Source organism: Lytechinus pictus, chromosome 9, assembly GCF_037042905.1.
Source record: "Lytechinus pictus isolate F3 Inbred chromosome 9, Lp3.0, whole genome shotgun sequence".
Taxonomy (NCBI): Eukaryota; Metazoa; Echinodermata; class Echinoidea; order Temnopleuroida; family Toxopneustidae; genus Lytechinus; species Lytechinus pictus.
In genome coordinates, this window is record NC_087253.1 from 25,536,985 (window position 1) to 25,609,073 (window position 72,089).

The following is a 72,089-nucleotide window of genomic DNA, read 5'->3' on the forward strand; positions in this document are numbered from 1 at the left end:
CATTGCATAATATTCAGTGTTAGAATGTACAACAGACATAGCCGGATATAAAAAAATAACAAATTTTTGTCTCTCTTCTGTTGTTCTTACACACTACGTCTGTCAAAGATATTTTAATGTCCCTCTGTGAAATACTTAGTCCCATATCATACAATTTTATGTCGGTAGTGACCCAAAGGCTCCCATTCTTCTTGCATTATTTGTAATAAGAAATCTCTTTACGTAGAGGGACATCATTATTATTATGTTTTGTGTTTATGTCTCAACAGAAATAAGTTGAATCATACTCAGAGAATAAGAATTTATTCATATTTGTTGTGTGAGTAGATTATTAAGTGAGTGGGAAGCAGAAAGACTCTTCAAGATATGCCTATAGACATTGTACAGATTTAGCGGCTTTCTTGCTCTCACTCACACGAGCTGACAGATTCCTATTATCTATGTATGAAACTAAGAATGCTGTATGATTTATACTGGCAAACCTGGGGAGTGTTGCATGAAACCAATTATCGGTGATATTCATTGACAAATTTGCTCTGAGCCAATCAGATGCAATGATTTGTGTTTATTTTTACATGGAAAGTTCCCTTGTATTGGAAGGTCCCGAGGAAGATGGATGAAATGGTCTTCATATTGCCACAGGGCTGTTAAGACCTTTTATCTCTAAATGAAAAATTTGAGAGGAGCTCAGAAAAATCTTTATGTATAAGAAATATAGCCATGGAGGCAGCCTCATATTGTCTGAAAACAGTCTCTTAATGCATGTAGAGAACAATCACTTTATAGGAAAAACAAGGATGCTACTTATGTCAAAATTTTAAAATAAATCTCTTTCTAAGCTGTCCAGAAAAAAAAAAAAATACACAGGACTGACACCCTAAGAAGGATATATTGTTGATATTAAAAGCGATATCGCATCTATGAACATCTATGAAGTCAATGCCCCAATGGTGTTCATAACCACATAACTATATAAACAAGAGTATATGCAAGTTGATCTTGATCACACTGGCCAAACGGTGAATATTATTAACCATCAAAACAGATTATTCACCATAGCTGTTTAAACAATATTTCATAAAATTGAGAATGGTTCAGAAAAGTTATATTTTAGAGTTATGACTTTTAGATGGCAACTTTCTATGTAAATAAGGGTGTGGTTTTTCAGACAATATTAGGGTGGTCACCATTGCAATATTTCTAATAATGAAGCTTTTTCTCAGATGGCTTGGAAAAAAGAGATGTTTTACCCGACCATCAGTGATGTAACTCATATCTATGATTGAGAAAAACCTGTCTTGATAAGATAGGTGTGTGCCCAGTTTCTATACAGGTGGTATCCAGATCGGGGCTGTTTTCACAAAACTTAGTGTTTAATCATACAATTGATTTTCCTTGACTGTACACTGCAAAAACTCCGGTGTTGATTTAACACCAGCCCGGAATCTATATATGTCCACACCAGAGAAGTGTTAAACAACACCAGTTTGGTTTTGGTCTAACACCAGATATGTGTTTTTACAACACCAATTGGTATTAAAACAACATCGGTTTGATTCCAAACTGGTCTTTCAATACTTCTCTGGTGTGGACATATATAGATTCCGGGCCGGTGTTAAATCAACACCAGTGTTTTTGCAGTGTATGCATACAAAAATTCTTGCTATGGATTATTGAAGCCAATCCTACAATCATTTGCTGAGATTTGTGATATTTAATCCAGGTAATACTACGTCATAATTAATATGAAGATGAGGGGGAAGATATGATTTCAGCATTTCTTTAAGTTTCTTGATAATAGGAAGATGATGATATATGATTGTATTTTTATTTGAAATGACATATTGTTGAAAATCAGATATAGAAGTTATCCTAGCGTATGCGATAGGAGAAAAGAGAATTTAATTAAAAATGAAAATATGAAATGAGTTGACTGTGTTCTTGTTTCCTTATTTACTTTTCGTACTTTTTCATGTTTTTGTTTAAGATTATTATCATAAGAAAATGTTGCAAAATCCCTGTTTGTCATATTATTAATGAAAATGCAACTGTTTTTACTCTGGGTTTGAATTTGTAATAATAAGGGTACATAATGGCAAGTTATTAATCACTATGATTTTGTTTTGTTTTATTGAGACATTTAAAATGGTTTAAATTGACTTTAAACTATCTCTTTGAATTTCCTTATCAAGTTCAACACTTACTAAAACAAAAAGCAGAATCAGCTTAGTTCTAAGCTGAATTAGAATGTATATTTCTCCCATTTTGCTCAAATCCATGGATTTTATAGGTTAAATGTCTTGCTATACTGTATATTTGCACATAATATCTTTTATATTAAAGAAATAAGAATGAAATAAAGAAATGAGAAATGGAAGTAAACATAACAAGAATAGTAGTTATATACTCCCCAAATACTATTGCATTGAATATGTGTATTTGTATCCTGGAGAATTTACAGTAATACAGGAGATTTTCCTTACCGATTAAAAAAGAATGAAAATGCAACAAAATTGTGTATTTCAGTCAAATCCAAAGCAGTATTGAGCGAGGGAGAGTGTTTGAACCCAGGGGGAAGGGGGGGGGGGGTGGGAAGTCAAATATATTACTGTACACATGCGTGACCAAATAAACACGTTTAGAGGGGTGTTTTTCCAGTTTTCGATGCGATCCGCGCGTGCACATTTTTAAGAAAAAAGGTGGTTTTTGAAAGACTGGTCAATGGTCAATCGCGGGGTCAAACGTATTAAGGGTATTTTTTTCCCCAAATCTTTTTTTAAGAATAGCCAAACGTGTGTAGAGTATGTTCTTTCCCCCGAGGTCATATTTTGGCGACAACTTGTTTAGGGGCCAAATTGTGTAAATAAAGCCGGCGAAAAACTTGTTTAGGGGGTTATTTTGCACCCAGAGAAAAAACTTGTTTAGGGTGTGTTTGGAAATAATTTGGTCACTCATGTGTAGAGCAATACATTTGACTGCCCCCCCCCCTCGGATGTTTGAATGTGAAAAAGAGATGGGTAGCAAGATGGAGACAGAGAAAGAGAGAGACGGGGGTGAGACCGAGATCATTAAAGTGGGCATACATTTTAGTCAGGGAAAATAAATCAGAAAAAGTATTGACAAAGTATTTTTCAAGACCTTAAAGGGAAAGTTCAATCACCCTGAAGAAAAGTTTGCTTTAAAAATAGCAGAAAAAATAAAAATTATATTGGTAAAGGTTTGGGAAAAATCCATTAACAATTAAGAAAATTATTAGAATATCAAGTTTTGGATTTGTGATGTCATAAACAAGCAGCTGGCCCATATGTTATGTAATATAATTTGCATGAATTTCATTTTTGGTAGTGGTTCGTGATCATTATTTTTTTCTTTTTAGCAACAGGTGTGAACTGATTTGCCTATAGTTGTATGGAAGGTACAGTAAAAACCAATTTCCATTTTCTAAGAAAATAACATAAATTGATTTTTTACCATACAATTGAGCTGCTCGCATATGACGTCAAAAATCAAATTAAAATTCTAATAACTCTATTCTTTGATGTATATGTTTCTCAAATCTTCTGCAACATTTTCTATTATTTTTTCTGCTACTTTTACAATAAACTTTTTGTCAGGGTGAACTTCAAGCATATCTAAAGGCCCCAATTCCTTCTGAATATTTAACTCTGTCATTTAACAATATATAAAAACGGTTAAACGGATATATATATATGATAATATATATTTTTTTAAAGACAACAGTACTTAATGAATTAGAATATGCACCTCGATCTAACAATGATCATAGGCCTAGAATGATGATGATAATAATAATAATAAGATAATAATAAAAATAAAAAAAATAAAAAAAAACAGTAAGAATAATTTCATAATGAATATATAGGCCTACTATATAAGAGCAAAAAATAAACAATTGATGATTGGAGGCGCGATAGCTCAGTCGGTAGAGTGGGGATTTCGGATTCCAGTGACCCAGGTTCGATTCCCAAGTGGTGCCCTTTGGTAATATCTTTACCAGGTCCCTCAGAGAGGACCTTAAGCCGTTGGTCCTCTGGTTGCTTGCTAACAGGCATTCGTGCTTTCTTAGCAGTCAGGTAAAAAATCTTGGTATAATGGTATTAACCTTTTTAGTTTGTTTTACTGAAATCGTAGATCGGTGCCCCCCCCCCCCCACCCTTGCATTATACATCGACAAGCTTCACTGCACCGAAAAACATGCATACGTATACGGGGCCATTTAAAAATGGCTATGCATCCTCGATCGCCTATTGGCTGATACGCTTTTGTGCTTCGGTCTCATTGGTCCATTCGAAGCCCATTCACCTAACGTGCGAAATTTGTATTGTGCCGTGCATATTATGATTCTTCGCCGATGAAGATGGCAAACGTAAACGTGCATTGACGATCGTGAAAAGTGGTATGTATTAAGAGATTTTATGATAAAATAATTATATATTGGTCTATATTTATGCATGTGCTATAAAGATTACGATCTGTGTTTGTTTTTGAGAGACAGTGAGTGAGAGGAAAGAGAGTTGGACAAGCAGCGGGTGGCGACTGGCAAGCAGCATCGAACACACTTTCTGGTCACCGCGGTCGCCTTCGAGTCGGCGGGCGGGGCGCGGGGCAAAAAAGGCAAGTATGCAGCAGCAGCTACACACTGACAAAGTCAAAGGCCGGCACAGCAGCCAGAGACCTCTTCTTCTTCTCTATAACTAGTACAGGCCACCGTCTGGCGTATTGTCGTACTGTTGTGCAGGTGCAATGTATGTACAGTGTCTCAAATGAGGGGTCTAAAATAAACTCAAGAGTGTGCAGCTAAAAAGACATCCGTAGAAAGTTAACGGAGCTGGATTTTCTGTACCTCCCTTTTGAAACTTGGAAGAGAGGTACATGACATGAGACGGCGACCTGTGGAAGAGCGTTCCATAGCCTGGTTGCGTCAGGAAAGTAGCTTTTTTGCAGTGTCTGTGTCCTAGCAAATGGTACTTGTAATTTCTGGTTATGACCTCTTTGTGAGGAATGGAGAGATGGGATCAGAGTCGCCTCGGGGACGGATATTAACGAACCTCGCTGTTCTTCTAATTAGAAGCTAGGCTCTGAGTTGGGCTTAGTTTAAAGTATGGAACTCCTGCTCCTTTTTACATGTTAACAATTAAACAGTAGAGGTGCACGGCCAATTATATTACTTATTAGACAGCTGAGGCTGAGCTAGTGAGTAGTGCTAGTACTACTACTAGTGGCAGCCGTCTGTTTCGAGGAGTTTTTTTTTAAATTTCTCTTACATAGACGGCTCGCTATCGTGCAGCCACCATTAGGGGACTTACAATGCAAAATCCCCCTGTCGGGGCTCTTCAAATTTTGTCTTTAAATTTTTTAATGAATCAAACTTTTGAAAATTAACGCGACCGAAATGGAAATTAATATTCCCTCTAGTCTTGGCATTAATTGCCAAAAAATGGGGAAAAATGAAGTTAAAAGGAACAAAAACAGTGACTTACCTCGGCTGTCGCGCAACTTCACTTCCCAGTTTTATCCGAACTTAGTACATAAACATGTCATATGGCCATTGAGTCCCCTGTACAGATCGCGCTAGAACTTTGGTCTCTGTATTTGGTGAGTGAAGCCAACGGAGGTCAGCTGAACAACCAACATAACAATAAACAGAGACCGAAGCTTTTGGTCTAGGCCAATATGGGAGACTGTCTCCCACCGAGAGAGATTATCTCCAAATCCAATATCACTTACCCAGAGACTTTTTGTAAAGACTTTGGGTATCCAATTTCAGAGACTGTCTCCAGTTTGGAGACCAATTTCCTTTGTTTACATTTGCTTCAAAAGGATTACCTTGGTGGCAAATAAAAACATGAAAAATGTGATAAGCAGATTCCTCATGAAAAATTTCCCCTTTTCACCGTCTACATTAAAAATTTACCTTCTACATACGGGCCCCGTTGCAGAAAGAGTTGCAATCAAACGCATCTTTAAAAATCATGCGCAACTTCATTTTCAACCAATCAACAGCGCGCATTTTGGACTTGCGATTGATTTTTTGACTTGCGTTTAAACGCAGCTCTTTCTGCAACGGCCCCCAGTACATGTACTTTTGTTTTGATAAGGATTTTTGTTGTCATCCACACAAAATAAAAATGGGCTTCTGACCTCAGTGCGACAAAATTTTGGGTGTAAAAAATTAAACTTGTTAATGGTGGTGTTTCTTTTGTTCTTTTGCAAAGCAAGTCTCTAATATGGGAGATTATCTCCCATATTGGAGAGAGTCTTCTATATTGGCCGTGCGCCTCTACTGTTAAATTAGAATGTTTATGTTCTAAGACAGACTGACCATGCTGACAGTGACTGACAGAGCGTCTACGTAGGATGAGGGGTCGGTCGGGTGCCCGGACACTTTATATTTTTGAAGCCTTCTTTTTTGTCTTTGGATTACACTAAAAATATGAATTCAATCATCTTCTATTTTGTTCTCTATTAATATTTCCTAACATTTTTTACTAAAAATTGATGAAACTTCGCTTGTAAATTTTTCCAAATGTCTTTCTAAAATTGATCGTCCGGACACACAACAACTGGGTATACTTAACTTAGCTTGCCTTAGACTTAGTGAGGCTCAAGGTTAGTGCATTCTCCACTCCACTGGCCACTTCCGCTTTACTACGCTCAACCTACCCGAACCTGTGGTATTTCTGTGAAAATACTGATTTTTATCCAAAATACTAATTATCAGCCTTTAAGATACTGAAATGTTCTTGATCAGGTTGGGATCTCTGCACTTGAAAAGAGCTCTCTGTCATTTTTAAATAATTCCTTGAATATTTCTGTGATTAATGTATGTTTGATTCACTATCATGACTATGTCATTCAAACATTAAAGGTCAAGTCCACCCAAGGAAAATATTGATTTGGATAAATAGAGAAAAATCAAACTAGCATAACACTGAAAATTTCATCAAAATCAGATCTGTAAAATAAGAAAGTTATGACATTTTAAAGTCTTGATTATTATTCACAAAACAGTGATATGCACAACTAGGTGAGTCAGTAGATGATGTCCATCACTCTCTGTTTCTTTTATTTTTTTATTGTTTGAATTATGCAATATTTCATTTTTTTTTTATTTGACATTAAGGACCAACTTGAGTAAGCCCTCTAGTATTAAACAATCCTAATTCCAAATGTTCAGGGAAGAATTAATAGTTTCACTTGACAATGAGGAGAAATTTTGAATACATATTTCATATAATAAAATACAATAAAATAGTGAGTGGATGAAATCATCACTCCTCATTTGCATACAGACCAGGATGTGCATATAACTGTTTTGTGAAATTAAGCGAAACTTTAAAATGTCATTACTTTCTTATTTTACATCCGATATTGATGAAATTTTCAGTGTTATGCTTGTTGGATTTTTCTCTATTTATTCAAATCAACTTTTTGTTGGAGTGGACTTGTCCTTTATTAGATTTTTAATACTTTTATTTCCACACTTCCAGATGGTTACTATCTTCTGAGAAGCCTGCAAGTTTCTTGATTTCAAGGCTTCTTCACGCATTAACCATGGATGATTCGGATCCAAAAAGGGGTATGCCGGTTCTCACGGATCCCTGGATGAAGGCCCACACCCCGACGACGGATCCCACGCCAACGAAGGAGCGGAGCAAACGACGCTCTTGGTTCTGCGGGCAGGGCACGCCGATGAAGTCGGCATCCGATGCGACAACGCGTCTCGAGGAGCACAGGGAAGAGGAGATCCCGACCCTGCAGATCACCCACTTTACAAAGAAGGTGATGCTTTCCTATGACAATGTAAGACTCGGAAGCACCAAAGAACTGACCCTGAGGCTCGAGAACCCCCATGACTTTCCCCAAGATGTGGAGCTGGAGAAATTTCCATTTCAAAAGGTGAGGACATCTTGGTAATTGTGTTATGTTCAGGTATTAATTGACCAATCAGAATATTATTCTATTTACAAAGAGAGTCAGATGGTTTTATGATGTTTCCTTTGAGGTAATCATTTTGCTTATTTTCCCCTAGAACATGATTTAAAGTAATTACATGTAGTTCTTTTTTTCACCCCAAGTATAGATTATAGGCAGGGTTGTCAGCAGGGACTTTTTAATGGTAGATGAAAGTCGCCAAGCACCTTGTCAATGGAGTTCGGGTGGGGAGGGGGGGGGTGGGACTAGTTTTATTTTCAGGTGACTTTGCCTAAGTCCAATCTCTTAGGACCATAGAAATCTGTTCAACTTGGGTGAAATTCGACCTAGGAGATGTTATTAACACATGTCATTGCATATTCCTGATACATGTGAAATAATGCCATGAGATGGCCAAGTATTTGACTCATTCGACCACCATTAGAAAACTAACCATATGGTGTGACTGTAGACTCTCCTTGATCACTGAACAGTCTGTTAAAATTGAGCACTGTATGTGGTTGATTACTATACATGTACTTAGTCTGTGGAGATGATGAAAGAACAATGCATAAATACATTTACCAAGTCTAATGCCTTTGAGTCTCTTGCTCATCCCCCCCCCCCTCCATCTCCTCACATCTGTATCACAGCCAGTCCCCATGTACATTGTACACGATGCCTGCGATCTCACGACAATTCACAGAAAATCTCACACATGACTGGTCTTTTTTTAAAAACTTAAATCACTTTGGTGTTCCTTGTAGGGGTTTTCACTTCCAGAGACTGCGTGGGAGATCGAAGGCAACCAGTCAATAGACATTCCTGTTTCATGGACTCCCAGTGACGAGAAAAATGTCAGAGAGCTTGTCACTTTCAAGTGTGAGGGCGCTTTTCGCCTTCAGCTGATTATTCTTGGGACAGTCAAGGTCCCTAAGAAAAAGGTTGGTACAATTTGATTTTCTTCTGAACCTTCTGGTCTGTATTCTGAACTCGGGTTTAACTTAAATTCATGTTTAAAGTTGTGGTTTAAGTATGGATAGCAAATTGTTACCTAATCACTAACAATAGGGATATAATATTCCAGCTCATTTGGCTCTGAAATCATTCATAGTTGTCTAGGAAGTATTTAATAGATGATTGTCTTCACCATGGATGAATCAGGAAAGAGCACAGTAAACATAAGAAAGTACAACTTAATAAAAATTTTGACACTTTTGGTTTCCCATAATTTTAGCACAGAGTTAGACCATGGTCTATTAAAGTTAAACCTGATTTCAGAATAGGGGCCTCTGAAGTTAATGCCAGAAGGGCAGTAGACTGCAAATCGTAATTGCTCATGAATGCAATTTCAGTTTCAAAGAGAAATATCTTTGAATGGTGATGCTTCAAATGCCTCTACCCACTGAAATTATTATTTTTTTTAATTGTTTGTCCATCATCATGATAGTTTGATTGGTTATCCACTTCAAATTTTGCTATGAATGCATGCATTTAGAAGGGCCATGATACAATTTTATCTTGGAAAATGAGAAGAAAAGGTAATTATAAAAATGTTAATAGTGCGGATGATGTTTATTAGTTAATCTGATGTTACACAAATGTGCAAACAAGCGGAGCTTAATTTCTATGTTTCAATTTTGATTTTACTTAAGTAGTGCATGCTCATGAGTTGGTTATATGATCATTGTGATATGTTCCTTTTTTCGTTTGCAGAAAAATATTAATAGGAGATCCACTTTCACTGCGCGTAAAGGCCAAGCTGTCCAGACGAGACGGAGCGTGGCCGTCACCAATTCGCGTCGTGAAACATTTGTGCAAAAGAAGTCGCCCAGATCCCAACCGTATCCTGACGTGGGGAAGGAAAACAAGATGAGGGTGGTTGGAAAGGAAGCTGACACCCCTGGAACAAAGAAAGCTCGTGCCAGGTCAGTTGGGACAGTCCTGGAGAGGATCCTGACGCCCCGGAAGACACTGCCCCAGGGTGAGACGGAAAGAGTCATGGTCGGAGACAAGGTATGCACCTTCAGTCCTCAGCTCACAGCAAAGGCCATGATGGAGATTACAGGAGAATCACCTTTTGCTGATGGGAAGATGCAGACGGAACCGCGGAAGGAGATGCTGGTACTTTGTGATGGCATGTCTCCACTTCTGAAGTCAACAGGCAACCAGGACCTGCGCAAGGCTGCCCTTGAGAAGGAAGCAGGACCTCTGCGGAGGTTGTCCAAAGAGCAGACTTTGACGGTGACCAAAAGCTCCTCTCCTGCATCCAGATTGGATGATGACGAGAATGGTCTGCAACCGCATCACCTGGCCTTTCTGATGCCCAATGAAGCAGAGATCAGCAAGATCATGGCCACTCCTGCGTCATCAGTATTTGAGCCACTTGCGGACACTGTAGGTGCACGGTTGTCATCTACAAGGATCGATGACAGTGTCAACCCTGCTTCTGCTCCTTTTTTCTTGACCGATTATGATCAGCCTGAGAATAGTATTGAGGATGACTCTCTGGAAGAGGTGAAACAAACCAATGAGGTCTTTGATGATGTTGAAAAAGGACAAAAGGATAAAACAGAGCTTCCTGATGATGTTCAAGACATTGATAATGAGGATGGAGTACAAATGAGTGAACCGTCAAAGCAAAATGGAGAAGAATTTGTCTGCAAAGACACACAACCTGAGGAATGTACTGAATCCTTTGATGTAGTGTTAGATTCTGAGTGCGAGCCTTTGCAGTCCATGGACCCTTCTGGTACAGCGGATGATCCAGAGGAATATGTTAAATCTGATGAAATTCCTGAGCCATCAGCAGAAAGAGAGCCCTGTGTAATTCTTGAGGAAAAGGAGGAAAATCTGGTTCCATCACCTGTACCCAAGTCTACGCAAAAGGGGCAGTCTTGGCGCATTTCGCTCGGTGGTGGATCCAAAGCTTCCACATCACCTAAAGGCACTGCCAATGTCCAGAAACCAAGGTCCAAGCAGGAAGGAGCTTCATGGAGGGTTTCTCTGGGAAGCAGCAAGCGAAGTCCCGGTGCGAGGCCCGCAGCTAAAAAAAGACCCATCAGCAGACCTTCCTCAAGAACCACCACATCTGCTCCATCATCAAAGCAAGCACCGTCTCTCAAAGCCAAAGAAGACTTCACCATCCACAAGAGCACTGTCACTGGACGTCTCAATCGCAAGAGACTCAGTGATCCTATCTCAGATATGGCCGAGCCAAAGAAGAGTCGTCCATCACCAGAGCACAAGAAGTCTGCCAAAGAGACCCTGAGGTCAAAGAATGCAAGCATTGACAAGAGTGGGACAAGTCTTTCATCTTCAAGACAATTCAATCGGACAGTTGCCTTGAGAAAGGCAGCGGCCACTGGCAAGGCCATGCCAGCCAAGGCCCCTGCTTCGTTCAAGCCAAAGGCCAAGCCAAAGGCACCAAGGGCTGTCAAAGGAGTACCGATGGCCAAGCTGCAGTTGATCAAGCCCACAAGATCAGGTAATTACATTTCCTCTCACAAGTAGCACTTGCATCTGAATTGACTACTCTGAAAACGTATGTGTTGGGTGTGGGTGGCAATTGGGTTATTGATGCCCAGCTAATATTTGTAGTTGGAAATGTTACTTATGCCTGGTTGAAATGCATTATATATGTAGATGGTCCTGAATTATTCTGTTCAATTAAATTCAAACTGTTCATTAAACCCCTAAGATTCCTTTTGCATTCTATATCTAGTCATCTAACCCAGAACCAATATCGTTCAGACTTTAGAGATAACCATGACCTCCTATCTTTTTCCTCAGCCTTGCCGCGTCACCCACTCCCGTTCGCAGCAAAGAACATCTTCTACGATGAGCGATGGATGGAGAAGCAGGACAGAGCCTTCACCTGTTGGTTGAACTATGTCCTCACGCCAGACATTGATACTCCAAAGGATCCCAACAAGAATGTCAAAAGTAAGTTTTGTCAGAGGAAAGAAGTTTTGTATCTTGAAAGTGTGAACCAAAATTATCTTGTTCTTGAAAGTGTTAGATCTACAGGTCTAGACGATGTACACTTCTGCATTTGAAGAAATTCTAAGCAAAATTGAAGTATGATTGTAAATGGTTTCAGACTGCTGCATTTGTGCCGTGAGCAGAAAATTTGTGGAATGTCACTTCCTAAAGCAATAAAAAATATTTCCCCCCTCCCCATAACATATGTCCCTCCTCACAACCGATCCACTGCCCGAATAAGGGTTTCCTATTTGAAAGTCATAAGATAAGTGGGCATTTCAAAGTATGCTCTTTTAATGACTATCTTTATTTGGGGCGTAACTGCATTGCAAGTAACTTTTGATCAAATGCAAATCTATTTGGGGTCCCCGAATCAATCATGTAAATTGTAATTTTTTAAAAATTCATTTCTGATCTTCTCTTGCAACAAGGAGTGTACGCTGATTTGCTTCATCTAAAAACCCTAAGATATGTTTAATTAAAGGGGAATCCAGCCTTGGCCATAAAATGTTGTGTTGGGAAGGAGAAAAATAAATTAAACAGAATGGTGAAAGTTTGAAAGAAATCGGACAAGCAATAAGAAAGTTATAGCTGCTTTAAAATTGAGATCACTAATAGGATGTACATTTCAAATTGGCAACTGTGTAAGTAAATTATGACAAGGGGCAAGGACAACTTTTCCATAGGCCATGTACTTTATTATCAGGGATTTGTGGTTTTCTCCTAAGTATCCATTCCCCTGGGGCAGTAATCTAAATATAACCCAGGTAGTATATTGTTTAATGTCCTCATGAAAGAAAAATATAATTTGAAGTGAAATTTTTGGGAAAAATTACATCTTAGCCATAATATGTATTGGAGTACATGGAAGAGTAGTCCTTGCCTTACATCACTATGACATCCCATATGCGGCCAATTTGAAGTCTCCATGAGTATAGTGATTACGAATATTTACAACTTTTAAAAATTCATAACTTTCTTGTTGTTTGTCCAATATTGTTCAAACTTTCACCTATCAACTTGTCTGATTTTTCTTTTTCTTATAAAAACAAGTTTTTATTTTGGGTTGGATTCCCCTTTAAGATTAAATTTTTAGATTGCAATAAAAACTTGCAATTGATTGCAAATATTTTCTTGCTACACCCCTTTATATCAAGATTACTCTCCTCCCTCTCCCTTCCCCTTACAGTCGACGCCCACCTCCTCTGCCTGGAAGGCGCCAGCAAGGTTGGCCCTGCCCCTTCCCGGGAGGACATATCCCTCCGGGCCTACACCGCCAAACGTCGCCTGAACCGTCTCCGTCGCGGGGCGTGCATCGTCTTCCAGAGTGAACCGGTTATTAGGGTCATGATGAAGGTTGAAGCGGAGGTTGAGAAGGGACGTATCGTCATCCGCGAAGATAAGATGCTTCATGCTGATCTTGGTAAGAGAATCTGCACCACTCTTTCTTTCTGTAACATTTTTCAGAAACACTATTCTCTTCTCTTTTAACATATTGTTTGTAAGGTGAACCTTTGATTCTTGTTGCTTGTTATCGAATTTACATTTTGTTTGGTAGATTCTGGAATCAAATCTGATCTAATACACATTCACAGTAGACCCTTTTTTATTAAACTTGTCATCAATGAAAAGTTGCAAACTTCTGTTACATGTAGTATATGATGCCATGTGATTGGCTGAGAGATAAATTTGTTACTGAAGCCTTGCCATTCTTTTATGAAATACAGTGAGGTTTGCATAAGTCGACCTTCTGTCCGTCAGATAATCACCAAAAGTTTAAAGATCAAGTCCACCCCAGAAAAATGTTGATATGAATAAATATAGAAAAATCAAACTAGCAAAACGCTGAAAATTTTATCAAAATCGGATGTGTATGCACAACTCAAATGAGACAGTCGATGATCGTTGTTTCACTCGACAATGAGGAGAAAAATTGAATATTCCCTATTTTATATAATAAAATCCAAAAGAAATAGTGAGTGGATGACGTCATCCGTCTCCTCATTTGCATACCGACAGAATGTGCATATAACTGTTTTGTGAAATTAAGCAAAACTTTAAAATGTCATAGCTTTCTTATTTTACATCCAATTTTGATGAAATTTTTTCAGTGTTATGCTTGTTGGATTTTTCTATTTTCATTCAAATCTACTTTTTGCTGGGGTGGACTTGTCCTTTAAGTAATTTTTTAGATCAGATTGTGCCTAAAAACTGTTTCTTCTAAGTTCAAGAGATTTTTGTTGTTCCAAGGGATTTGTCTCAGTCATATTCACCAAGAAGGGGAGCTTTTCATGAAAAGACTTGTCGGATGTTTTTTTCTGACAAAGTCCTGTTTTATCTGACAGTGACAGTGCTTCTCAGCTAACTAATCAAAATCATGGAAATTTGTAAGATCTGGGGCGCCGTCTTACAAAGACTTACGATTGATCCAATCAACCACAACTATGGGAAGCCAGCAATGACAACATCTAAAACACATGTTTGTTAAAAATATTTTCTAGATATGGTGCATAATAAATTTATCGATATCTGGACAATTTGGTGTGTTCGCATTTGTTTGCAAAGGACCTTTTGCAAATTTCCTGTAGAAAATAATATGACACTGATGGATTTCCATAGAGTTATGATTGATTGGATCAATTGTAACTCTCTGTAAGATGGGGCCCTGATAAAACATTAAAAAAAGAAGTATTTTCATCAAATCAGGGTGCTACATAACTTTTTAGAAGCACTTGTCTTGTCGGGCAAGTAAAATTCTAAATAGTTGGAATATACTTGCACGAAAATCTATTTCACTTGCCCGAAAAAATCCTTGAGAAAATAAGAAAATATTGTAGTTTTATAAACCATTGAACTTTTTTTCTCTCTTTTGACATGAACTGATGTATCCTTGTTAATTGCATTTCTCTTTCCAAAGTGATTTTATCTTGCCCGCCATGACCAAACTTAGGGTTGATATATCATATTGACCCTAATTTTGGTCATTCTACTGTGATAATTTTGTCTGCCCATTTGGGCAAGTAGTTTTGGTCTTTACTTCAAAACACTTGCCCGACTTTAACTTTTACTTGCCCTGGGCAACCGGGCAAGCGCTTATGTAGCACCCTGTTAAATGCTCCCCAGGATTCTAGTTTTGGATTGTAATTCCTTCATTCCTTTCTTATTCAGGTATAAAGCAGGAGCTTTTGAATCTCATCCTCTGTTACAATCCTCTTTGGTTGCGAATTGGATTAGAGGTAAGTTCTATGTAATTCTGGGCCCCGTTGCACAAAAGTTACTATTACAGTAACTTCACCATCCAATGGTAACTACCATGGTAACAATGCTCAACAGCCAATCAAAATCAAGGATTTGTGGGTAGTTACCATTGGATGGCAAAGTTACCATAATTGTAACTTTTATTCAACAGGCCACTGTAGTGTAAAATAATGTAAGGTTCACATATGTTACCATCATGTGAGGATCATGAATGTTTAGAAGTTGCCATGAACCAAGAAATTGCTCTACCCATAATCGTCATTCATTACAGTACACTGTGCAAAGATTGAACTTCCGTAAGTCAAATACCTGTAATAATAATAATAATAACGCAGTTCTTGTATAGCGCATATCACATTATGTCATAACGTCCCTATGCGCTTCCAAAGGACTTGGGTATTATTACCTCGGCTTTAGCCCCGCAGCCTTTTACAGCGCCGTGGCATTTCGAGGAATAAATTCCTGCCAGGTACCCATTCACCTCACCTGGGTTGAGTGCAGCACAATGTGGATGAATTTCTTGCTGAAGGAAATTACACCATGGCTGGGATTCGAACCCACAAACCTCTGTTTCAAAGTCAGAAGACTAATCCACTGGGCCACAACGCTCCAAATAATCGCCTAACTCCAATCATTTTTTAAATTCCAGACTAGAATATGCAAATGCTGTTTTATGAACATCGTCTTAAACTACTGTCAAATTTTGCTATAAAAGTCCAACAAATTTCTGTTGCCCCAGAGATTCAACTTAGGTAGAGTCATCTGTGTGATTATGTCCTGTTGCCAAAATTATTAGTGTTACATTATATGCGAACTAAACACAACAAAATAACTAAATTATTAATGATGACAAAAGGGACACGTTGATTTCGTTGCCATTTTGCTTAAAGGGCAAGTCCACCCCAGAAAAATGTTGATTTGAATAAATAGAGAAAAATGAAACAAGCATTATGCTGAAAATCTCATCAAAATCAGATGTAAAATATAAAGAAAGTTATGACACTTTAAAGTTTTGCTTAATTTCACAAAACAGTTATATGCACATCCTGGTAGGTATGCAAATGAGGAGACTGATGATGTCATCCACTCACTATTTCTTTTGTATTTTATTATATGAAATAGGGAGTATTCTATTTTTCTCATTGTCGAGTGAAACAACGATTAATTCCTCCCTGAACATGTGGAATGAGCATTGATTAATACTATATGATTCAGTCAAATTGGTCCTTATTGTCAAATCTATGAAAAATGAAATATTGTATAATTCAAACAATAAAAAACAAAACAAATAGTGAGTGACTGTCTCATTTGAGTTGTACATATTACTGTTTTGTGAAAAATAAGCAAAACTTTAAAATATCATAACTTTCTTATTATACATCCAATTTTGATGAAATTTTCAGCGTTTTGCTAGTTTGATTTTTCTCTATTTATTCAAATCAACGTTTTTGGGTGGACTTGACCTTTAAAGGTCAAGTCCACCCCAGAAAAAAGTTGATTCAAATAAATAGAGAAAAATAAAACATGAATAACGCTGAAAACTTCATCAAAATCGGATGTAAACTAAGAAAGTTATGACATTTTAAAGTTTCGCTTATTTTTCACAAAACAGTTCTATGCTCAACTCAGTGATATGCAAATGAGAGAGTCGATGATGTCACTCACTCACTATTTCTTTTGTTTTTTATTGTTTGAATTATACAATATTTCAATTTTCACGAATTTGACAATTACATGTAGGACCCCCTTGCTTGAACCACAAAATGTTAAAATAATGGAATTCCACGTGTTCAGGGAGGAATGAAACTTTGTTTCACATGACAATGACAAGAAAATCAAAATATTTCATATTTCATATAATAAAATACAAAAGAAATAGTGAGTGGGTGATGTCATCAGTCCCCTCATTTGCATACCAAACAGGATGTGCATATAACTGTTTTGAGAAAATAGGCGAAACTTTAAAATGTTATAACTTCCTTATTTTACATCCGATTTTGATGAAATTTTCAGTGTTATGCTTGTTTGATTTTTCTCTTTCTATTTAAATCAGCTTTTTGTTGGGGTGGACTTGTCCTTTAAAGAAAATTATAAACATGCATGTAATTCCACAAAACATTTTAGTAAACTTCTTTATTTTTGTATGTTTACACCAGACCATCTATGGAGAGCTTCTGCCCATTCAGGACAACAGTGATGTCTACGGTATGTCACGCTTTGTTGTCACTCGTCTCCTTGGCAACCCGGACATTGCCGCCATTCACGCCCATCCAACAGTGCCAAACCTGTTTGGACCAGGTACAGTAGCCTTGAAATTAAATTTTCTTTTTGACTGCTGAATTAATTAATCTTTCTGGGTATCCATTCACCTCATCTGGGTTGAGTGCAGCACAATGTGGGTAAATTTCATGAGAAAGGAAACATGCCTTGGCTTAGATTTGAGCCCACGTCCCTGTGATTGAAAGACTAGAGTCATAACCACTAGATGTTAATGCCCTCACATTGTAATACCCATTCATTGAAATGAATAAAAGGGATGTGATAGTTCAACTTTTTTTTAAAGCTGATTTCATTTAGATTTGCTTTTGATTTTAACTTAATTTCAACTTATTTTAGCTTTCCTCAGTACAAACAGTATGGGAGCTCTTTCAATTTCAGTCTGTTTCAACACTCTTCAGCTTTTATCAGCTCTTTATATTTGTGATTTCTCGCACCCCTGGAATATGCATTCATCAAACCTCATCCCTTCTCTCACCACCCTAGGTTACCAGGCTGCCCTGGCCCAGTTTACACTGAAGAAGTTCTTGATGTTGGTGTTCTTCCTAGACCGTGCCAAGCTCACCAGGCTCATAGATCACGACCCCTGTCTCTTTTGCAAAGATGCTCAGGTCAAGGTATGGAAGATATGTTACGTTAATGTAACAGTACTGTAACGATATGATATTCAACTTATCCGTAATTTGATTTTTCAGAGATAAAGAAGAAAATGTTGTACCGATGCAAACAATTCATGAAATTCCTGTAAGTGTTTGAGTTGTGTACCTACATGTATTTAATCGACTTAATCAGAATTAAAATTATCTTTGTAATTTGAAGGAATGGTTTCATGTTAGGACCTAACTGGCCATCAAAGTTATACTGTAACCCTTTAAAAGTGTAACCTCTGAAATTTTCCATGGCAATGAAGAAAGAGTGTGGTGGTTTCACGGTTCACATTGGGTGATTTCAAGTATTGGCATTGGTGTTGGAATTTTGATTGCTTCCCCTAGCTCCAAAATCTATTCTGAGTTTGTAAAACTGATCCAGATCATATTCTTGACATCTCAAGAACTAGTGAGTGACTTTTCAGGACCGTCTTCGTCTCATGTTTGGTGTTATACTCGTGTAAAAATTGACCTAACACCAACACCAATAGGTCAACAATGAACTCGAAATCACCCAATGTATGCCCATGGTGTGCTGTGAAACCATTCCACTTTATAAGTTATGTTTCCTTCTTAGGGTAAACTGGGAATCATAGATGCCTTACTCTCAAAGATTAGTCAAATCAGCAATCGATTGCTAGTTTGCAATTGATTGGAAGACATATGATTGATTTTGGGTACCCCAAATATAGATTTGCATTTGATTGCTTTGCTCCCATGTTTCACCATATTTCAAATACATAGAACCCTTTTCTTCAGATTTGTATCTTCCGATGATAATTAGATTTAAAAAAACTTGTTTTCTTTTCCTGTTGTAGTCAAGTCGAGACCTTCTCCTCGAGTTCTCTCGTCGTTACTTGAAGGGAGAGGGCGACATCACACGTCATCTCAGCTTCCTCGGATATTCCGTTACGCACGTTCAACGGCCACTAGATGAGTTTGACTTCGCTGTCAACAAGCTCTCCGTTGATCTCCGGTGTGGCGTCAGACTTGCGTAAGTTTGTTGCGCATTATGTTGATCATGTTACTTGCTCAGTCAGTCATGTTCAACGACCGCTTGGCAAATTCTACTTCGCTGTCAACAATCTTTCTGTTAATTTCCACGGTGGGGTTAGACTTGTGTTAGTTTTAAGTTTTGCATGATCTCATCTATTTTACTTTTCTCTTCTGATGACGGGGGGAGCATTTGATGAAACAAATATTCAGTGATTTTTTTTAGCCAACTAGTTCTGAGCCAATTGATTTGTTTTATTCTTATGATTGAATCTTATGACATATGGAGCCCATTTCTTAAAGAGTTGCAACAGCACCAACTTCCGGAAGTTCAAACATATCTTGATTTTCAACGAATAAAATGCATGTATTAATAGGGACTTGCACTGCAAATGCAACTTTTTCTGCTCTGGCCCTTAGTTTTTCATTTTTACAAAGACTTGCGACAGATTCAAAATTAAACTCAGATTGATCTATATTCTACTACACAATATAAGATCGATCCCAGTTTGAGTTATCTATTGCAACTTTTTGTAAGACAGGAGTCTGGTTAACAGAAGAATGCTTTTTTTATGTTTAAAAGTTATGCAGGTCTGTCAAGTAGTAGGATTTTACCCTGTTTAGTAGGATTTTTAAGGGGAAAGCGACACTAAATAGTATTTTTGAAACTTCAGGAATGATAATTATTTGGTTATTTGGTATGTTTTTCAAAATTTTAAAGAAAAGTAGGATTTTAGGCTTGAAAATAGGATAATGAAAAGAAATAAAGAATATGATTTTTTCACTACCAAAGTTGGCATCTCTGGTGGGTGTTTCATAAAGCTGTTCGTAAGTTAAGAGCGACTTTAAGAACGACTGGTGATCCTTTCTTGTGGTAAATGATATAATCATTGGCGATGGTTAAGCGCGTAAGAAAAGGATCACCAGTCGTTCTTAAAGTCACTCTTAACTTACGAACAGCTTTATGAAACGGCCCCCTGGTAATGTATTCTTCTCATTCAAGCACAAAAATCCAATCCATTTCCCTTTTCTCTAGACGTGTGGTAGAGCTACTAACCCAGAACTGGGCCCTGTCGAAGGAGCTTCGTGTACCAGCCATCAGCCGGCTTCAGAAAGTTCATAACGTAGAGGTCGCATTCAAGATGCTCAAGGATAGAGGCATTGATGTCGAAGGTAGGGAATAAGATGGAAAAATGTAGGCCCGCATTCACAAAGCTGGTTTTGAAAACCATTGGTTGAACCCACGGTTTATGCAGATTTTCTGTACAATTACGCTTATTTAATTGTGCATATTTAAGAATTTCACAGTGCGAAATTTACGCCTGTTGCCATAGTGAGTGCTCTATTTCATTCATGAGTCCACTGTTTTGAAAAGTGGGCTCATTAATTAAAAACGATGGACTCGTGAATAAAATAGCGTGGATGACCATGGTAACAGGCGTCAATATGGCGCACTGTGACAAAAGCACACATCGGGATTGGACAATTTTCAGTATACGCGGTAAATTGAGCGTAATTTATACAGGAAATCTGCATAAATCATGGTTTCAACCGATGGTTTTCATAACCACCTTTGCGAATTCGGGCCATAGGGATTTTAAGATTATTTGAAGCAATTAAGATTTAAATTTGGGGTTTTGAATTTCCTTTTTTTTTTTTACATCCCTCTGCCCACCATATTTGGTTTCTGAGGCGCTGATGTTGAAGGTATGAAACAAGATGGAACAATTAAAGACATTGATATTGGAAAGTATCTTTATAAATTCCTCCCCTTTTTATGTATTTTATTTTATTTTTTTTAAACCTGTCAGAGTTGCAACAGATTTCATTAAATATTAAAGATTGTGTGCTTGAGAATGTATTATCCATCATTTGTTTTATAAGGTAGTGATCAGGGGAGTGTTTCATCAACATTTTCATCCGACAAGTTGTCAGATCTGACATCTTTCTCTGATGTTGATTGGCTGAGAGGTACTGTTACTATGGTAACTGTCGGATAAAACAGGACTTGTCGGATAAAACGTCCGACAAGTCCTTTCATGAAATGCCCCCCTGGATCCTTTTGATAAACTATTCTCATCTGAAAATCTTGGCCTGTCATCTGATCATGATAATTCTCATCTGAATGGTAAACAGCCGATTTGTCTATTGCCAAATCATCCAATCATCACATAGTCGACTTTCCTTTAGTCTAATGCCATTCTGTCCATCAACATTTTGTCTAACAGCCATTTGGTCCAATAATCACTTCGTCTACGACCAGTCGTTCTTAAAGTCGCTCTTAACTTGCGAACAGCTTTATGAAACAGTCTAGTCTATGGCCATTTCGTCTTATAACCAGTTGGTCTAATACCCATTTTATTTTCATTCATTTTGCCCAATTAACACTTAGACCTATTAGACCACATGGTATATGGACTAAATGGCTATTTGACCAGCTGGTTATTAGATGAAATGGTGAGTGGACGAAATGGCAGTTAGAACTGATAGATAGTGGATGAACTGATGGTAAACCAAATGATAGTAGACAAGTTGGGAATTGGACGAATTGGCATTAGACCAATTGGAATCCCAATAATAGTACTGTATGAGAGCTATCATAACTGACTTGTTACTGAAATATGAATTATGACTGAAATATGATTGAATTTGATTTTCTTATTTCTTGTAGGTGGTGGACTGAATGAGAGAGTAATTGTAGATGGCCATCGAGAGAAGACTCTGGAACTACTCTGGAGAATCATCTTTCATTACCAGGTAAGGTCTTTTCTGTCGTAAAAGGTAATGATAAAACCAAAGAATAGGATTAGATACACAGCAGGATGTTACTCCACAGCAACTTGACATGAACATACAAGCTTACATATTATACAACTGCCAAGAATGTTCTGTAATCTGATTGGTCCAAATCGGATCACATGATATTCAGCGAATTGCAATATTGCATCCAAAATGCACTATCCTGCACTCTGACGTCAGAGTGCAGGATAGTGCGAGTTCTTGAATTATCTAGAATTTAGTTCAAATATAGCATTCGGGGCAACTCAGTAACATGGGCGAGGGGGGGTGTATAGAACAAACAATACATGCATTCTTGTGCATAGAGGACTTGAATAAATGAATGGATGTACCGCACTCGGTCCTGTGGACCTCGGTGCGGTATAGCCACTGGCTCTTCTCGCACATCGTTCATTATTTGGCCCTGCATGCATGTGCTTACGTGCATTATTTGTATACTGGCAGGATTGTGATGAGTTCACCTATTTATTTTTATTCCTTTTTTTTCAAATTTTCAGCTTATTTTCAGCTTTTTGTGTACTTTGCCTGTACCCCAAAGTATAGGACATTTTTACAATTCCTGCTATTTTCATTTGTGGCCTCTCACACTCCCGTTATTGATTGTGATCACCTGTTTGATAAAATAAATCTTCAAATCAGTGTTTCTACCAGCAGGAACCAGCTAATCCTTTGGGTAGTTTTCTATGGAAAGTAGTCAGTTCCCCTCCCACGACTTATACAATTTATAGCAATGCTTTTATACTGAGCTTGTAGATTCATTTCATTTTTCCCTTTTTCCAGAGTAAAATATTTAAAAATTCAAAAGTAATAGTAGGTAAATAGCAGCTCTTGTAGGTGAGAAATGATGGTATTGGCAATGGAGATGATATGAATATCATGATAATGATAATGATGATAGTGATGATACAATGATTAGGATTATAAAGATGATGACTATGGTGATGGGGATGGGTATGAAGATGGTGATGATATTGATAATGATGCTATGGGCTCGTTTTCTGAAGTCGGTTTTACTTAGACCATGGTCTACCTCTGTGCTAAAATTATGGAAAGCCAAACCCTTCAAAATTTTGTTTTACAGTTAATGCTTTTCATGTTTACTGTGCTGTTCTTTAATGGTGAAGACAACTGTCATACTTAATATTCTTCCCAGGCAGTTAATAATGTTTTTGGGAGACAAATGAGCTGATACATTGAACCTCTACTGTTAGAGATTTATGTAACAACTGGATTTCCATAGTTAAACCACAACTTAAAAATGGGGTTTTAATTAAACCCGACATAAGAATATGGGCCATGGGGTTTGAAATGTGCCCAAAGCAATTCAAATGTATTGTTCAATGCTTGCTCTTGAATAACAATCCATTTTAGACTCACCATTCCCAAATCTCATTTCATTTCATGAATTCTCTAGGTTGGAGTAATGATCAATGAGGAGCAGATCCGAGAAGAGATCGCCTTCCTCACCAAACATCGCAAGCTGAAGGAGAAGATGAGCGCCCTCAAGGGCTTGAACCAAGGACCTTCCCAACCAAGCCTTGACGGACCACACCTCTACTTCAAGAGCCCACAGCTTATGCTCCTCATGGACTGGTGTAAAGCAGTCTGCTCATTCTATGATATGCAGGTATGCCAATGGTTCATAGGAATCAGTGCATTATTTGTTTGATTTTTTCTGACCGATTAATTCCTCTTTGTTATGACTATTGGGCATCGCAAGAAACTGAAGATTGATTACAAATCGATCTGGTGGGTGTTTCATAAAGCTGTTCGTAAGTTAAGAGCGACTTTAAGAACGACTGGTGATCCTTTCTTGTGGTAAATGGTATATTTATTGGCGATGGTTAAGCGCGTAAGAAAGGTTCACCAGTCATTCTTAAAGTCGCTCTTAACTTACGAACAGCTTTATGAAACGGCCCCCGGGTGTCTTCAAACTCGATCCTATGTATTTGAAAGGATTTATGATCTGCTTCTTACAAGGAGTGTGAACTGATTTGCTAAAGCTGAAATTATTCTGTCACTTGTAATATTGCAGCAGAATTTTGGAACTGATTGAAGGGCACTTCATAACCACAAGGAAAAGGCACTCTGAAAAAGGAATTTCTCTGAATAATCCTTAGATAATATTAAAAGACATTTGTAGAGCGCCATCTATCTAGAAACAATCTATTCCCAGGCGCATTTTTATTATTATCATAACCCCGGCTTTAGCTCGAGCTGCCTTTCAGCGTTCAGGCATTCAAGCAATTGATCCTGCTGGGTACCCATTCACCTTACCTGGGTCAAGTGCAGCACAATGTAGATAAATTTCTTGCTGAAGGAAAACACACCATGGCTAGGATTAGAACCCATGACCCTCTGAAAGGCAAGAGTCAGCACCACAAGACCACATCACGCCCACAGATTGAGAACTTCACAGTGCCTTTCTGCGATGGCCGAGCCCTGTGTCTCCTGATCCACAATTACCCTCTGTGCCTGCTCCCATAAATAAAAGGAAGAAAACATACTAGAATTTCTCAGATAATTCTTGATCAAGTCATATTTGTTTGTTTCTCTTAAATTGAGAACTTCACCGTGTCATTCTGCAATGGCCGAGTCCTGTATCGCCTGATCCACAATTACCCCCTGTTCTTGCTCCCATAAAGAAAAGGAAGAAAACATGCTAGAATTTCTCAGATAATTCTTGATCAATTTGTCATATTTGAGAACTTCACTGTGTCATTCTGTGATGGCCGAGTTCTTAGTTGCCTGATCCACAATTACCCCCTGCCTGCACCCATAAATAAAAGGAAGAAAACATACTAGAATTTCTCAGATAATTCTTGATCAAGTCATATTCGTTTGTTTCCCTTAGATTGAGAACTTCACTGTGTCATTCTGCGATGGCCGAGCCCTGTGTCTTCTGATCCACCACTACCACCCATCCTTGCTTCCCTACGAGAGGATCAACCAGAACACCACTCTCATGCAGTTCCAGAGGGAGGAGAGAGAAGATGATCTCAACGCCTCCTGCGACGAGGCCTTCAACGGAACCTGGTCCCAGACCTTCTCACCAAGTAAGTCCTCAGAACAGTAGAGCATTAGATGACCTTCCAGAAGGCTAATACTCGCCAAAGTCTAAGCATTTTTCCAGACTAGTGTCCGGGCCGTAACACAGATATTAACTATTAATCGCTAAATGAAATGGCTTATCAAGATCTTCGTTGCATGCGCATTTTGCTCAGTAGACTGACTAGGAACCAATCAGAATTGTTCTTTCAAATAAACGATTAACCGCTAACCTTTGTGTTATGGGGAAGAGAATATTCAATTTATGTGATGTGTACATCGTCTAATGGAGTGTTGCTAAAACCTTAGAATCCATTGCAAGTCCATTTTGGCACCCAAACTTAATCATAAGTCTTAAAATAAATTGCAAATTTGCACTTGATTGCTCAGCTGCTTTTTGAAACGAGAACATTAGGCTCACCAGACAGCCGCTGAGAGTGTTGTCTTCGTCAGCTCTTTGTTAATTGCCATGTCATGGTGAAGACACAAGTCTGTAGAGCCTTATCATGAGGCTAGTTTTAGATGTGACCGCATAAACCAGGATTGACCTCTTTGTTCAAGAATCAATCATCGGACCTTAAAAAACTGCCAAAGTACCGATTAGCTAAAAATAAGAAAATGATTGTACTTTTGTATGTCTGACCAAAACTGGACTTCATTTTCAGTTCACCAAATGCATTTATTTCTTCACGAATCCACAGGTACTGGCAAGGAAACCGACCAGGAAAAGCTCCTTGCCAACGAGCGCCAGAACTTCAAGCTCCTGTACGAGACGGTCAACGAGCTTGGCGGGGTCCCGATGATGGTGCGATCGGCGGACATGTCCAACACCATCCCTGACGAGAAGGTAGTGATCACCTACGTCTCCTACCTCTGCGCTCGTCTGCTGGATCTCAGGCAAGAGACGAGGGCAGCGCGCACCATCCAGCTGGCTTGGAGAGCTCATCATCTGAGGAAGGAAGAGAAGATGAGGATGGTGAGTTGCTGATTCACTGGTTATTTGGAAATATTGATGATAAAATTTTGTCAAGCAGGGAAGCCATTTTTCTGATAGATGTTAGATATCCCGCTTTTGCCTTATTTTTTGTTACTAAGGCCAGAGAGAGTTGTGTTTAATTGTGACTCTAAAATTTGAAGACAAGTCCCAAATGCTGGGATCTGATTGGTTGAAAGTCAAATGCAGTTTTCCCTCAATGGGCCTCGGATTAAAGAGCCCAACTCGATTAAAATCCTCCTTATTTCAATTTTAAGTGCCATTCCTTTAAAATTTAACAGATTATATCACAAGTTGAAGATTGTCAAAACATATCTGTATAAGCCTGCCAAAGGACACTGATGAATTCATTTGGTATATAAGGATGAGTTTCCTTCAGCGCTTTGTCCAGTTAGATTTGTTTTTTCAATGAATTTTTCTTAATGTACCCACAACTTTCATTTAAAATTTCTTTGACGTACTCGAGAAGCTAAGACAATCTCCGTTTCTATTCCCCCCCTCGCCCTCCCCAAATGTCAGGTCAGAGAGAAAGCTGCAAGCAAGATCCAGTCGACCGTGAGGTCTTTCCTCTTGAAGCGCCGTGAGGAGCGTATTGGTGGCGCTGTGCTCAAGATCCAGACAGCTATCAGAGGTTTCCTAGCCAGGCAGACGGCCAGGAGGTTACGACGAGAGGCAGCCATCAGGAAACAGGCCCAAGCTGCCAATTTGATACAGGTGGGTACAATTCTTTCGTCGATTAACTTTGTTTTTGATTTGTTAGTATTTTTGTCTGCAAACTCACTTTTGTTTCAATTATTTTGGTATGTTTTCTATTGTTGATATTTATTATTATTATTTTATTGAAGATAAATGAAAGCGGTTGCAGTAAACACTGATTTCAAGAGAAAGTCTTTTAATCAAAGGTCAATTGTTACTATATCATTGTGGATCAAGATCTGGTACAGTTACAGAAATTGAACTTTGTGAAATCATGAAATCTAATCTGAAAAACGATTACACTGGAGATCACCAACACAGATAAGCACATGTTGGCAGTGTATTATTATTACTTGGAAAAGGACCAGACAATTTGCCAGAATATCCGGCTTATTTTTTTTAATTTCTGAATATTCAACTTTAGGCTGCAGCTAAAGGTTTCTTGGTAAGACGGGCCATCTCCCGGCAGCACCGCGCTGCCACCATCATCCAATCAGCCCTCAGGGGGCATCTGATCAGGACGAGGGTCGCTAGGATGCAACGAGCCGTGTTGACGATCCAAGGCTGGTATCGGTCACGGCAAGAAACAAGGAATGCCAGGAAGAGATTCGTAGAGCTAAGAATGGCATCAGTCAGAGCTCAGGCCATCTGGAGAGGAATTCTGGTAAATTTTGATTGGCTGGAGTGTTTCACAAAGCTGTTATTCATTCATGAATTTTGCAAAACTGAAATTGATGTTCAAATGATATCACAAATAATTTCTAATGCTGCTTTTTACTTATTAGTTTATAAATTCCATTAATGAGATTTTAAATAGTTCATTGTTTTCCTCACTCTAAAATAAATGCTTATGTATACCTCGTTCATTTGAACCTACATGTATGCAAAGCATACAATCGTTATCGTCACTCTACTCTTACACTGTTTTTATCTCTATTATTACAGGTCCGTAGATTGGTTGAGAAAATGAAGGCAGCAATCTCTATCCAGGCGGTCTGGAGAGGCTTCTACTTGAGACGGTTGTATCAGAAGCAGCGAGCTGCTGCTATCATCCTTCAAAGCCATTTCAGGAGACATCGTGCCATGGAAGACTTCAGGAAGCTTAGAGCAGCTGTCATCAAGATGCAGGCTCTGTATAGATCCAAGGTCAAGGGCGAAGTACAAAGGGCCAAGTACTGTGCCTTGAGGGATGCCGTGATTGTCATGCAGAAGGTCTACAGAGGACGGTTGGTGAGGAGAGATGTGCTCAGAATCAGAAGTGCGGTGAAGATCCAGGCTGCATTCAGAGGTCATATACAGAGGGCGGTGTACATGAGGTTGAGGAACAATGCTGTTCTTATCCAGGCCCATGTCAAAGGGGTCCAGGCCAGGAGGAGATTCACCAAGCTTCGACAGGCCACAATTGTCTTGCAGACTCGCTACCGTGCTGTCCTGAATGGTCATGAGGTTTGCAGAGAGTACAACATTCAACGTGGTGCAGCCATCACCATCCAGTCGGCAGTGCGCAGTTACCAGCAGAGACAGCGCTTCCTCAAAATCAAACACAGCATCGTCCTTGTGCAATCTGCTGTTAGGAGGTATTTGTGTCTGAAGAACTATAGACAGCTTTTCCAGGCAGCTGTTGTCATGCAGAAAAGATATCGAGCAGTGTTGGCTGGCCGACAGGTTTGCAGAGAGTACAATATCAAAAGAGGGGCAGCAATCACTATCCAGTCAGCAATACGTTGCTACAAAGAGAGACGGCGTTTCCTCAAAACCAGACACAGCATCGTCATTTTGCAGTCCGCTGTTAGAGGATATCTAGCTCTAAAGAACTACAGGCAGCTTCGTCAGGCAGCTATTCTCGTGCAGAAAAGATATCGAGCAGTGTTGCTTGGCCGAGAGGTTTGCAGAGGGTATAATATCAAAAGAGGGGCAGCAATCACCATTCAATCTGCAGTACGTTGCTACCAAGAGAGGCAACGCTTCATCCAAATCAAAAGCAGAATTGTCATTTTGCAATCTGCTGTTAGGAGATATCTAGCTTTGAAGAATTATAGAGAGCTTTGTCAAGCTGCCAGAGTCATGCAGACGAGATATCGAGCAGTGTTACTTGGACGGACATTGCGGAGAGAGTACTGCATTGCTAAGGGTGCAGCCATCACCTTACAGGCTATTTGGAAAGGAAACCTTGTGAGGAGAGAGTTCTTGAGAATGAAATCAGCAGCCATCAAGCTTCAATCTGCAGTCAGGTGCCACTTTGCCAGGCAGAGGTACGTCAAGTTGCAGGAAGCAACCCTTATCCTGCAGAGGCGGTTCCGAGATGCGCTACAGACAAAACAGGCTGTCCTGGACTTCTGTATTGCCCGTGGTGCCATTATCACACTACAAGCAGCCTTCCGGGGATATCTCCAAAAGAAGGATTACCAGCGAACAAGAGCTGCAGTCATCACCCTGCAAGCCTCTACAAGATGTTACCTGGTGCGTAAGGAATTCTGTGAAAAGAAGTCTGCTACAATTGTTCTCCAAAGGCATTTCCGTGCTCTTGTTTCTGGGCGCGAACAGCAGGCAAACTATCGCTGTCAGAGAGCAGCTGCTATTACTCTGCAAGCCAGCTACAGGTGCCATGTCCAGAGGGATTGGTATCTCAAGCAGAGATCATCAGCCATTTGTATCCAAGCTGAACTTCGTAAGATGCTGGCTAAAAAGCGATACCTTCAACTCAGAGATGCAGCCATCGTCCTACAGACTCGATACCGTGCACGCATTCTAATGCAACAGATCACCCAAGATTACAACATGAAGCGCAGTTCGGCGATTTGTCTACAGTCTGTGTACCGGGGACATCTCCATCGCAAAAATTTCCTCCATCAGAAATCATCTGCCATGGTTATTCAAGCAAGGGTACGTGGATATCTTCAACATCGCAGATATATGAGGGTGCAATGGGCAGTCCGTATCTTACAGGAGCGTTGTAGGGCTTGGATGACAGGAAGGGCCTGTGCTGAGGAGTACTATCTTGCCCGAGGAAGGATTATAACCATCCAAGCATTGTACAGGGGATACACTGCCCGAAAAATATTGAAGGCTCAGAATACAGCTGCAACTACCATTCAGGCAAGCTTTAGGAGCTACGCAGCCAGGAAGACATACACAAGCATAATACATGCAGTCAGAGTTCTTGAGACTAGAATTAGAGCGCAGATCCTTGCGAGGGAAGCAAGGGAGACATTCTTGAAGACCAAAGCTGGTGTCATCGCCATGCAGTCACTTTATAGAGGCTTTGCAGTGAGGAAAGAGCTTGCACAACAGCATCGGGCCGCCACTGTAATACAGTCATTCTATAGATGCTTTATTGAAAGATCTTGGTACTTGCAGCTCCGGAAAGCAGCACTTGTACTTCAGACCCGTTATAGAAGCCTTCAACTTGGTAGGGCAGTTTGCGAGGAATTCAATATCAAACGAGGAGCAGCTATTACTATTCAAGCTGCATATCGTGGTTATTGTCAAAGACGAGTCTTTTCCAGACAAAGACAGGCAGCCATCGTCATCCAGGCTGCTGTGAGAGCTCACCAGGAACGTAGGTTGTACGTTTCTCTCCGTAATGCTGCAGTGGTTGTTCAGAAGCACTTCCGTGCCCTGATGTTGAGCAAGAGGATAAACATGGAGTACAACATAATGAGAGGAGCAGCTATTACTCTTCAGGCCGCTTATCGCGGACACCTTCAACGTAAGTCTCTTGCCAGGCAACATTTAGCTGCCACCCGGATCCAATCCAAGTTTAGAGGTTACATGACCAAAAGATTGTACTCTTCTGTGTGCAGAGCAGCGGTGGTCCTCCAAACGAGATATCGTGCAAACAAGCTTGCTCAAGTTGTCCAGAATGAATACCATATCACTCGAGGGGCAGCCATCACATTGCAAGCTGCCTATCGTGGCCATCTTCAGCGCAAGTACCTTGCCCTACAGCACTTTTCAGCTACTAAGATTCAAGCATTGTTCAGAGGATTTGTTGCAAGAAAGAACTACTTGAAAATGTGCCATGCTGCCAAGGTTCTGCAGAAGCACTTCAGGGCTTTGAAACTGAGTAGGAAAGCACAGCATGAGTACCACATAATGGTTGGTGCTATTGTCACCATTCAAGCAGCTTTCAGGGGACATGTTGCAAGGCAAGAGCTCTGTAGACAGCATCAAATGGCAACGAGAATCGAAGCTTGTTTCAGGGGATATGTCCAGCGCATCAGGTACCAGAAGATATCCAATGCTGCTCTTGTTCTTCAAAGGCGCTTCAGAGCTGTACTTCTTGGACAGAGGATCCGAGAGCATTACATCCTCTGCCAATCCTCTGCCATCAAGATTCAGGCATTCTATCGCTGCCATAGAGAGAGGAAGGCCCATACCACCAAGAAGCAATCTGCAGTGAAAATCCAAGCAGTAGTCAGGGGATTCCTTGGGTTTACCCATTCCAAGAGGTTTAGGCAGGAGAGGACAATCGCAGCAATGGCTATCCAGAGGCGATGGAGGGCTAATGATCTCAGGGACCAGCAAGTGAGGTGTTACAACATCCAGAGAGGTGCTGCCATCACTATTCAAGCTGCAGCGAGGACTTTCTTAGTCCGTCAATCTATCAAGAAACAGCACAGAGCAGCCACCAGCATTCAGTCCTTCTACAGATGCCACAGAGGTGTCCAGAGTTACAGGAAAACCTTGAATGCCGTTCGTGTTTTGCAGGATCACTTGAGGGCACACCTCCTAGCTAAGAAAGTCCAGGAAGAATATGTCTGCCTCAGGGAGGCAGCTACAACTGTCCAAGCATTCTACCGTGGTCATTGCATTCGCAGGAGGATCGCTATGGAGCATGCTGCAGCAACAACGATTGAATCAGCTGTGCGACAATTCATTGCCAGGAAACATTATTTGAATCTGAAGAAAGCAGCTATCGTACTTCAAAGAAGATTTAGGGCCACAAAGTCTTGCCAGGAAGAATCTTTGAAATACCACATCACCAGAGGTGCCTGTATTACTCTCCAAGCAGCTGTCAGGGGCTTCCTTGTCAGGAAAGCCTTAAAGAAATCCAACCGTGCAGCCACAGTCATCCAAAGCGCTTACCGTAGCTTCAGGCAACAACAGAAGTACAACCAAGAGAGGATTATGATCATCCTGCTTCAGACAAGGATTAGAGCTTACCTTGTGGGGAAGAAGGTCTGCCAGGAGTTTGATGATTTGAAATCTGCAACCGTGGTTGTTCAGAGTATGTACCGTGGCCTGATGGCAAGGCGATTGGCTGCGCAGCATCGGGCAGCTCGTTGCATTCAATCCACATTCAGGATGCATCGAAGTAGGCAAATGTACCTGAAGCAGCGTAGCGCTGCTGTCAGAATCCAGGCTCTTTGCAGGATGTACCTAGCGAAGAAGTCATACAAAAAGGTATATTCTGCCGTCTGTATTCTTCAGAAGCACTCAAGAGGGTACCTGGAAATGAGGAAGGTGAGGAGACTTTATGAACAAAAGAAGAACTCTGCTATCATTATTCAGTCACACCTACGCCGCTGCATCGCAGAGAGGAGGTACCGTAAGCACCGGCAAGCTGCCATCTGCATCCAGTCCTACTATAGGCGCGTGGTGCAACGCCGGAGATACAAAACCATCAGGGATGCAGTCCTTGTAATCCAGAGGCGTTACCGCGCCACCACCCTCATGCAGGAAACCCAGCAGGAGTACCACATGGCCCGTGGTGCTGCTCTGACCATTCAGGCGGTGTTCAGAGGGTACATGCAGTGCTGTAGGTATAGGAAACTGCGGTACCATGTGATCGAGATGCAGGCAAGAGCTCGAGGTGCCAAGGCTAGGCGGTGCTTTGCTGGCATGGTGAGGGAGAAGGAAGCAGCTGTGTGCATCCAGCGCCACTTCAGAGGATACCAAACCAGGAAACTCCTTGAGGTATGTATTCCTAATTCTTATCATTGAAAAGCTTGAAGTCATGTTATACAGTTCTTTTATTTATTTATTTTTTTACTCCCAAGTGTCAATGCAGTAAATATGATAATTCTGTCATGACTATAAATTAGTTTTTGAAACTTGGATACCTGTCATTGCAGATTTGATTGTTTAATCTGAGATTATGTAGAATCAGTTTTGAAGGTTAATTGTCCCCATTGCTTACAATTACTAGTCCCTTCTATGAAAAATTTTAATGAATAAATTTACTTATCAGTAGGGGAAGACATCATCGAAATTGAATCAAGTCATCCTGTAGTCCTTCAAATTCTGAGGTTGCAAGTTAGTGGAATAACATCATTTTTATTTCATAAGAATAGTCATTAAAGGGATGGTCCGGGCTGAAAATATTTAAATCTTCATACATAGAGTAGAATTCACTGAGCAAAATGCAGAAAATTTCATCAAAATCGGATAACAAATAATAAAGTTATTGAAGTTTAAAGTTAAGCAATATTTTGTGAAAACAGTCGTCATGAATATTCATTAGGTGGGCTGATGATGTCACATCCCCACTTTCCGTTTTCTTATGTTATTATATAAAATCATAATTTTTATCATTATTTCATACTTGTTTGAATAATATGTCTCCCTTATAATGAAATAAGTAAGGTGTAGCAATAAATATCTAATGCACTAAATCAGTTGTCAATCCAATTTCTCTAGTTCTTGGAGGAAAAAAATTGAATAAACCTAATTTCATATAATAAATTACAAAAGAACATGTGGGGATGTGACATCAGCCCACCTAATGAATATTCATGAAGACCGTTTTTACAAAATATTGCTAAACTTTAAAATTCAATAACTTTGTTATCCGATTTTGATGAAATTTTCAGCATTTTGCTCAGTGAATTCTACTCTATTTATTAAACTATAAATACTTTCAGCCCAGACCATCCCTTGAAGAATATTTTTGAGACATCTTTAAGGTCCTAAATCCTTACCATTGAGTATCTTCACTTGATTTTATTCCTGCTTTCATAGGCTCAACGTCAATCAAGGCTTCGAGCCGTCCAAGCCTTTGCGAAACGCACCAAAGCCCACCTGTCTGTCATTCGACTCCAGAGGGCGTTCCGTAACTTCCGCCTCCGCCGTGCCTTCAAGCAGAAGATGGACGCCATCACGACGATCCAGAGCTGGATGAGAGCGAAGCTCCAGCGTCTGCGGTTCCAGAAGATCAGAGCTGCGACATGTATCCTGCAAAGGGCAGCGAGGAGGTATCTCATCAAGAAGAATGTTGCTGCTACCCGGCTTCAGTCCATTGCTAGGGTTTGGCTTGCTAAGCGACGGATCCAGAAGATGCACTCGGCTGCACTAAAAATGCAGGTTAGTATTCATCCTGATTAATCATTGTAACATTTAATTTCAGTCACTCTTGATGATTCTTATAGGGTATGGTCTTTTGAATAAAATGTGTAAAAATGTGATAGAGTAGAGTCTGTACATTGGCCTTCTTCAAGTCAAATAATTATTTTAGAATAATGACAAATGAATCAACCTTCTTTGCCTGAAGAGAGTTCTTTACAGGAATTTGGAGATTTCCTTACTGTAACACTTTGATTAATCGTCTTCCGATGCAGGCTTTGTGGCGAGGTCATCGGGTCAGGTGCAGTATCAAGAGTAAGAAGGTCAGCGCGGCCAGGGCACGATGCCGACGAGCCAATCAGAACGTCACGGAGGAGAAGAAACTCTGCAACCGAACTGCCACCGCCCTGGATTACCTACTCCATTACAAGAGTATGCACCGTATCTTAGAAACGCTCATTAGTCTTGGTGAGTTACTCGGACATGTTTCATATCTGTATTTTTTTACCCAGCTTATGGTTGTTCTGCTGTCACATCTCATCTGGTTTATAATTCTTATTAGTCCTTCACCTAATCTCTCAGAAGATCACTCTACTCTCTCATCTCTCTCTTCTTTCAATTTCCACTCAGTCTCATTCATTTTCATTTCTCATCAACTTTTCTTCATTCCACCATCCAAACACTCCTTTTCAGGACTATCTAGATGGTAAACTGTAAATGTCCTCTTCATTGTATGTACAACTATTCGCACATTCCAAGATTATCTGATACCTGCATTTGTAATGAAAGTGCAACAGGATTTTCCTATGACTAATAAATCATTGTTTTGTCTCCTACAGAGGTTGTATCTCGGCTATCAGCCATCTGTTGTCAGCGCCTGGTTGAAGCCGGTGCCGTCCCGGTCCTCTACACGCTGATACGGGGATGTAACCGTAGTGTGCCGTGTATGGAGATGATTGAGATCATCGTCAAGATCTTCCTGAACATCACAAAGGTAGGATTCATGAAACAGATTGGCAATGATTTTCACAGACTCTTTCTTATAAGCTACTGAAATCCTTGTATCTGATTGGCTCAGAGCAAATTTGCCAGTGGAAATCACTGACTATATGTTTTTGGAAACATTCCACCCTATAAGAAAATATGGAAACAGTAACAAGCAAATATTAAAGTGCTTTTACCTGTCAAGTTATTGAAAAGGATGCAAGGTAATTTCATAAAGTCAATTTTTTTTGTATATTGACCCCAATCTTGCTTCACTCCACTAACTGCTCAAGCAGTGAGTTTAAAGTGCAACTGTCTGTGCAAAGAATAACATTTGTACACACACTTTCACTATGACTGAAAAAAATGAATCATCATTTCTTCATCACTAATACCATACTATGAAGCATAAAATTTTGTTGGTGTTTTCAGTCACTTTAATTTCCTCTCTGGTGCAGTTTTTCCAAGGCTTCATTTTTATAACATATCACAGAAACAATTGACAAGCAGGACCTTGCAGTGCAGAATGTCAAAGTCAAATCAATGTTTAATAACTAATTTTTTGTTTATCTTGTAGCACGACTCTACCCAGCATGCCGTGCTCGATGTGGAGGACTCCGTCACCACCTTGGTAGAGCTCCTTCAGATCTATCGTGAGAAGAACGCCCTCATCTTCTGCAAGACCTGCGTCATTCTCGGCAAGCTGCTTCAGGAACCCTCACAAGCAAAGGTGAGTACTGGGCCCCTATGAAAAGTTACGATTGATCTAATCAACCATAAGTATGGACGGCCAGCAACATCAACATCTAAAGGCCACTGCACACCTTACGACTGTTCGCGATCCGATTTTGGAACAAATCGCATTTTGCTCATTTTCTGAAAATGTGAATGGAACATACATGTATAATTTTATTTGAAGCTAAAATTAATTGAAAGAATACTAATATAACCATTTTGAAAGATGGCAAGCCTTTATTGTGAAGTAAAGGCCAAATTAGTTTCAAATCGTAGCCAATCGTACGACTGCTACATGTATGACGTCATTACGACTAGATATCGAATTTGCTTTTATTCTGAAAAGGATGATAGCATAGTCACAGATTTGAACATAGGTATTTGTATGATGATTTTGAACATTACACAGTAAGATATTCCAAGTCATCAAATTCTACTATGTTTTATTCTAAAATTGAGTTGCAGACCAATCGTAAGGTGTGCGGTCGCCATTAAATGCAAATTTGTTCAAAATATTTTCTAGATATGATGTACATACGTACATTTATCGTTCTCTTGAAGATTCGGTGTGATTCTTTTTGTTCACTGTGCAAATTTCCTGTAGAAAAAGTTATGGTATGGATGGATTTCCATAGAGTTACAATTGATTTGATCAATCACAACTCTTTAATAATAATAATAATGAAACGTTTTGTATAGCGCAAAATACATAAGCAAAGTCGCATGTCTCTAAGCACTTTTTACAAAAGGAGTGGAAATGGAGGGGAGAGCACCGGGTTCTTACATTAATTGTTTACAAAATGGTGAATAAATGTGTTTTCAAGCTATTTCTAAACTTTTCGTATGGTTGTATATTTCTAAGATATTCTGGCAGATTATTCCATAAAATAGCAGCTGCATGTGAAAATGAGCTTTCCCCATATGACTTTGTCACAGTATGTGGGACCTGAACTAATGATTTTTTACTTGAACGTAGCATTCTGTCAGGTTTATATGGTGTTAACAGTTCAATAAGATACAATGGAGCAAACTGATGGAAACATTGGTAGGCAAATAGAAGTATTTTGTAGTGTATGCGGGATTGAATAGGTAGCCAATGTAAGTTTTTTAAGACTGGGGAAATTGGTTCATGTTTCTTTGTTCGTGTTACGAGTCACGCTGCTGAATTTTGAACGAGCTGTAATCTTTGAATTTGACGAGACGGAAGACCAAAAAGCAAGCTATTACAAAAATCAAAATGGCACATAACATAAGCATGAATTAGGCGCTCAGTAGTTGTCTTATTCAAAAAGGTGCGAATTTTGCATATTTTATACAGTCCATATGATGCTGACCGACATTTTTGTGAAACAAAATGTTCTTTGTAATGCTCAAAATGCTCTTTGTAAGACAGGGCTTCTGGTATTATAATTCTTGCAATCACACTCGGATAAACTGACTCCATACAGAATGACATACTCCAAAGTTTTCCCTGGTGCTTCAACAAAGTTTGATGGAATTTCCTGTACACCCTAATCAAATTTGACAAAATTATATCCTAATGCTTGTTGAAAAGAAGTTTTAGCCTGCCAAGATCATATTGATGACTTGAGCTCACTTGAGGAATTATCTTATCAAAAACTTTAATTTTCCATGGCATTCATTTTTCCTTTACAGATCATCCTGTCATACCCCAAGACCAAGGAGAAAATCACGTCGCTGCACAAGCTGACCTCTCGCAAGCATGCCATCGACGAACGCCGCATCAAGACCAAGTCCCTCAACGCCTCTTCTTCCTTCCTCGGCACGTCCTTCAACACCAGCTCTGTCGCGTCGGCTTCGTTTGCCGCGGGAACTCCCCGCAAGCGTCGCCGGGTGCTCGCCCTGGCCGGTGCGGAGTGGAACATCGAGAATCCCATGAGGGCGATAGACTTCTTGAAGCTCATGGCTGACAGAGTCTGAAGAATTTTTTAGCTTAATCGGACTCACAGCTTGAACTTTTTTATCTTTCAATGCTCATATCTTGAACTTATAGAATCATATCAAGATTTATTCACTCTCAAATCATCTCGAATCAAAATTTGAATTGTCGAAAATGTACTCTTTTTGAAAAATTCTTCATGAATATACTTATAAAGAGGGTTCGCAATTGTTTGGCTGGAACGTGTATTTGTAATACTAATTTCTAGTGTATATTTTTGTAATAAGTAAATTCCCTACGTATAAAACCTATGTTGGGTATGACCTTGGCTATGAATAATAGTTACGTCTTGACTTTGGTGTTGTTGTAAACTCTAAATGATATTTCATATTGACTGTACACGTTTGATAAAAACTAAACTGCGCTGGTTCATCTTATTGAGCTTCCAAACATTTTGCTATCCGAGTACTTGTAAACTTTCAATAACAATTTGTGTATGTGATGTGCCTTTAAATGTATTACCCCCCCCATCTTGTTTCAATAGATCATTAATATCTTCATGTAGAAGCAATAAGTGATTATCAGTGGCAGATCCAAGTGGGGGCAAGGGACATGTGCCCCTCTTTATCTTGAGAATAACATATTCCTATCAATAGAGCTTAATCAAAGAAAATTATATATATAACTGTTATTGTAAATTTGTTATTGATACTAGTTTTATGAAACGGACCCCTGGACTGTTTCAAAGTAGCAAGTTGTGGGTATTTTATTCAAATGCCCAATCTAAATGAATTGTATTTGTTTTATAAGAGAGTGATGTGGATCCTTGTTATTTGATAGACCATGCTCATCTCAAAACCATGACTAGTCAATAGAACTAGTCATTAGTACCAGTCAATAGCAAATTTTCCTAATATAAACTATTGACTGGTCATGTGATAGATTTCAGCCAATCAATGATCAGGATCTTTATCACCATTTAATAATAACTTGTATTGTCCATATTGATTATGCATTGGAAACAATCAATGAATTTTTATATTAAAAAGATTGCCTTTTTGTTTAATTCTGGACACCTGAGATAATGTCTTCTGATTTAATTTGTAGAAGACAGGAAATTGAAGTTTCTCAGAATGATGTAAATTAATGTACATCAAACTTTGTAAATAAAATCATTTGATTCCAATACAATGAATTAAATATGTCCCAAGTATTTTTTTTTATTCGATGATTGAATTTCCTTGCAAACAATTATATATATATCTACCTTTTCTCTCTCTCTGGTTTTATTTTTCATAAGTCTCCGTCTCTCTGATTATTTCTTTCCGTTTTTATTTCATTTTAACTCTTCTCCCTTTTAAAAAAATTTTCTCTCACTCAATCTCCTGCTTATTAAAGCTTTAACCCTAAGTTAACTGGAGTGGAGGGGGGGGGGGGGGTTCCAATTGAACACCTCTTCGTGAAATTTGTGACTACGCCTCCGCGCAAAATATTTGCCCAGTTAAAATAGGGTTAAAGTATTAAAAGTACCATCCACTTCTCAAGATGGATAGCAAATTTATCTCTTTTTTCCCTTACTACCTCTCTATTCATTTTCCTGTTCCAAGTCACACTCTCCATCCCTCTTTCCTTTCTCCCCCACTGACTCTCCCCCCCCCCCCCCCCTCTCTCTCTCCACCTTAGTAACCTAGAATAGAACAGAACCAGTAGGGGGGGGGGGCGTAACACAAAGGTTAGCTATTAATCGCTAGTTTGAAAGAGCAATTCTGATTGGTTCCTAGTCTCCTGAGCAGAATGTGGCATACAACGATGATCTTGGTAGGCCATTTTATTTGACGATCGATCGCTAGCCATTGTGTTTGGGGGCCCAGAGCCTTGTCTTTTAAAGAGTTGCGATTGATCCGATTAACCTCAACTATATGGAAATCCATCAATGTCATAATTTTCTTTTTCTTCAGGAAATTTGCACAATGCCCTTTTTAAACAGAGAGGCACGCTAAATTTTTAAGAAAATAACAAATGTCAGAATATACCAGGGGGTGGGGGGGGGGGGGCTTCAGCCCACCCACACCTTTTTCCAAAACGGTGTACAAAAACGTAAAAATGACCATATGATTGTGATTTTTTGCATGGTCAACCCCCCACTTTGAAAACCGTTCCGCTGCCCCTGTATACAACATTATACATCATATCTAGAAAATATTCTGAACAAACATGCAGTTTAGATGTTGATGTTGCTGGCTATCCATAGTTGTGGTTGATCTGATCAATCGCTAGCCTTTGTGTTTGGGGGCCCAGGTCTTAGTCAGGGTAGCCCAATCACCAATAAGAAAATAAAGTAATAATGGTCTTTCATGGGCCCTGAATAATAATAAACATTTACACCAAAATGCATGACATGTGTACGGAACCATTCAAAATGAAAATTCACAGTAATTTTTGACTGATACATGGAGATCTTTGATTGAAAGCATTTTTTAAAATTTGTCATAAAATAAAGCAGAATAAAACAAGGTATTAACATACATTGCATGGAAAATTGTAAAATAATACAATATTGAACATACATAATTCGGAAAATATTTGACAAAATAGTACATAGACATTCGAGTGTACAAAATAATAATAAATGTAGCAAAAACGACTCAATTGCAAGATAATTAAATATCAGTTAACCAATTCAGCTGTAATGTCATAATATTGATTCAGTCGCAAATATGTGCACAAATCCACATGATCATGCTAATATACATTTGTAAAACAAGCAAAGCAGTGTATGTTCGGCTGAGTTGCTCATTGATGACAGGTATGTTTAAACACACTCTTCAATAAATTGATAGAGGGAGCTTTTTTTCATCACATTATCAAGCTTATTTCATTCAAATACTGAAGATATGATTGGGCTACACTTATATCAGTGTGAAACCTGGTCATGCATCAATATCTACTGTCTCTATGGGTGATTTCAAGTCCGGTGTTGGCATTGGTTTTGCAATTTGGATTGCTTCCCTTAAGTCCAAAATCTATTCTGAGTTTGTAAAACTGATCCAGGTGACATTATTGACATCTCAAAGACTAGTGAGTGACTTTTCAGGACCATCTTCATTTTATGTTTGGTGTTATACTCAAGTGTAAAAATTGACCTAACACCAACACCAATAGGTCAACACTGAACTTGAAATCACCCAATGTCTGGTATGCTGCTTATGTACATCATTAGAATTCGGTGGATTCACAGTATGGTGCGCCATCTATCGGTTGAAGCGAACAGGCAAAATTTCTATATTTGGGGTTGACAGCGCACAGTGCACATAATGTGAGTGTGATGCTTAAAAATGAAAACCATATGGCAAAAATTCACCAAAAACGGTCTAAATTTTGCAAAGAAATATGCAGGCAAATTTCTCTCCTATCTCCTGGACCCTAGTAAAAAGCGTATCTGGTTGAGCCGCGTCGGCTAGCACTGAATAATTACATGCATGCATTCACTTTAGTGCTAGCACGCGCGACAGACGTCAACTTTTTCCTGTGAAGCATTGCGAATTTTGGCCTGTCCGCTGCAACCAATAGATGGCGCACCGTATTGTGAATCCACTGAATTGATTAAGCTTACTTGCAAGTAAAAAGATGTTATCACACTTTAACAGACTCAAAGTTTCAACTTAACAAATTCAATATTGATTCCAACATTCCATAAATCTCAGGCAATGATATCCTCTTGTCAAAATCATGTTGCAATCTTGGATTTAATTTTGATTCTCATATGACCATGTCCTACCAGATTACATGCATTTGCAGATCAATTGCACAATATTGGCTTCATAAGGAAATATCTCACTCGCTCAGCAACAGAGAAACGGGTACATTCACTCATTTCTGCACGATTTGATTTTGGTAATAGCCTCCTTTACAACTTACCAGATTCTCAACTTGGGAAATTGCAGAGTTACAAAATGCAGCTGCGCGTATTGTACATGTAACTCTATCTAGCAAGCGCAGCCACAATACCTCTATATTGAAAACTCTCTAATGGTTGCCCCTGAAGGAACGCATAGTCTTTAAAATCCTTCTTTTGATTTTTCATATAGTCAATGGAAGTTCCCCCAGTTATAAGTCTTTGATGCATAATTACCAACCCTCAAGAACCTTACGATCCTCATCATCTAATCTCTTACAAATTCCAGTTGCTTAGAAATCATGCGGGGAACGGGCCTTTGCTCATGCAGGGCCTAGCCTGTGGAATTCTCTTCCACACTGTGAAAACCCAGACTTCAGTGACCACCTTCAAGGGCAACCTGAAAACATATCTATTTAAGGAGTGTTTTTTGATAGACATTGACTTATTGTTTAGACATGTATTTTATGTAAATAGTTTTTGTTGTTCTGCTCTGAAGCGCCTTGAGCATCTAAACAAGATTGAAAGTGCGCTATACAAATCTCATGTATTATTATTATTCTTATTTGTTAGTGGCATAATGAGGTTGTCCAGATATGGTGTATCAGGCAATATTCATAAAAAGTTGCGAGTGAAGCGAGCAAGCAAAAATGTTGATTTTTTTTATTACAAAAATCCAATTTGTGATACATTTTGATGTATAATATTTAGCAAATAATATCATATTCCACCCTTCTCTCTTTCTTTTCTTTTTTTTTCTTGGTCAAGCCCCCCCCCCCTCGATCTGTATGCCACTGCTATTTGTTATAAGTTACTGTAATCCTTGCATATGATTGGCTGAAAGCAAAATAGTGATGGTGATAGAGTGAAAATCATTGACTACATGTATAAGGAGACATTGTACCTTTATTCATAATTAAACGAGGTAGCTAGCATTAAAGCGTTTTAAAGATATATGGCATGTGCCTTCACGTCCGGCAATCGTGTGACCTGACCATTTGAAAAAAGGGCCTCCTAAATTCCCGAAATGTTGGGTCTAGGTTACCCGATGTTTTGTGAAAATTTAAGCCAAATATACAAAGGATCGGGTAAACTGGAGAATAAGTTTTGGGAATTTAGGGGCCCATTCCTCAAAAGATTGTGTTACATGACTGCCTGACCCGATGTCACGGCGCAAGCCAAAAATAATATAATACTGTATCATTCCAATTGCACATCATTGCTCACTAAAATGCATGGGCAACCCTGTCTAAGTAGCAAGCGGATTAATGGAGCTATTTAGTGGAGGTGTTGTAGATTGACGCCTTGCCAAAGGACGCTAGACCATGGCGGGATTCGAACACACAACCCTCTGATTACAAGGTGAGAGCCAGAACTGCTACACCACGATGCTTCCAGAAGAGAGTAGGTGTTGTGGCTCAGTGCATTCAGTCTCCAGACTTTGAACCACAAAGTCTGAGGTTTGAATCCCATCGCATCACTTGCTTTCTTTGGCAAGGTATTTACCTACATTTGCCACTCTCCACACAGGTGTATTAAATGGGTACCTGGAAGGGATTCCTTGAATGCTCGAGCGTCCGGTCAGGGTAGCCATGCTCAAGCCGGGGTAATAGTATGCAGCGCTTAGAAACATTGTATTGGCCACTTTATGTTGCATATTATAGTTATCACTAGTTTTTAATAAATCCCCCAACAATGTATGTCACTATGCCAATATATTACTAAATTATATTGATGTATATGTCCAAAACAGTTAGCGTGTGATGGATATAAACCAAGAATTTGTTTGACTGGATACGTCTAACGATTTTAGATAAAAATACAATTCAATTGGTGCTTTATTGCGTATTTCATTTTGTTTATTAAAATAAAACACCTTCTTAAGCAAGGAATGGGCTAAACATTTCAGGATATAATCTTTATTAGCAGCTTTCTAACATATAATTACTATAAAATACATGTACATGTATAGTACCTGCTCAAACAGCTTTTTAAAAACAATATCCATAGAGGGCGCTGGATTTAAATTCAAATCTTAGTTACTGAAAAAATAATGCCCTATTTAAATTCTTCCAGGTGACAAACATATTCAATGACTAATACATGTACAATTTTGTAATACTGGAATGTTCGCTGACAATCAAGTATAATTCACAATACTGACCCCTTTTAGCCTTACAAAGGCTTTAACTACTTAGGCCCCTATTCTGAAGTCAGGTTTAACTTTTAGGGTTCCATGACATTTGCTCTGGCGACAATTGCTCTGCTGTAAATTCCACACACTATTAATCGGAGTGACCAACTCTAACCCTGTGTTTGACACTAGACCCTACCCTAAATTTAATCATAAAACCTAAACATAAAACCCTATTGCAACCCTAACCTACATTTTTAGATGAAAGTAAGCACAGAGCAAACGTTGTGTCACCATTATGAGAAGCCAATGACGTCAAAATTTTGTTAAAATTGTATGTTTATTATGTTAACTGTTCTCTTTCATGATTCTTAACTGGTGAAGACACTCTATCTTATCTATCCTTCCCAACAGTTAAGAATGATTTGAGAGTCAAATGAGCCAAGAAATGTGAGAGATTTATGCCACTACTGGCTATCGATAGTTAAACCACAGCATTGAACCAGAGTTTAAATTAAACTACTTCAGAATACAGGCCATAGGCCTAGGTGGAAGTCCTCCCCCCCTGGATAACTTGAAAGGGAGCATTAATTTGACCCTTTCCAGAAAGCCCCCCCCCCTTAAGTTACACGTATAAACCTTTTTGTTAATGACTACCTATTAGTATTACAAACCAAAAACAAATAACCTGACAGACAAAAATTAGCACAATTTTTTTTTTAAGATTCAAGACTCTATGGCTTTGTTTTGCATTTGGTCGCCTATATCAATATCAAATTTATCATCAAAGTAAGGGATTTCCTTTAAGAAACTAAAGAGCGAGCATAAATACTCCTCCTTATGCTTGTGCATGTGGCTCACATGCCGCGACTTCTGGAACGACTTCGTGTAGATGTTATCGTGTCCCATCTTGGTGCGGAGATGTTGAACGCAGTTCTCTATCGCCGTGGCACAACCCACTGGGTCGGCGTACGAATAGAAGAACAACGAGGGCGCTTTCACTGGATTGTGGTAGAAGAGCCGGGATGCTCTTGCGTAATGCTGAGTGGCAGGTCGATACATCATAGCTAGGTAGCCATCGATGCTTTTCTCTACGCTCTTCTGAATCATCTTGTGCGAGAAGAGGGCGTTGGCGATGCCGAACGCGACCTTGTCCAAGTCGACGACACTGTCGTAGATCTGACCAATTATGCGGTCGGTCAGTTCACCCTTGGATTTCTCTGCAGCCAACATCTTCTGTAGGATCTCGGCGTAGAGGTATCCGCCTACGCTGAATGAGTGGACGAAGATTGGGCGTTGACGGTTGTCCTCTAGCTGGAGGAAATCTACAACACGTTGCGCAACAACCTACATACAAGACAAAAAGGATTGGCAAACAAAAAATCAGCCAAATAAACAACAATGATGCCATTACAAGGGGTTCAAAGATTTACAATTAGAGGAAAAAATAAACTTACAATCAATATCATATTTTATTATTCTACCACGTAATTCATTTTTCAATTTTTGTGAATTATCTTTTGTCATTATATTTTTAATTTCAGACATAAACTCACAAATTATCAATGGGATGTAGTGCTGTTATCAGTAAGAAGATTCTCTTTCGATATATGGGTAAAAATATCTTACCGATATCGAAAACTATCCACAAAAGGAAATTTTATTAATTGGTGACAATGCCGTCTACATCTATAGAAAATCAATACTCATTGCATTGATTAGCGATGTCACAATACTCGCGCTGGTCAAAATTTGTTTCTGCCACTGTACCAACAACGCTTTGAAATCCGCGTTCATTGAATCTAAATAAGTAAATATCATATTTTGAAAAACATATTTAGCATGAAGGCAGCATGAATACATCCTCATCTTTTACGTTATTAGCATTATTTTAGGGTTGGAGGAAATATTATTGATAATTTGAGGGCTCTTTGGACATCCGTCTGAGCGCCTATCCACCATTTTGGATTCAAGGATGCTGTTACATCTTTGAACGTAGAGGGCAGCAACACACGACCGTGTTGCATGCTGCCTCGCCTTCTACGTTTATAGTTGGTACATGTTTTGGTTGCTAAATTGAGCTTATGCTTGTGAATGTTTTCGATACGATCGAGTGATGGAGTCGAGTGCAGTCAGGATGTTTGGATTGTCATGATTGCAGCGAAGTGAGATCGTGTTTTGTGGCCAGTAACTAAGTATTCCTATTTTGTTGAAATTCTGGAGTAATTTATGTTGCTGCTCTGTGTATTTTGAGGAAAAAATGTGTTTTCCGTGATTTTCTGTTTGAAAACCCACTTTCCATTTCAAAAGGCCATTTCTGTGAATTCTGTCCATTTTCCGCGATTGCAGAAAATGACTGTCCCTACATAATAATGGGTATTATCGACAACGAGAGAAAGTTTATCGATATTGCTAAGTGGTTAAAACAAGCGTTTATCGACAGGACTAGCGATAAAGAGGTTTATCGATTACAGCACATCCCGGGATAGCTTTAAAGCAGCTGAAATGGATTACTCTTCAAGATTCAAGCACTAACGGGATGCCATAGTTTTGCCTTAACAATTGTAAGAAACAATGGACATAGATAAGTTTATCAAATACAGATTAAAAAAACATGACAAATGATCTATATCTTACTAAAAATTTCTTACACAAACATGACCCAAAAAGGTCAGATTGTTTAGGGTCACAACTCTGCCAGATAAGACATTGAAGGACAATCTTCATTTAAAGGAGAATGAAACACTTGAAACCAACTGAATCCATATCAAAGAGAAAAATCAAAGAAACATATTGTTGAAAGTTTGAGGAAGATTGAATAAATAATAAGAAAGTTATGAGCATTTGAATATTGAGATCACTAATGCCATCTAGATCCTCCCACTGGCAATGCGACCAAGATCTGTGATGTCACACACGTACAACTCCCTCATTACTTTACTTATTTCACTTGAAATGTATTCTCACTTTTATAGAGTCTATCACAAGGTGAGGTGTTCTCTTTATGAGAGGACAAGTACAGAGGTTTCACAACATTATATCATTGATGAATCGTTTGTCATATATGATTAGAATGAGCAAAAAGAGATGTTTTGGGGTATATTTTCAGTGTCCAAAAGGGGAGAGTTGTTCATCTGTGACATCATAGATCTTGGTCGCATTGCCGATGGGAGGATCTCGACATTCAAATGCTCATAACTCTTCTATTGCTAGTCCTATTTTACTCAAACTTTTGTTGATCTTATTCTTTGATTTTTCTGCTTTCACAAAAGCTAACTTGCTCCAAGAGTTTCATTCTCCTTTAAGTCTGCATTTAGCATCAAGTAAACTCAAAGGATCAGTAATGTGAACAATACTTGAGTCACCTGTAACAATCAAATAATAATAATAATAATAATAATAATATACTTATAATAATAATAATAATATAGGGTATTTATATTGCGCACATATCCACCTTGTTAGGTGCTCAAGGCGCTCCTATATTACCCGGCTAAGCTAGGCGTTCATAGCGCACACAGCTTTTTAAGGAATTACTTCCTACCGGTACCCATTTACCTCACCTGGGTTGAGTGCAGCACACTGTGGATCAGTTTGTTGCTGAAGGAAATTACGCTATGGCTGGGATTCGAACCCACGACCCTCTGTTTCAAAGTCCGAAGACTAATCCACTGGGCCACAACGCTCCACAGCGCATAAACTATGTGCATATATTCTACTGCGCTGTACAATTAGAGCTTATGAAATGCTTGAAAACATATTTAGAAAGGGGAAAAAAGAATATAAGGTAAAAGGTAATAGCATTAATGCTGCAATGGTTTTGGGGTACAAGCAATGATATAAAATGAAATGGAATAGTGACATAGGGGTACTTGTATTTACCAAAGCTATAGACAGGCTATTATGTTGAAGGACAACTAAGGTGGATTGTCATCACAATCTCAGGAAGTAGCCCTGGGTATGACTGCAATTTACTTGATAATATTAAACCAAAACTCAAAGACTGAATAGCCTACACAACAGGACAAAATAAATTTTCAGAGTACATTGTGTTTCTATCACAGATTTCTATTTGAACAATAAAATTTGAATATTCTTTTTTTAATTGGATCGATGTCATTTGGAGTTTCTCTTTTATGATCTTATTTTTGTAAATTTGGTTATGTACATGTACAGTATGTATTCTATTTTTAATACTTAAGACTGTGCACACAAGAATCAGTAGACTAGCTTAGCCAGGGTAATATAGGAGCGCCTTGAGCACCTAGCAAGGTGGATACGTGCGCTACAGGCCTATGAATCCTATATTATTATTATCATTATCATTAATACAGACAATTAAATTATACATCATGTACATGTGACCACAAAATAATTATAGTCCTGTCTGTAATGATATGATAATTATCAATAGTGTAATACTTTATAGTAAAAACACTTTGAATACTTGTATCAATTTACACACTTATCTGTGGCATATGTTGATTACTACATGTACACAGAATGTTTCAGTCAATAGCAAATCACTCTATTCTTTTTTTTTTGGTATGGTAAATCTCAAATCCTGAGGATTAGGTGTTCTTAACTCTTAATGCATTGTTCACCATCTGAACAATTCCATACAATTGAAATGAATCGTAATCTGATTTGTTTGACAGAGCAATGAACAGAACTTAGTAGTAGCATTATAGCCATAGCATAGTATATCATACATATGTACATGTAGGCAGTGTTCTTGTTGTGGAGAAGAAGTACATGTGGTAGTAGCAATTTAGGAGTATCACAACTTGCAGTAAAGCCATAGCACTAGGAGGTAGTAGTAGTAGTGGTAAAAGTAGAAGTAGTAGTAGTAGTAGTAGTAGTAGTTGTAGTTGTAGTTGTAGTAGTAATAGTAATAGTAGTAGAAGTAGTAGTAGTAGCAGAAGAAGCAGCAGAGAAGGTAGTAGGTGGTGTATAATCAATTTACATGAAGGCAGTGTACTCACCTGTGAGCCTGACTGGGGTAGTAATATCTGCATCGGTTTCATTTTAACCACCAAGACGTCACATCCTCTATCCAAGTAGATACGGGAGAAGTTGTTTACATGTTTCTCCTTAGCAACCAACCAGCTGAGGAGGAGGACGAGGGGGCGGGACGTCTCGGCCGCTGCGCCAACGACAGGAACCGGTGACTTCTGGAGCATCATGTTGTCGTTGATGGCCAGGCCCGGAATTCTGGGGGCTTTGGAGGCGAGACCCCTGGCTGAAGAAGTACTGCCATAGTACGACTGCAAGATTGGAGATAAACATGAGGAAAAATAAATTTACGAATCCTGATCAATAGAAAAAGATTCCATCCATTCCTAGAGTCCCAATTCCCAGGGGTCAGTTGATATTGTACAATGCCTACTTAGCTTGTTGTACGCAGGAAAATAGGAGGCTGAATGTCAAACATTCATATTTCATCCTTTTTTTAATAGCCATCCATGCAAACCAGAATACTTAGCAGCTTGACTGACATAGCAACAAGTTGTATACATAATTCAAATTTTCTTAGATTATACAACTTTTTACACACATACATGTAAGTGTTATTCATCTTGTATGCATGCCTTTTCATTATTAGTTCTCGACAACCTGAAAGTTTGATGGAGGCATTAAAAAAAAACGCCTCTTTTTACATCCGTCAAGAGCAAGTTTTCCTGAAGTTATTTATTGACTATTTGATACCAAAGCAAAAGTTATTGTAGGACAGCATTAATCCAACCCAAATAAAAACTTGATTTTATAAGGAAAAGAAAAATCAGACAAGTTGATCGGTGAAAGTTTGAGCAATATTTGACAAACATGGAGACTTCAAATTGGCCGCATATGGGATATAATAGTGATGTAAGGAAAGGACTTCTCTTCCATGTACTCCAATACATATTATGGCTAAAATGTCATTTTTCCCAAAAGTTTTATTTCAAATTATATTTTTCTTACATGAGGACATAAAACAATATACTGCCTGGGTTATATTTAGATTACTGCCCCAGGGGAATGGGTACTTAGGAGAAAACCACAAATCCCTGATAATAAAGCACATGGCCTATGGGAAAGTTGTCCTTGCCCCTTGTCATAATTTACTTACCCAATTGCCAATTTGAAATCTACATAGTATTAGTGATCTCAATTTTAAAGCAGCTATAACTTTCTTATTGGTTGTCCGATTTCTTTCAAACTTTCACCATTCTGTCTAATTTATTTTTCTCCTTCCCAACACAACATTAAATGGCCAAGGCTGGATTCCCCTTTAAATACTTGTCAACTCAATAAAACACAGGATTATTGCCAGCAGAAATACATGTAAGTGAAAATTGATAATCACTCTCTAGTACCACATGCATTGCACCAAAATCAATGAATTTTTCGGAAAGAAAAATTCACGCCTTTACACTTGGGACATCCCTAATTTTCTTCGCTCCTATAGCAGTATAGATACATGCGGCCCTTAAGCTCCCCTGTCCAAGCCTTGCCAGCCATTACTAAGCATACCATTTTCACCCTTTTTCATTATTAAGCCCGGGGGGAGGGGGGGGGGGGCAGTCATATGTACATTGTATTGCTGTACACATGCTTGACCAAATTATTTCCAAACATCCCCTAAAAACGAGTTTTTCTCTGTGTGCAAAATAACTCCCTACACAAGTTTTTTGCAGGCTTCATGGACACATTTTGGCCCCTAAACAAGTTGTCGCCAGAATATGACCCTTAAACAAGTTTTGTCTACTTGCTAACAATAAGCTTTAATAGACAAAACTATATTCATGGGTATTGCATCATTTGCATGCCCCCCCCCCCCCCCCCCCCGTGCAGTTAGGGTTAAAATACCACAAAGGAATACAATGTTAACACTGTAAATAAGTGTCATCCAAAATTCATTTTAAAAAAGCCACAGGGAAAAAGCTTGGGGGAAAACATACCCTAAACACGTTTGGCTAGTCTAAAAAAAAAAGCTTTGGAAAAAAAAAATACCCTAAACACGTTTGACCCCACAATTGACCATTCTTTCAAAATCACCTTTTTAACAAAAAATCAGTGTTTTTGATACCCTTAACAAGTGCACGTGCAGCCCCGTCAAAAATTGAAAAACACCCCTTTAAACACATTTTTTTTTGGTCATGCATGTGTACAGCAAATATTTGACTGCCCCCCCCCCCACTTTTTTTCCCCTGTTCCAATAAGACCCTCATTTCAGGCATCAGTTCTCAAGACCTCCATTTCATGTTAGATTCAAGTCCACAAGCAAGCACCCCCATTTGCAAAAGGCTGTCAAGTTCTTGAACCCCTCACCGTCAGTTCTCAAGATTTTGAGGTCGCATGCACACACCCTACCTTTTCCAAAGCAGAGTGCCCCCCCCCCTGGAAAAGGAAAAGGGTGATGATGTCAATGATATAATTTTCTGAATAGCAGACCTAGGCCTATTACCAATAGCGGCACACGGCCAATATCGGAGACTGTCTACCATGAGAGAGATTATCTCCAATATCAGAAACTTTTGTAAAGAATGGGTATCCAATATCAGAGACAGTCTCCAGTTTGGGAGACCAATTACCTTTGTTTACATTTGCTGTAAAAGGATTAGCCTGGCAGCAAATAAAAATGTGATAAGCAGATTCCTCATGAAAAATTACCCCTTTTCACTATTTACTTTAAAAATCCACCATCTACTTTTGTTTTGATAAGGATTTTTGTTGTCATCCACACACAAAACAAATGGGCTTTTGACCTCAGTGAGACAAAATTTTGGGTGGAAAAAATTACACTTTTGTTGGTGTTGTTTCTTTTGTTCTTTTGCAAAGCAAGTCTCCAATATGGGAGATTGTCTCCCATATTGGAGAGAGTCAGAGTCTCCCATATTGGCCGTGCGCCTCTACTGATTACAAACAGTCTAGACTAACCAAACCAGGCCTAGATAGATAAGTCTAGAAAAATTATCAAACTAACGTTAGTTTTGAGAAATTTTTCTGCATTCTGCTGTATGGTGAGACTACCACATATCGACCACCTCTTTTGAAACCGACCACCTTGCGCGCGTTAAAACTATTGCGTATTACAAACGATATGCGCGGGAGAGCGCGAGCAGGAGCAGTGTCCATAGAAACGGTAAGAATCAATTTTACGAGAAAAAAAGAAGCAACAAAAAGTACAAATTTAGTAGAATTAATCAAAATTGTATTGACCAAACCCAAACCCCGCTGAAAAACAAAGAAACCGATAGGAAACGGCTTTAGAACAAATATCCGTCGTCAATCGTCGAATCATGCGCCGGAGCTCGCAGTGGAAGTAGCGAGGCGATCATTTAGCATGTTGACGTCATACAACTGATTTGAAAAGAGTAAAAATATTTCGCCACCGCGACAAGAATCGGCCATAAACTTAGCGTATCGCGGGTGGTCGGTTTCAAAAGACGGGTGCAAATGAGCAAATGGAAAATCGTCGCATTCGTTGTTCGTCAATATATACGCGGATTGAATCGGAGTCTCCGAGTCTCTCGGAGTCTCTCATACGAAGCCATGGCTTCTATCTCATAGACCCACACAAAGGAAGCCAAAACCTGAAACTATCACCCCCGAGATTTCTACTTTCCTTCTAAAAGATCTAGCTCTAAATCATCATATCATGTACATGGGATAAAACTTCATTTCCGACATTTCTATGCTCTCGTTGTTATTTTAAAACAAGAATTCATCAAAAAAAAAGAAAAAATATTGTGAAAAGACGGAAGAGACTTGCCCGATGTTTACGCCGCCATCTTGTTTCGTATTGTACTTCCCCAACGTTACGTGACGCTCGAACGAGAGCATAGAAATGTCGGAAATGAAGTTTTATCCCATGTAGGCCTACATGATTTAGAGCTAGATCTAGAACTAGAAGGAAAGTAGAAATCTCGGGGGCGAAAGTTTCAGGGTTTTTTGCGGTACACGCAGATGAATAGGGAGGACTCCCTGGCTTCGTATGAGAGTAACCTTACGTTAGTAAATTATTTTTACTCTCTAGAAGCCGCCTGGCTACCCACCCCCTCCAAATTGTTTGCTAGTTTTTGTCAACCAAAGTCTACAAAAAGTAATGTAAACAAAGAAAAGGTGAAGTGACTCGGAGTAGACCCCCTTCGCACCACGCCCACACAGCAAACCAAGGCTAACCCTACGCGGCGCAGCCTGAGGCTGGCGCTGGAGTGAAGAGAGGGGCCCCGGGGGGCGAATTTTTAAACCGTAGGATGGCCACTGAAGAATCATGAATTATTCATGAGCGATTCGCTTCGCGAGCCGCCTCGCTCGATACACTAGTCTGTAATAGAGGCCGTGTTTATTTCGAGTGTTTCAATCCTGCTTATGTTATGACAGTTCTTTCGTCTTGAATTATATTCTTTCCTCATCTTGATAATAAAAAATATTGTAGTTATTGATCAAAGATGAAATCAAAATCTACTACGAAATATCTCGCCGCACAAAATATGAATTAATATCTTCAAGGACTAGAAAGCAAAGACTATATGGATAAATCGAGGTTACACAGCTGAGCTCGCGCCTGATTTGTGGGAAGTTTCGATGCCGTTGAAGTTTTTATTGTTCAAGGTTTAACCACTTGACTACTAACTTATATGATATCATGACGTTTTATAAAGGGGATGGGTTAAAGGGGAACCCAGCCTTGATCATAAAATGTTATGTTGGGAAGGAGAAAAATAAATTGAACAGAATGGTGAAAGTTTGAAAGAAATCGGACAAGCAATAAGAAAGTTATAGCTGCTTTAAAATTGAGATCACTAATAGTATGTAGATTTCAAATTGGCAACTGTGTAAGTAAATTATGACAAGGGGCAAGGACAACTTTTCCATAGACCATGTACTTTATTATCAGGGATTTGTGGTTTTCTCCTAAGTACACATTCCCCTGGGGCAGTAATCTAAATATAACCCAGATAGTATATTGTTTTATGTCCTCATGAAATAAAAAAATATAATTTGAAATAAAACTTTTGGGAAAAATGACATTCTAGCCATAATATGTACTGGAGTACATGCAAGAGTAGTCTTTGCCTTACATCACTATGACATCACATATGCGGCCATTTTGAAGTCTCCATGGGTATAGTGATTATCAATAATTACAACTTTAAAATAATTATAACTTTCTTTTTGTTTGTCCGATATTGTTAAAACTTTCACCTATCAACTTGTCTGATTTTTCTTTTTCTTATAACAACAAGTTTTTATTTGGGTTGGATTCCCCTTTAATATAAATCGAACCCCCACATGGTACATGCAATGTGTTAATGTTGGAAGCTAAAATTGGGGAGGGCTGCCGTATGTAAAGTTAAATCTAGATACCAGGGTGCACGTGTACGGTAGATCACTCGACTACATTCTAACGTTAGACTACAGACAAAACATTTATATTAAATTTTAAGTCAACCAACAATAATTTGAATTGGATTTATGCTGATGTTACGTTGTCAAACATGCCGTTGTTGAGGTGTCAGATTTGTTGCAGTGGTGAGCAAGGAATTGGAGGAGAAGAAATGGAAGTTGCTCAAGCTAATCTTGAGGTAAGCGTGCATATACTACTACTAGTATTGTAAATATTTGTTATGATGTATGAATAATGATTTGTATCAATATTAATGTCATTTCTGTTGGAAATAAATCTGAATATAAATGTACAACTCTAAATCTCAATCTGCTTCTTTATCCTTGTAACATTTACAGGCAATGCTTCCAACAGGCTATCAGCATGAACTCTGTGATATTCAGCCCACTGATGACAACAATTTCAGAAGTGTCATAAGAATGACTCTAACAACGGAAACTGAAGTTCAGAAGTGGTGAGAAGAATTTCAGCAGGCCTCTAATTTGACATGGCGAAAGTCTAAGACTTATCCAGATTCAGGTCGTTACAACAGATACAGAGTAAGATTTACCCAGCAATTTTCTTCAGGACAAGTGGAACTAGAACGTACAGAAAATATTAATGCAGTGGTGTCTGATTTTTTTTTCAAAGTTTTCAAAATATAAAATAGACTACTGATCTCCAATTTGTATTTTGGCCCAATAGCAAACATGGATATTTAGTAACTTGAGACAACAGAGAGCAAGACTAAGAGATATTTAATGTTTTTATAGTTAATAGCCTATCAATTTGTTTTGTGGGATGTTGATCTGATGATTGTTAGACATACACATCAAATAGTGCCCTGCAACAAAGAGAATCAGTTGCAATAAAATGCAAATCAATAGTCGCCAATCAGTATCCCTGTTGCATTTGGTTCTTGCATTATAAAAGAATAACAGTGAACCAATCAAAAGTTTTTGATTTATAATTGATCATAATCATGATAATCTTTGTGTTACAGAGTATATAAATGACATTTGTATTCAAACCATTGGGTTGTACATGTATGTTTCAAGTTATAGGTTATTACCAATCTCTTTGGTCTACTATTTCAAAAGGTATTAAATATTCTTCAGGTCATTTTTAGCTCTTAAATTGAAAGTTAAATTCTATTTTTCCCCCGCGGTGTATTTTATACAGGTGGATCTAAGGTGTCATCACAACACAAGACCAGAACACAAGAGTGGCGAAGGTGGGAGAAAGAAGACGACTAAAAACACAGGCTGCCCATCAACTATGTACCTTGTCTTGAAGAGGAGCGAAATCAGCCAAGGAAGAAAATCTATGTAAGTTGAATTAGCTTTGCTGGCTTGCAAGCGAACTTTGCTATTTTTTTACTTGTACTTGGTGTATTCAATATTTACAATTTCACAAAAAAAAATCGTATAAGTTTGATATATGAGTGCTTATTTCGTTTTCAGATTAACGAACTTTCCGAAATGAACCCTTTTTTAAGCAGGTGTTTCTGCATTTATTAATGAATAAAAAATAAAATTCACAACAATGATATTACATAAAACTTACATAATTAATGATCATATTACAAAGGTGACAATTGTATAATAGTAAAACTAGATGTAGACATAATTCATGTAAACAAAAACAAATAATTTCAAATGTTTCGTTTTCGGATTAACGAACTTTTGGAATTACGAACCTTTGGAGTATTTTACATCACTATGGGAATATATATGTTTGAGTGATTTCACATAAAATAGGCAAGAAGCCATCTAGTTTTATATTATGTCGCTGCAGTTTGTGGCATATTGTAGCATCCCTTATGAATTATGACCTAGCTGCATGATTATAATGATCTTAATTGTTTATCCTTACGAATGTTGGCAGATAACCCTCATGGTACAATGACCCTTTCATTAAATTGTTTGATTGATTGATTGAATTTATTTTTTCTTCATTTCAAACAATTTAACACAGTAAGTAGGAACAAAACAGAATGTGAATAACAGAAATGAAAAAAGGGGACTCACTGGAAAGCTTCGCTTGTTTATGTGAGTCCCTTGAAATAAATAACTGATTAAAATTTATCAAATACAAATAGAAATTAACAATGTTCAATAAAATATTTGAAGAATACTAATGGGGTCAAGCTTCGTATGTATGCACTATACAAAAAATTAATACAATCAGTAATCAGTAGCCCTTGCTCCTTCCGAGTAGAGAGAAGATCCCTTTTAAATAGATTACATCAAGTTTTCCTTTTCAATATTTGATTTGGCGTACCCTGAATATATTAAGAATAAATTATATTTGGTATTTTTTCTTCATGCAGGTCAAAGGATGATCATATCAAAGGTGGTCTTCTCTTCACTGTGACTCTCAGAACTGAGCACAATCATCGTATATTCTGTGCAGACGCCATGCGGAAAAGGGATGTCTCAAAACAGACTGTCGAGAAACTAAAGAGCCTGTTTCAGAGTGGACATTCACCATCCTCAGCACTTGACACTATCAAATATGATCTCCAAGAAGAACAAGGTGACAACTATGTATTTGCTGCAGCAGATCGTGCTATATGCCCTGATCTCCATTTTTGCTTCAAGTGAGTTTAATTAGATACATTTTGCGTTTGAAAGGTTATTCTCAGATGAAATTGGGGAGGGGGGCTCATTGATTGTTTATGCCAGACAAAATGAGACTTTTTTTGAGGGGGGCTGATGTGCCCCATATTTTTCTCTTTTTTAGCTGCACATCCGATTTTCAAATCCTGTTTACACTGCAGATTCGACATAAATTGTATTCCAAACTGCAATTCAATGTAAAGAAAAATCCTCAATATTTAATAAAGTACCACAAAAGTTTTTGTAAGTTTGATTTTGAGCTGTTCTCTGACAAATAAAAAAAATGATTAAGGATATTCTTATTTTTACACATATTTCCATGAAATCACTTTTCTCACAATCCTGCAGAAAAAAAAGAAGAAAAAAGTGATTTTGATTTACAATTGACAACCAATGGAAGTGTATCGTATTTTCAAGTGATAAATTTTTCTTTAAACATTCACGAACATTGTCATCTTTCTCTGACATGTATCTTTTGGATTCTCTTCTTGTAAATCGCAAAATAAAAGAAAATGAATTTCAAGAAAGCGTGGTTATCTAAACAAAAAATGTGCAACTAGTGAGAATAGCATTACATGTGGAAGGGTAGCTGCCATGAAAGTTTATAGTTCAGGGTATACATCCTGAATTATTCTAACCTGCATATGGTTCAGTTGACTTTGTGAATTTCCTTCTTTCTTTTTAACAGGTGATGAGAATAAATAGCCATAGGCTTTGAAGTAATTATTGAATATTTAAGTTAATTAGTGGATTTGGCCATTATGATACCAAGAACATTTATAATTGTATTTTCATGTACAAATGTTAATGCTCTTACAATAAGAATAATCTCCAGTTGACATGGACTTGTATGCATTGTATTAAAGACTACAGAATGAAGTGATAAATGGCGCATTTTGTTTAAATTTCTACTTATCCTAACAGTCTGTATTATGATATCTTCAAGAAGACATACGGTGCCTCTTCTGGAGAAATGATGCTCATCGATATGGAGAAGGTCATTGAGCAGTACAATGATGAGCAACAAGACATGTGTGCCACCATGAAAATGACTGAAGACGGTCAGACAATCGTCGCTCTATGCACACCTTTAATGAAGAGGGTGCATAGGATGGTGAAGCATAGTGCTGAAATGGTCTTCATCGACTCTTCAGGCAACTGTGACAGGCATAATACAAGGATATTTGTGCTCCTCACCCACTCTACTGCTGGCGGACTACCTCTAGGAATTATCATGACGACATCCGAGAGTCAGGGTACTATAGTAGCTGGCCTCGACCTACTAAAAACGATTCTGCCTGATGAAGGTTTTGCTGGGAGATGTTCTCTTGGGCCAAGAGTCTTCATTACAGATGACTGCCTGTCTCTGAGACAGGCACTGTCTTCTGTATATCCAGAGGCATCGCTATTGCTTTGTGTCTTCCACTTGCTACAGGCGTTGTGGCGTTGGTTGTGGGATAGCCACAACGGTATCTCCAAGAAGGACAGGCCATACCTTCTTCAGGCATTCAAGAAGATGGTTTATGCAGACACACCTGATCAGCTGACCGAGTGTTACGATGGTTTCTCTCAGGATGCCATCGCCCAGCAGTACCCGAAGTTCATAGATCACATTTGCAAGATATACGAGAGACGTCAGGTGTGGGCTATCTGTTTACGAGAAGACTTACCAGTACGAGGAAATCACACCAACAATTTTGTTGAAAGTGCAATGCGGATTGTGAAAGAGAAGGTGCTCCAACGGCTAAAAGCCTACAATGTCACACAACTACTCCATTTTCTCATGACAAGGATGGAGGACTATTACGTCAGGCGCCTGACAGATGTGGCCAACAACAGAATGACAAGCTCTCGCCCAAGGTTCAATTTGAAGAGCAGTGATGTGGACTGTGGTCAGATAACTAAGGTTTGTATACTACACTTCTGACAATTTATCCATCAATTACAACCTTTTTATTAAAAAGGTGGAAAAAAAATAGTTTTCAAAATTTGAAGTAGGCCTATTTACCATTTTCTACACAATGCACAGATAATGTATGGTTGGTCGCTAGTGGATAATTTATATTGTGCTATACAAGACTAAAGGCGCCGCTTTTCTGACGGCGGCAGCGTCGTCAACATTAAAATTTATATACCAAGGTTAAGTTTTTGAAGTGTTATCATAATATGGACTAATTGCCAAATTCATAAAACATGGACATGATAGGGTAATCATCTATCACTAATCGTCTTCCATGATTTTCAGGTCACATGATCAAGGTCAAAGGTCATAGAGTCAGTGAACTTTGACCATGTTTTACGTAAATAACTTAACTAAGGAATCAAGATTTTTGATTTTCAAAACAATTTTGAAAATATTAATCCCTATTTTCAAATTCTTTAACCATAGGCCTAATAATGGTTATCAAATATCAGCAAATACATGTATATAAATGTAAGTTCAGATCACTAGGCGAATGTCAAAGGTCATTTAGGGGTCAATAAACTTCAAATTATATATATATATATATGTTACTATCGTTGATTTTTCAAGATCATTTTGAATTAAACATGGATAATGGTTTACAGGTATATAACAAGACGCATATTCATTTCTATGAGCAAGCTACATCACTTTCCTCATCAACCTCTTTATTTATCAAAATTACTTTTTCTATCACAGGATGATGAAACACACTACACAGTACCAAGTACTGCTGGGGGAAATATCTACCATGTGAATATGGAGCTTTCCACATGTACATGTCCTATGGGTAACACTGGGGGTCCATGCAAACACCAACAGGCAGTCATGACAACCTACCGTCTGCAAAGTAACAACTTCCTACCAAGGCATTCACCTCAACTGAGGAAGACCTACTATATCATAGCAACAGGTATATTTCAAAAAGTTTTATTCTTAACACTTACTAATATTATGATTTAATGACATTTTGGATATGTCAAGGGTCGCAACGATCTAGTAATGAATATAATAAAAAATAACAATAATAATAATAATGATAATAATAATATTATTTATAATGCGCTTAAGACATACAATGTACATAATTCATCAAAGCGTTTACAGATATATTATTACCATGGTGATCGGATTCAATCAGTCATTTTCGCACATAATGCATGCACATCCTCCACTCCCTGGGGTAACTAAAAATTATTCTTTTTAAAAGTAGAGGCACATAGGAGACAGTCTCATATGTCCTGACTGTATTTAGAAGGGAGAGGGTAGCAGTTTTATAGACAATATAAAATGAGGTCTATATGATACGAATTTGTGATTGCAATCTCTGATATTTCTCTTATTTGGTTTTTAAATCATTACATCAGGACGAGAAAATGTATTAACTGAATCATGGTTTGGGAGCTTGGATATAGAAGAGGATATGTCACTGCCTGCTCACGATAACGCTCCAGTGGACCTATCTGATGAAGACCAAGATGCAGCAGTCCAGCATGCCGTCCAGGATCCTCAAGTTCTTAGAGTTAAATCCCTTTCCTTGCAACGAAATTTACAAAACAGATTCGACAGAGAGCGAAATGGATCTAGAACTAGCAAGAAGAAGGAAAGCGAAGAGATGGCCAATAGAATCAAGAACATGAGTGAGATACTTCAGACAAAGGTCATGACAGATCCCGAAACATTCACAGGGCCTTTGAATTCGTTTCTTTCACAGTTTGAAAAGATGAAAACAGACACTCTGTACCTTTGGAAAGTATAATGGAGCAGTTTCATGTTCTGCCCAACGGATACGCAACAAGTACCTGCTGACCTCGAAGAAGATAGGTGTTCAACCAACCGCTGTGGCAAGGCGAAGGGCAGCGCTTGGAGGAAGGAGAGCTTTGATAACTGGCCGTCCAGTGAAAGGGGCGAATATCCCTGAACATAGCTATGCAAAGTCTAGACGAAGAGAATTAAAGAGGGGAGAATTGCCAAAACGTCAGAAACGTGCTCCTCATTCATTGTCACAATGTGTGTCTGACAATGTGACAATTGGTCGCACACATTCAGTAAAGTAAAGCAATCTTAACAAGTAACTACACTCTAAAAAGGTATTTTTCCAAAGGTATAATAATAATCCTTTAAAAAGTATATACAAATTGTTAAACTACACGGATGCCTTTCTTATATTGTTTGAATTTCCGCAGTGTAACTCACTTATTTGGGTTTGTCTTTATGACAAAGAGATTCTATCAATAGGATACTACTAAAAACAAGTGGAATGCCTCTGGCCGTCTCACCTGCATCACGCGATTCAATATAGCAGCAGTGCTGATTTTGAAAACTACTATAACTCGCACAAGATGTTCAGTGATACTTGGTTACTCGTATTTCCACGTTTTATGAACTAGACCAATACACTTATAGAGATATGATGGCAATTCAACAAATACCCCCAACGTGGCCAAAGTTCTTTGACCTTACATGACCTTTGACCTTGATCATGTGACCTGAAACTCGCACAGGATGTTCAGTGATACTTGATTACTCTTATGTCCAAGTTTTATGAACTAGACCAACACACTTTCAAATTTATGGCTGTAATTCAACAAATACCCCAATTTGGCCAAAGTTCATTGACCCTAAATGACCTTTGACCTTGATCATGTGACCTGAAACTTGCACAGGATGTTCAGTAATACTTGATTACTATTATGTCCAAGTTTCATGAATCAGATCCATAAACTTTCAAAGTTATGATGGTAATTCAACAGATACCCCCAATTCGGCCAAAGTTCATTGACCCTAAATGACCTTTGACCTTGGTCATGTGACGTGAAACTCATGCAGGATGTTCAGTGATACTTGATTAACCTTATGTGTAAGTTTCATGAACTAGGTCCATATATTTTCTAAGTTATGATGGCATTTCAAAAACTTAACCTTAGGTTAAGATTTTGATGTTGATTCCCCCAACATGGTCTAAGTTCATTGACCCTAAATGACCTTTGACCTTGGTCATGTGACATGAAACTCAGGCAGGATGTTCAGTAATACTTGATTAACATTATGGCCAAGTTTCATGAACTAGGTCCATATACTTTCTAAGTTATGCTGTCATTTCAAAAACTTAACCTCAGGTTAAGATTTGGTGTTGACGCCGCCGCCGCCGTCGCCGTCGCCGCCGCCGTCGCCGCCGCCGTCACCGTCGCCGTCGCCGTCGGAAAAGCGGCGCCTATAGTCTCACTCTGCTATGCAGGTGAGACAAAAACCAGACATATTTGACAAGAATTGAATACATTTAACAAAGATTAGAATTAAAGTAACGGTATGCCTAGTGATAATCCTGTTAGAAGAACATGTATGTGTTTGCCGTTTTAATTGACAGTGCTATTTTGGAATGATACTAAGGACCTACATGTAATTCTGGGCCCTGTTGTAAAAAGAGTTACGATTGATCCGATCAATCACATGCAACTATGGACGGCCAGCAATGTCAACATCTATTATGCATGTTTGTTCAAAATATTTTCTAGCTGTGATGTATATTCATGCATTCGTTGTTTTCTTGAAAATTCACTGCGCTTCTCTTTGCACGAAAAGGACTTTGTGCAAATTTTTCGTTGAAAAAATTATGACACTAATGGATTTCCATAGAGTTTGATTGGTGGGGATTTTTTTACCTGATTACTAATGCTTTAAGCAAGCAACCAGAGGACCGACGGCTTAAGGTTCCCTCTGGAGGACCTGGTAACAAGGATTAATGCCTTACCAAAGGGCACTACCGCACCATTGATCGGATCAATCGTAACTCTTTGTACAACAGGGCCCTGATGTCACTGGCGCCGTTTCATAGCATATAGATATATATATATGTTTGTTTATACATGTATATTGCTTGACACTGTAACTGCACTATCTTTTTTATAATTTCAACTTTGTGGGACAGGGAAAGTCTATGTCATTATGTATATTTCATTTAATTGCATCACATTAATCTGGTCGATGAAGAAATTGTTTTAACTTAGTATGCCGTTATTTGTATTTTATACCAATTAAGTCTTGGTATAATTGGTGCAATTTCAAACAGAGCTTCAACTGCAGTTTAGAATGTTGACCAATTTCGCAAGAATATTAAGTTTATCAATTTCTTTTTATAGCCACAGCAATACAGTACAATCATGTTTTCGACCAACCCTATAACCTAATATCAATGTGTTCACAAAGCTAAATAAATACAATAAAATGCAAAAAAAAAACCCAGTAAGTTGGTGATGTAATTGGTCCTCTTATTTGCATACCGACTAGGATGTGCTTATAACTGTTTTTTTAAATTAAGCGGAACTTAAGCATGCCATAAAGTTCATATTTAAGTCCAATTTTGATAAAATTGACAGTGTTATGCTTCTTTGTTTTGTCTCTTTTTAATCAAATAACATTTTTTGTTGGGGTGGGCTTGCCCTTTAACAGTGATGGGAAAAATGTCAACAGCTGCTGAACATATCCCTGATTTGTTTTTTTTTTTTTATAGAGAGAGAACCGAAATAAAGACACGTATGCTTTCATGATCGGCCAGTAAACATAATGCTTTCTATCATTATGTTTCATTTTGTCAGTTGTGTGAAGGGATGCGTATACAGTATAAAGTTATAGTTTAATAAACCGCAATACTAACTGTAATGTTTATGATCAATGTGAAAGAAAGTCTGATCGAGTAAGAGAAAGAGAGGGGTGAAGGGCGAGGGAGAGAAGGGTCGGGGGTGATGTTTTACATGTGTTCAGTGATACATGACAGATGATAAATACATAAACAGAATATCAATATTAAAACCATAATGTAATTATGGTTAATGTGAAAGAAAGTTTCAAGAAGTAAACGTGTACTTTGAGAGAGAGAGAGAGAGGGGGGGGGGGGGGGGGGGGGGGAGACACACAGAGAGGATCGAAGGGTGGATGTGATGTTATAAATGTGATCAATGATACATGGCAGATGATAAATACATGAATGGAGTGTTGATTTCAAAATCATAAACATGATATCAATATTAATTTGATTCAATTGCAGTTAGATCAGAAGAAAATTAATGCACGTATAGTGTGCTAATTAGCCAAGAAGAATTACACACAATTGAAATGTCATTCCGTGCAGTGCGTGTCCTACATTAGAGAATGAATATTATCTGGACAAAGAATAATTTAAGAAAATAAACTTTTGGCTTACCTTTAGAATCCAATGTCATGAATCGATTACAAAAATCTCTAGATTTTAAAACGAGAAAACAACGGATACGACGTACCGGTACTTGTTAACTTTTTTAGAAATTACGTTTTTGAGATAAAAGCGGATACATGGATACTAAGATACGTGGATACACATGGATACGAGGATACGCGGATACTGGGATACGTGGATACTACTACCGTACTGATAAATGGATACATGGATACGAAGATACGTGGATACTACTACCGTACTGATAACTGGATACATGGATACGAGGATACGTGGATACGTGGATACTACTACCGTACTGATAACTGGATACATGGATACGAAGATACGCGGATACGTGGATACGAGGATACGGGCAGCTGGGATAATGTTTGTGGATACGGGGGAGGGGGTACAGGGGAGTATCCAGCTTTCGCCAAAGGGGGGGGGGGTGGAAGGAGGGAGAGTCGTGGGGGTATGTTATACAGGGGAGGATCCATGCACCTTTCGCGAAAAGGGGGAAAAGAAGGGAGAATCAGAAAATATTTTCATCCACATTTCAGTCGGTCGATCTGTCGTTAACTAAAAGTAGAATTTTGTTGGTTTATATTCTTTTCTTAATTGGTTTAACATGGCCCAGTGCAGTACGTGTCTCAGTCATCTTATTTAAAAAAAAATCATTTTCAAGACAATACAGGCATATAGCTCATTTTTTTGTCCTTGTTTAAACACTTTTCCTTTTCCTTTACGTTGTTTTTCTCCTTTCTTTTCTTCTTTTTTTTAAATATATTTTTCTTTTCTCTTTTATTTTCTTCCTTTCTTGTCCATTCTATTTTTGTTTCTTTTTAAAAAAAAAAAAAATTGTACAGGCCTACCTATTTTTTTTTAAATCAAATTCTTGTGATTTTCACAGTAAATTATAAGACAGAAAACTGGACTTTTGGTTCGTATGATTAAAATAATATATACATGTATATACCCTTCTTTTTAGAATTGTAGAGCAATATTTTTGCTGTTTTTTCTCTATAAATCTAGAGATTATGATGAATATGACATGGATTCTGAATGTTTAGGAGGATAAATATGAAGCGATTCGTATATAGGCATAGCTCATTTTCTGTCCTTGTTTGAACCCCGCGGGGGGGGGGGGGGGCACTTACATTGACGAGTGGATACCATGCGCGACAAAAAAAAAAAAAAGGAAAAAGGATGTCTTTTTCACGATAGGGCACGTTATGTACGTAACGTGATAAGGGTGTCAAAAACACAAAAATAATGAAAAAAGGGTATCTATTTCGCTAGAAAAATTACGCGTTTAGGGTCGAATTCGCGGGGATGATAAAACAAAATTAAAATGTTTTATAAAGGATGTCCTTTTTGCCCCAACACTTCGTATTTAGAGTCACAATTTGCGCGAGGTGTAGAAGGTGGGGTCGTACTAAACCAAATAAGGTAAAGCCGACGACCGAAGGACCCGTAACAATAAAACAATCCTGTACTTGTTTAGGGGTTCATTTCAGGGAACATTTGCCAAGAGTATCGTTTTGTTACCAATTCTTGTTAAGGGTAGGGTTTCACGCGCCAATACTTGTTAAGGGGCGCATTTTCAGAATATGGAAATTACGTGTTTAGGGTGCTTTTCGAGACCCCATGGTCGCGCATGGTATCCACTCGTGAATGGAAGTGGCTCGCGCTTCGCGCTCGCATTGCCTTTGTAATGATTCCCATTCAAGAGAATTAAATGGCATTTCATATATCCAGTTCTGAAATCAATTTGCACACAATGTTTTAGCTCGCACCTCAAGCTTTCATTATTTTGTTTCATTTACACAAATTGTTATATAAAAGTTTCCAGCTCGCGCTGCGCACTCGCATTGTTTGATTTGTGAGATACCTATCCTCTTTGGAAATTCTTTCCAAAATTTGTCAAAATGCTCCTTTATCATGTCAATATACAAAAAATTAAGCTCGTGCTTCGCGCTCACATTTAATTGTTTGAGACACACAGCTTGTTTTTTTAAGGCGGTTTTCCACTAGGGCGCGGACAAGACCAGGAAGGGTTGCGGAAGCTACTTTTGTCATTTCGGCATGCTGTCCGCAACCAAATTCCGTAAAAGATTATGCAAATGATCTTGTCCTAGGACACGACCAAGACTGTCTGCGTATTGTCGTAGGACATTCCTGGAACTGTCCTGGGACAAGATTATCTAAATAAATTTGTCGGCGTTCGGCGCGGACAGCATGCAGATCGTATTAGGACAGAACCGGAGACATTTAGGACAACGTCACGAGTGGTAAATTTAAGGACGAGGACAATAAGAATAATTTTCGGACAAATTGCGAATACTCCAAGAAAATTATCGTTCATATATTTTTTTTTAAATGAATTTAGGGGTGTTATTTGGGGTGCGGTTTTTTTTAAAGAAACATTGATTTTCTTATTGAATCCGATTTAGGAGCAGGCGAGAATGAAGTAATTCGTCATGAAAGTACGCTATAAAAAAAAAAAAAATCGACTACAAAGACGATGTAGGGTTTTCTTTTATTTCAAATCAAATTGCATACATTGGTGGAAATCCCTGGGGGACAGGGAGACGCTTCCCCTCACTTTTTGGAATTTGATATCAAATGCCCCCCCCCCCCACTTTTTGGAACGAGCAAACAAGAAAATATGGAAAGAGAGGAAAAAGAAGAGAAAAGAGAATAGAAAATGAAGAGGGAAAATAAGAGGAGTAAGACGAGTATATAAAATAAGATGAGGGGGGGGGGGATTTCATGTCACTATTTTAAATTTTCGCTCGTTTTGTGCTCACATTGCCTAATCTATGATATACATAACTTGCTCAATAGGCTTATATTGAGCTTAAAATATCAAGTTTTGAAGTAAATATATGAAATATTTCTCGGACACTGAGTTTTCAATTTGTTTGATTTACAAATATATTTTATAGTTTTCTGTAAAATGACTATATTTTATGGTCTAAATATCGACATTTTCCGCTCGCGCTGCGCACTAGCATTATTTAATTCGTCAAGTAACTATTCTCTTCGTGTATTCCATATTTTTTTGAAAAATATCCCTTTTTAGGCTTATCTGATTCTGAATAGTATCAGCTAAAGCTGCGCACTTACATTTTCATTGGGGAGTAATGTATACCTATATCAATTGCGCCAATATGTTATTATGTTTGATGTGTATTGTGAAATGTCGCCCTCTGCGAGGGATGATGTCTTATCTGCCCTTACGATGGCCGCGCACGATAAATGAGGTTTGCCCTAAAGTTGGTGTAATAAAATTGTTGTTACTGTAACTGGTTTCCCATCTCCTTTATTACTCAATGTCGTGGTGACAGCTGGGATTTGAACCTTGCCTGCTCCGCACACCGATGGGATTCATGCTATCCCGAGCAACCAGTTGGTCGGCAAAAATGTGTCGTGATAGGTGTAACGATTTTTTACTACCTCAGTGCCGTAGTCCCACACACAGTCCTTTGTATGGCTGTTCCCTCACCGAGGTCAAGACCTCGCCCCCAGGCCCGAGAGCGAGGCCGCCCCAGTCAAGTTGGTTCTTGTACTTCTCTGTCAGACTTTTCTAACTTTTCTAGTCATGCAATTAGTAAATCAAGTAATTACACAATTAGTAAATCAAGAAATTACACAGTAAATCAAGAAATCAGACACATTAGTACACGTACAATTAGTAGATTTAATTGTGTGGAAGATGTTGAACCTGTCGGTGACAGGTCCGGTCATAATGGCCGTGATTGTGGTAATGAGAATAAACCAGACGGTGATTATGAAGTGGAGAATGAACTAGAAGATGATTATGGTGATGAGAATGAACCAGAATCGGAAGTTGATTATGAGGTTGAGAATGAATCAGAAGATGATTATGAGAATGATCCAGAAGATGATTATCATGAGTATGGTGATGAGAATGAACAAGAACAAGATGGATATGAGAAGAATGATTATGAGGTTGATAATGAACCAGAAGATGATTATGAGAATGACCAAGAAGATGGTTATGTTGATGAGAATGAACCAGAAGATTATGACAGTTTTCATTGTGGTCAAGTTAGCTATAAGTTGGATGATTCCAGACGAAAGTCATGCCAAGATCTACATTGCCAATCATATCCTCAGAATCAGATTAGAGTTTTACACGTACACTTAACTAGCCATAAGCTTACCGATCATCGAGCCGTGTCCGATGATCATGAGTCGAGAGACAATGATATCAGTATTAGGTCTAGTAAAGAGATGTATGATAGATCTGCCTATTATGACACTAATTATGACCACAAGTGTGATGCCCTGTGTGTTGTACCTTGCTGTCGGTATACGTCGAGTCCTGAACATATCCAGGCTACCGATAGTTATAGCATGACACCTACATCGATTCAGACTAGTCCTAGGCCCGCCTTAGTTCATCATAGGCCTAACGTTAACCAAGTTGTGTGCCCACTTTGTCTTAATGCTAGTCGGCATTGTTACCGCCACCATATTGGTGACTGTCCATTCTTGCCCGACCATGAAAGGCGCATGATTACTCGAGCTCGCAAGGCCGCTAGCATTCCCGGCTACACCAATTTCCAGACTTGTAGTGATACCTGCGATGAGTTGATTGTCGATCATGACCCTGGCTATGATCATGTTCCAGGCTGTATTCCTTCTGAAGATGTTGACTGTTCATCATATGCTGTGGATCGTTCCTCTGTAGATCCTAAGTTACATCTTGGTTGCTTTGATGACTCGAAGTCAGAGTCAGCGATTCATGGAGACCCTCACTGGTGCAATGGACAATCATCAGAGTCAGATGAGGTCCAAGGTCCTCACAGTATGCCACATAGGTCTGTGGCTAGTTCATTCATTGTGCCTAATCAGGCCCCCGCGACTCCCTTTGTGGAACTGTTCCATGGTGATCAGTGTTTCCGTGTGAGCATTGTCAGTGGGTCTACGGAGAATTTGATTTTACATTCTACGGTTCAAGATCTTGGGGCTGTAATAACCGCCACTTCCCGATCAGTTCAACCTACTGACAATTCCTCCCCTCTTGCGATTGTAGGTGAGACCTGTCTCACATTCACAAGGGACAGCAGACAGTTTCTCTTCGAAGGATTAGTGGTAGAGTCTTTGGATGTTGCTGTACAGGCTGGAATTCCATTCATGGAATTACATGATGTATTTATCCGACCGGCTAAGCGTGTAGTATCATTTGGTGATGGACCATCGTATCCGTACGGTCCTTCGGCTATCCCGCTATCCGATGCGCTTGCTGCAGGCTTACCTGATTCGGCTTCCGATGGCGTTGTCCGATCGTACCTTGTTTCAACTCCGGACTCCCGTAATCGTGAACGAGCCCATCCTGCCGTTGCAGACCAGTCATCCACGAGTGAAGTCCTTGGAGACATGGAACCTTCTGTTAACACAGACAGACATCCTATAGCCACAGAGCCAATCAGTGAGCGTATAACACCTCAACAGCCATCGGCTCCTGATCATCATGAATCTTTACACCATAGTAACTGTGCAGTCCATGACTCCTCATCTGATATTGTTTCTGCATCTCAACCAGATCGTAGTCAGTCATTGGATCACGCATTGCATGATAACAGTAGGTGCTACCTGAATGCCCTTCCTCTTTCGACTCCTGGGGTCAAGGTTTCTTGTGTTCCTCTCATGCACAACATCACCGTCGCCGAGCATCATCATATGGCTCCTCATCCTTGTATCCTACGGATCGATGACCATCCTGGTCGACCCCCGGATTCTCCTGGAGATGTCCCCGGTGATGCTTCAGGTCCTACCAGTGATCCCCGGTGCTGCAAGATGTTGGATCCTCAGTTCAGGTGGCCAGACACCATTGTGCCCTTCACTTCTGCCCTCATGATGACTTCACAAAGTCGGCCATGTCACCCCGTTGGAGGACACATTGGTCTCCCCCCAGGTCGTCCTCCGGATATTGACTATAAATCACGCAGGACCCCTTACTAGATTGCCGACTGATATGACCCTTCTTCACGAGACCCTTTCAGGAACGTCGATGGGCAAAGACTTTGTTTTAATGTTCCATCGCATTCTGTGAGTGACACCTATCTATGGACTTTGATACAGAGGACTCATTCATGACAGTATATGAACTGGTATTTTGATGCTCATCATACTGATATGGACAGTAATCACAGTATACTCCAGACTCCTCTGTTTTCTTCTTTTTCTGTTACACCCTTGTCTCTTTGCCTTTTTTTGTGTGATGTGATTTGTGCATGTTTTTGATTCAGTATATTTTTAGCCTTTGCTGATATTTGTATATATATAATGTACCAGTGGACCATATTATCATTGTTTTGATATTGCTAAATAGATTGTATCCCTTTGGTTATATTGGGTACCATACAGTTTTTTAGGTGTCAGATTGTTTCCTTTTACATATAATTTTTATGACTAAAAGTTATTGATTACATGTTTATTTTGGTAATTACCATCTTAGTGATGAGTGGTAATCCGATATTTATAATTACTTTTCGTTTTTAAATTACATGTATTCATGTCATACTGGTTTTTATTAAATGTTGAGATATTATAATCAGGATGTATAGTGTGAGCCTGAATGCCCTGTTTTATCAGCTATTTTAGGTTAGTAATCTTTTGGCACTTCATGAATACATCTTTTACTTTCCATAGTTTATGGTAGTCCAGTAATCTGCTTTTAGTTTGTCATGTTTTGTTGGTTTGCCTTTAGACATTGCGCATTTCATAGCTGAGCTGTGGTGGCTGGATAGTGCCCATTGAACCTACACCTATTTTTTTTACTACTGGATCAATTTGTACACGTTCATGTTTTTCTACTTTACCTATCCCAGTTTTTATTTGCTTTATGTGACCCTTTGCCTATTTGTTTTGCATTTTGTTTAGTGTTTGCTATTGATACTTTTGTGCAAAGACTGTCTTTTGCTTAGCAAGACTTGTGGGCCTCCATATCCTTACATGTTTTTACAGTTGGAAAACGTATCATTGGATTGTTTATGTGCTTACTATGATAGGATTGTTTGTCTTCAGTATGCAAGGCAGTGATGTTATTTATTTGCATTTATATTTTGCATGAATCACAACAAAAATGTAAGTTGCATTTTACATTTGTCAGTATTTGCACATTTATGTATCTATTGTTGCATGGGCTCAAAAGTGTCCACAATGATTGTACTTATGAATGTATTGCGTATTGCTATGCCCTTTTAGTTTTATAGCATATGCAGTGTCCACAGTGATTGTGTTTATGGATGTATTTTATTTAGTAATGCCTTTTTTTTAGCTTTTATCCTAAGTCATGCTTTAACTGTTTGTTTTATAGTGTGTGTTGACAATATTGATGTTGCTACATGAATTTGACTGTTTTACAGGTTTTTAGCTTTTTAGCATACATAGGGATGTTTTCACGGCTATTAGAGTTTTCCCCCTTTTTGGTTGGCTTGATATACATTAGGTCATGTTGATTGACTATTAAATTTTGGTGTATGTTTTGCCTACAGATTGAAGGGTAGATGAGATGTTGGTTATTTATTTATTTATTTATTTTGTGTGTTTTGCCTACAGATAGAAGGGTAGATAAGATCTTGGTTATTTATCTATTCACGCATGTTGTACATGGTGTATAATGGTTAAAGGTACATTTTGCCTTTTACTTAGTTTTATGTAGTAACCATGGTAATGGCCAATACTTTGTATTGATACTGATCTGTTAACTTACTTTGATTAATATGTGATACCTTCCTTGCAGGTCTACCGGTATGTTTTCCGGAATCCATGGTTTGACGAGATAACTACAGATATAGTTTTGTTTTACCTTTTTAAAGAGTGAATTGATTTTGTTGTTTAGAAAGTAATTGTCCCCCAAGCCATTTGGTTTGAGGTTGACTTAATTCAAATGGAAAGATACAGAAAAGTGGTTGCGCCAATATGTTATTATGTTTGATGTGTATTGTGAAATGTCGCCCTCTGCGAGGGATGATGTCTTATCGGCCCTTACGATGGCCGCGCACGATAAATGAGGTTTGCCCTAAAGTTGGTGTAATAAAATTGTTGTTACTGTAACTGGTTTCCCATCTCCTTTATTACTCAATGTCGTTGTAACAAATTATTTTAAATTCCTCTTTCTTGACAGTTTATCAAAATTTTCGGCTTGCAATTTGCGCTCGCATTATTTTTAAAGTATTCTTTAAAGTATATTAACCCATGCATCCTTTTCATGATTACAAAATATCCAGTTTTTTTACCTTGATATTAATTTCGTGACCTCATTGGGCTTATTAGATTAATAAGTAAGATAATAATATTTTCATTATTTCCTAATAATCATTGTCCGGTTTTTTTTTC

General features: G+C 38.6%; 2 protein-coding genes across 3 annotated transcripts; one reads left to right on the forward strand and one right to left on the reverse strand.

Moving 5' to 3' along the window:
• The first annotated feature begins 4,317 nt into the window (after positions 1–4,317).
• LOC129268081 (abnormal spindle-like microcephaly-associated protein homolog) lies at positions 4,318–38,725 on the forward strand. The gene is made up of 23 exons (XM_054905662.2): positions 4,318–4,417; positions 7,512–7,920; positions 8,703–8,879; positions 9,652–11,422; positions 11,728–11,880; positions 13,109–13,342; positions 15,088–15,155; positions 17,334–17,475; positions 17,941–18,071; positions 18,920–19,095; positions 20,131–20,267; positions 21,766–21,851; positions 23,308–23,520; positions 24,748–24,949; positions 25,643–25,917; positions 26,455–26,649; positions 27,056–27,295; positions 27,577–32,550; positions 33,595–33,936; positions 34,191–34,383; positions 34,755–34,909; positions 35,477–35,629; positions 37,291–38,725. The coding sequence occupies exons 2-23, from the start codon at positions 7,576–7,578 to the stop codon at positions 37,573–37,575; spliced, it is 10,647 nt and encodes a 3,548-aa protein (XP_054761637.2). The 5' UTR covers positions 4,318–4,417; positions 7,512–7,575; the 3' UTR covers positions 37,576–38,725.
• A 1,268-nt stretch (positions 38,726–39,993) lies between these two features.
• Positions 39,994–48,831, reverse strand: LOC129268528 (transmembrane protein 53-A-like). Of its 2 annotated transcripts, XR_010294695.1 has the most exons (3): positions 48,549–48,831; positions 43,332–44,910; positions 39,994–42,333 (listed from the first exon to the last, which is right to left on the reverse strand). XR_010294695.1 is itself a non-coding variant. In XM_064104987.1 (2 exons), exons 1-2 carry the CDS (start codon positions 48,747–48,749, stop codon positions 44,290–44,292), a joined length of 822 nt encoding a protein of 273 aa, XP_063961057.1. In that variant the 5' UTR covers positions 48,750–48,831; the 3' UTR covers positions 39,994–44,289. The 2 variants fall into 2 exon arrangements, 1 of the variants encoding a protein (XP_063961057.1); XM_064104987.1 differs by having other exon boundaries at positions 39,994–44,910.
• Between the last annotated feature and the right edge of the window lie 23,258 nt (positions 48,832–72,089).

Coding starts and splice junctions, on each gene's coding strand:
- LOC129268081 (XM_054905662.2), top strand. CDS start 7,576: ATGGATGATTCGGATCCAAAAAGGGGTATGCCGGTTCTCACGGATCCC. Junction 21,852..23,307: donor GAATCATCTTTCATTACCAG/GTAAGGTCTTTT, acceptor TGAATTCTCTAG/GTTGGAGTAATGATCAATGA. Junction 32,551..33,594: donor AAACCAGGAAACTCCTTGAG/GTATGTATTCCT, acceptor CTGCTTTCATAG/GCTCAACGTCAATCAAGGCT.
- LOC129268528 (XM_064104987.1), bottom strand. CDS start 48,749: ATGATGCTCCAGAAGTCACCGGTTCCTGTCGTTGGCGCAGCGGCCGAG. Junction 44,911..48,548: donor TACCCCAGTCAGGCTCACAG/GTGAGTACACTG, acceptor TCTTGTATGTAG/GTTGTTGCGCAACGTGTTGT.